This window comes from Lactuca serriola, chromosome 3 (genome assembly GCF_051521515.1).
Source record: "Lactuca serriola cultivar US96UC23 chromosome 3, Lser_US96UC23_V15, whole genome shotgun sequence".
NCBI classification, from domain to species: domain Eukaryota; kingdom Viridiplantae; phylum Streptophyta; class Magnoliopsida; order Asterales; family Asteraceae; genus Lactuca; species Lactuca serriola.
In genome coordinates, this window is record NC_136410.1 from 205,624,117 (window position 1) to 205,696,205 (window position 72,089).

At 35.8% G+C, this 72,089-nt stretch overlaps 3 protein-coding genes across 3 annotated transcripts; all 3 read left to right on the forward strand.

The window, feature by feature from the left end:
• Window positions 1–48,188: 48,188 nt before the first annotated feature.
• LOC145095992 (uncharacterized) lies at window positions 48,189–48,590 on the forward strand. Its single transcript, XM_079033785.1, has one exon. It carries the CDS (start codon window positions 48,189–48,191, stop codon window positions 48,588–48,590), a length of 402 nt encoding a protein of 133 aa, XP_078889911.1.
• A 165-nt stretch (window positions 48,591–48,755) lies between these two features.
• On the forward strand, window positions 48,756–50,806 carry LOC145095993 (uncharacterized). The gene is made up of 3 exons (XM_079033786.1): window positions 48,756–49,039; window positions 49,316–49,914; window positions 50,043–50,806. Exons 1-3 carry the CDS (start codon window positions 48,756–48,758, stop codon window positions 50,804–50,806), a joined length of 1,647 nt encoding a protein of 548 aa, XP_078889912.1.
• A 14-nt stretch (window positions 50,807–50,820) lies between these two features.
• LOC145095994 (uncharacterized) lies at window positions 50,821–51,441 on the forward strand. Its single transcript, XM_079033787.1, has one exon. It carries the CDS (start codon window positions 50,821–50,823, stop codon window positions 51,439–51,441), a length of 621 nt encoding a protein of 206 aa, XP_078889913.1.
• The last annotated feature ends 20,648 nt before the right edge of the window (window positions 51,442–72,089 follow it).

A 72,089-nucleotide genomic window follows, 5' to 3' on the forward strand; every position in this document is an offset into this window, starting at 1 on the left:
AAGTTCAATGAATCTCATAGATCTAGGAGTTTTCAATACATTTAAAACCTAAATTGCTTTTTCGTTTTTCATGGTGAGAATTAGTGAATCGTCATTCACTTACCTTCAAGTTATTTACTTTTAGAGTACGGCATCCCTTTCTAAGTTGTAAATAATGTTGTTGGATCCTAGCCCTAATTTCTCATTTGGGTGTTTAATTAGGGATTCATTTCTAATCAAACTTTGTTCCTTTCTTTTTCAGATGTTTGCTAACAACAACAACAACAACGCTTCTGGGTCATTCTCGTTGATGAACTTGTGTCAGAAAGTGACATTTGATGGTTCAAACTTCAACGAGTGGATGAGGTACATTCGCATGATCACACGCTACGAGGACAAAGAATATGTCCTCGATGAAAAGCTTGAGAAGATCATCCCAGATGTTGCTACTCCTGAGGAATTGGCCGCCTTTGAGGCCCACGAGCGTGATGCCACGAAAGTTCACTGCATCATGCTGGCCACCATGAACCTCGAACTCCAAAAGTCCTTTGAGGACATGTATCCATATGAAATGCATCAGGATTTGCTGGACAGGTATCACCAGAGCACGAGGCAAGAGCGCTATGAGATCATTACTAACATGATCACCGCTAAGATGGGGAGTGGAGAATCCCTAACCTCTCATTTGCAGAAAATGCAGAGGTATGTTGATCGTCTTCTCAAACTTAACGTTAAGTTTGATGAGGATTTGGCTATCGACATAATCCTCCACTCCTTGCCCTCCTGCTACAATCAGTTCAGGATGACCTACCATATGAACAAAGAGGAGGTCTCCTTGAGCAAGCTCCAAGGACTTTTGTGGACTGCTAAGAGCAACCTCAAAGACAAATCCGTTGCACCGTCCCCTGCTGTGGCCGCTCCTGTGATGGCAATAGGTCAAGGAAAGGGCAAAAAGAGGAAGGCTCCATGTAAGAGCCACCATAAGGGGAAACCCCATGATGGTTCGTCCTCAAGTGGGACCAAAGCTGGCTCCGTTAAACCCTCTTCCGATCCTAAAGAAGCAGAGTGCTTCTATTGCCACCAAAAGGGCCACTGGAAGCGAAGCTGCCCCCAATATCTGCAGGACATAAGAGATGGGAAGATCAAGCCCACATTTGCAGGTATGTATTCTATTAAATCTAATAACTCATCATTTGCTACTTCATGGGTTCTTGATACAGGATGTGGTTACCACACTTGTTCTGATTTGCAGGGCCTAAAAAGAAGTAGGGAGATGGAGCATGGGAAGATGAACCTGATTATGGGAAACAGAAGATCGTCGCCTGTGACCAAAGTCGGTGTTTATTCTTTAGTGTTGAGTAATGGGTTAGGAATAGATTTAGAGAATTGTTGTTATTCGCCAGATATGGCAAGAAACATTATTTCTTTTCACGGGTTGTTTAGACAAGGTTTCAGATATTCTTTTGATAATAATAATGGTTCTATTAATGTTTATTTGAATGGTGTCTTTTATTTCAATGCATTACCTTGTAATGGGATTTATGAATCTGTGATGATTGTTGATAATTTTGGAAATAATGTTTTGAATATTGATTCATCTACTAGTCTAGACAAAGCATGCTTGTGGCATTATCGCCTTGGCCATGTTAACAAGAAACGCATAGCCCAACTCCAAAAGGATGGAGTGTTGGAGTCATTCGACCTTAGGGACGATGACACATGTGAGTCTTGTTTACTTGGGAAGATGACCAAGTCACCCTTTACTGGCACTTGTGAAAGGGGTGAGGGTTTATTGGATCTCATACACACCGATGTGTGTGGGCCCTTTAGATCCACCACAAGGGATGCTTGCCGCTTCTACGTGACTTTTACAGATGATTATAGCAGATATGGATATATCTACTTGATCAAGCAAAAGTCGGAAACCTTTGAAAAGTTCAAAGAGTTTAAGAATGAAGTGGAGAATCAGCTGGGCAGGAAAATCAAGATGCTTCGGTCAGACCGAGGAGGAGAGTACCTAAGTCTTGAGTTTCACAACTATCTAAAAGAATGCGGAATCGTTTCGCAATTGACGCCTCCGAGAACGCCACAATTGAATGGTGTGGCTGAGAGACATAATCGGACCTTGTTGGACATGGTTCGTTCTATGATGAGTCGGAATTCGTTACCAATAGCTTTCTGGGGGTATGCCTTAGAGACTGTCGCCCACATACTTAACTTAGTTCCCACCAAGAAGGTTTCCAAGACTCCTCACGAGATGTGGACAGGGAAGGCTCCCTCGTTGGCACATATCAAGGTTTGGGGTTGCGAGGCTTTCGTAAGACGAGAGACTCACGAGAAACTAGAACCTCGTAGTGAAAAGTGTTATTTCATTGGCTATCCGCATAAGTCTTTTGGCTACCTTTTCTATAGACCGAGTGACAATGTTGTCTTCGTTGCTAGAAGAGGAGTTTTCCGAGAAAGGGAATTAATAGGCCAAGAAGATAGTGGGAGGCAAATTGAACTTGAAGAGATTCAAGATCAAAGCGATGAAGGAACCTCGGACACTGGCACTCAACTTGAGGAGGAAACTCCTGTTGAACCTATTGACGAGTCCCTACCTCTTCGACGTTCCACTAGGGCTAGTTTTCCACCCCAGTTTTATGGTTTTCATATTACTACTGAAGGGGATACATTTATTAGTGATAGTACACTAGTAAATTTGGATGAACCTAGCAGCTATAAGGAAGCCATGGCAGGCCCAGAGTCTGCAAAATGGAAAGAGGCTATGGACAACAAGATTCAGTCCATGTACGACAACCAAGTTTGGAATTTGGTTGATAATGTACCGGGTCGTAAGACAGTCGGGTGCAAGTGGATCTTCAAGAAGAAGACGGACATGGATGGGAAAGTGCATACTTATAAAGCGCGATTGGTTGCGAAGGGCTTTACTCAAACTCCCGGAGTTGACTATGATGAGACCTTCTCGCCAGTTGCGAAGATAAAGTCTATTAGGGTGATGCTTGCCATAGCTGCGTTTCATGATTATGAAATATGGAAGATGGACGTGAAAACCGCTTTCCTTAATGGAAAGTTGGCTGAGGATGTCTACATGAATCAGCCAGAGGGTTTTGTCGATGGGAAGCATCCAAATAGAGTATGCAAGCTTGAGAAATCCATTTATGGATTAAAACAAGCATCTCGCAGGTGGAATCTTTGTTTTGACGAGAAGGTTAAAGAGTTTGGCTTTCTGCGAAGCGAAGATGAATCTTGTGTGTATGTCAAAGCCAGTGGGAGTATAGTAAGCTTCCTCGTATTGTATGTCGACGACATACTACTCATAGGAAACGATATCCCAACCTTGCAGGAGGTCAAGTCCTGGCTTGGGAAATGTTTCGCTATGAAGGACCTCGGAGAGGCTGCTTATATTCTGGGAATAAGAATAGTTAGAAACAGGGAAAAGAGACTGATAGGACTCAGTCAGGATACATACTTGGAAAAGGTACTAAAGCGTTTTAGTATGGAAAATTCCAAGAAAGGGGAGTTGCCAATCCAAAGAAATACCAAGCTGAGTAAGACTCAGAGCCCGAGTACAGAGACAGAGATAGCTGATATGAGTCGAGTACCTTACGCTTCCGCAGTAGGCTCTATCATGTATGTTATGACTTGTACTCGCCCTGATGTGGCCTTCGCCTTGAGCATGGTCAGCAGATATCAAGGGAACCCTGGTAGAGCTCATTGGATTGCAGTTAAGAATATTCTTAAGTACCTTCGGAGGACCAAGGAATGGTTTCTAGTCCTCGGTGGGAGTGATGACTTAAGGGTACGAGGGTACAGTGACGCTAGTTTTCACACGGATCGGGATAACTTCCGATCGCAGTCGGGCTGGGTCTTTACCCTAAATGGAGGAGTAGTGACTTGGAAAAGTTCCAAGCAAGAGACCGTAGCTGATTCAACATGCGAATCAGAGTATATTGCGGTGAGCGAAGCGTCAAAGGAGGCTATATGGTTGAAGAACTTCATTGGAGACCTTGGAGTTGTGCCATCCATAAGAGAGCCGATGGAAATTTTCTGTGATAATGAAGGTGCGGTTGCCTTGACCAAGGAACCGAGAGATCATGGCAGATCTCAGCATATTGACAGAAAATACCATTTTATCAGACATCGGGTAGAAGAGGGACTCCTCGTTGTGAAGAGGGTATCATCAGAAGAGAACCCAGCAGATCCCTTTACGAAGGGACTGAGTAGGGTCAAACACTTGCAGCACGCTAAGAGCATTGGGCTGAAGGATGATATAAGTTTGGATTAGATAGGAAATGTGTAATAGATAGTTTGTACTTGACATTTGATGAATAAATGAAATTGTATTATTTATGAGTAAAGTTACTATCTTATGTTGGTTATTTATCTATTGTTTCCATTTTGCATGTTTTGACTTCCTGAATGATATGATTATTCAAAAGGTCCACAGTCGGTCATATTTTGGAAGTAGATATGAATTAAGACTGTCATGAATTGTTTGTAGATTTTCTGAAAGGTTTTGGACATAGCAAAGGTTTGCTGCAAAGTTCATGAGTGCTTGTGAATATGAGTTGAGCATCTGATTCAACCCGAGTTTGCTGTATCACTTAGTGGTGTCTTATCTTAAGTGATCGCAAAGTGATAACATCATATAGTCTTAAAACTTAGAGATATGGTTGTTGTTTGCTGGTTGGTTATACATTGATAATGTGTAAACGCATCAGTAACTTGATGTTATAAAACACATTATTGTGTGTGATCCATTAGCAAATGATAGATGCATATGAGTCGAAGTTCATCTGTTCCTTTTATTCTATGAGGATAAAAGTGATATATTGGCCACTTGATGATTTGGTTTGACTTATGTGTCGGGCCCGGTCAGAATGAAGTTGATGTGTTCAACTAAATTCTATGTCAAACAAATCAGAAATCAAGGAACTACTGCTGGACAATAAGCATTGTCAGCATAATATCCAGAACAGAGGATTATACGATCCCTTATCTAAAGGACAAGTTGATCAGAGTTGACAGCGAAGTATAAGAGCAATGATTGCTAATCGGATTCTGAAGTCATATGTGAGATATAGTTACTAGACTTATCCAAGTGGGAGACTGTTGGAATAGTGTCTAAGCCCGTAACTATATTTGGTATGTACTTGACCCGGTTGTGCATGGTCCTTTTGGGTTGCCTTCTCCATAGCAACTTGACAAGGTAATTTAAGGAGAAAGAGAGAGTATTATGATTTATTAATATATTATAATAATAATATATTAAAGGAGAAATCATATTTATTTAATTAGTATTGGTCATAAATTAATTAAGAATTAATTTAGTGGTCAAAAGAGATTAATTGAATAAAGGGGTATAAACTGTCAAATGTGTGATAGTTGAGTTTTAGGTTAAGGAAACCTAATGGGCTTAAGGGGGAACGAAATTATGATGGGTAACCATCATATTTTCGTCCAAGGGCCTTATTCCGGAAGGTTCCATGGGCTGCTTTGTGGTTAAGCTGTCCATTAGGGTTTAGAGTGAAACCCTAGTAATCTGTAACTATAAATATGACCCCTAGGGCATGAATTCGGCTACCACTTGATTCCAAGAGTGCCCTAGGCCGAATTCTAGCCTCCCTCTCCCTCTCTCATATTGCCTTCTTGCTTGTGGGGTTTGTGAACCATTAGAGGAGTTGCATTTGTGACTCTAGGCTCAAAAGAAGAAGATATACAAGATCGAAGCCAACAATTGAAGAGGTAAACATCTAGATCTGATTCTATATGTTAGTTATGTTGTTTATATGCTATATTAGGGTTTATAAGTCTTGGAATCAAAGCATGTTTAATAGTGAAACCTAGATCCAAGCATTAGGGTTTGTATGAGCACATAGGAATGTTTCTTATGCATAAAACCCATCAGTTTTGCATAACATCCTTTTGACGAATGAAGCTGAATATGGTCCAATTATTGACCATCTCAAAAGGATGATAGTTTGTTACATCATGGAGGTCGCCTTGATGGATCAGGAGATAGCCACAGTCTTCAAGAAGAAACCGAAGATATCTCCTGTTGGATCGGCCAGTGATCTCAATCAAATGAAGATGGGCAAGATTGACCCGAAGCGTAATTCGGTCATGTTCACTAGAGCAGAAGGACAGAAATGTCTCTTTGCTTTAGCGGATAAACATCTTTATACCAATGCTTGTCTTGAGCATATGCTGTCGATCATCCGTCGGTGTAAAGAGAATGCAGCGGACGATGTCAAATACTTCAACGATATGATCCAATGGTACATCAGATTCAGACAGACGATACTTGCTCTTATCTCTCGTCTGTTTCAGACTGTAAAGAAGAAGGTACCTGCCGCTGCTGCTGGCCCAAGTAACAAGTGAAGATCTCGCTCCAATTGACGCAAAGGGGAGATTGTTGGGTTGAAGATTCGTTTAAGTATTGCGTCATTGGGCTCGGCTATTTGTCCAATTGTTTTGTACTCCGGTTTGGGCCTGTCCAACCGTGAGCCTGTTAGGTTTACTATATAAGTATATGCTTGCATGCATATTAGGTTAACGATTTAGAGAATACGATTGATACAAGAAGACATCATTACATTGTTCTTTCTTTATCGTTCCTGTAAACCTTCTAACCCTCTACAGTTGATGTTCCTGATCGAGCTCTTCTGAGGGTTGTTTTATAATCATTCGACACGTTTGATTCATTCTTGAGTTGTTCATTATTTTTGCGTTCTTGCTGTTTAATCTTTATTTACCTGTTTAAGATCTAATCGATCTTCAAGATTAAGTTTTAATCTCATCATATGGTATTCATGTAGGCGTGTTCAGATAAATGTATCTATGTAAACATACTCATGTATCATGTAATCCTAAGTAAGTGTACTCATGTATCATGTAAAGTATTGGTATAGACTCATGAATGAACTGACTCTTGTGTGATTCCTTGTAATAGGAATAATGTTTGATATCTTCTAACTATCCCTATGATAGTTAACTGAAAGGTAATTGGTTGTTCAAGTAGGTTTATACACCCTTGCTACCCAAGAGTATTGGAAACTAACTGAAGGGTGGAAACTATAATCTCTATCATATATATATGAACATATGCGTATAAGTATAGTTTGGTTCAAGAAGGTAAAAATGGTTTTGTACGACATCTAAGAGTTTTGAACAATAATTAACAATGACTTGATGTCACTTTAATAAACATTTCAAAAGTAATACATTTGATATCAAAGTATTTTTAAGATTTAAAACCATTTCATGCATCACATTTTGTAGTATGTGAAATCTGCTGATTTAATACACAGTTATAAAATACATATAAATGATTTAATAACATGTTGTTGTCTACTTGTATTCCCCCCCCCCCCCCCATTAAAGCATTTAAAATCATTTAAAACATTGATTTAGGGGTATGAACTCACCTGTAGATGGTGATTTGGATGAACTAAATGGTGTAGGATTGTTAGGTGTCAAGTGAGGACTTGTACGCACACTACGATCCTAATGAACATATACTCACACATATATGCACTCAGTTAGTCTTAAATTACTAATTGATAATGTCAAGACATCCTAGAACAAAATAAACACTTTATATAAGTGTTATAAGCCCTAAGGATTGCATCTAAGCTATTGTGGGACAAGGCACTTGGGTTTAGGGTTCCAAAGGACCCCATATATGAGTTTACTCCCCATATATTCTCACACATGGAGTTTACGGTTGTAAACTCTTGAGTTTACGGCCGTAAACTCCAAGACTCAATGTCTTTGGTTGTTTTAAGGTGTTAAATAATCCCTAGAATTATTCCAACTTGGTGGTAAAGTTCTTGGAAGGTTTTAAGGCAAAGAAACACTCCTTTGAGGAGTTTACGACCCTAAGGCCATTTACCTTAGAGTTTGCGGCTGTAAACTCTTAAGGAAAGGTGTTTTTGATGCTTTCAAGTCTCTTGTACATGTGGTATAGGTCTTAGACTTTTATCCCAAGCATATGAAGGCCTTTGACACACTTTGGTGCCCTTTAATCATGTTTACGGCCCAAGAACCACGTCATGGCCGTAAACTCACTTTGGAAGGTGTTTTTGATGGTTTGATGTCCTTGATTTATGTAGGAGTAACCCTTGGTAATTGTCCAAGACTTTATGAGTGCCAAAAGCACTCTTTGGTCCATGATTTTGGAGTTCACGGTCCAAGATCTTCTTGGGCCGTGAACACCTAAACTTGGGTGATTCTTTGTTGTTTTCTTGTCCCTAATACACTTCTATACAAGTCCAAGGTAGTAGCAAATCACGGGGGAAAGTCTACCGCGCAAGAACACCTTGGGGAGTCAACTCCTAAAACTAGTGATTTAGCTATGTAATCTATGTTATGAACACATTTTAAGCTATATAACACTACTAGAGAGAGGTACTCACGATTTGGGATAAAAACCTGAAGATCCGTGAGAGAGAAAATGGCTTTTCTCTAGTTGGAAATGCGAATAATGAATGAATTTGGTTCAGAATTCTATTTATTGTCCTGAGATATTTTTGGCAAAAAATATTTTTATTCCTGAAATGATTTCTAATATAACAGAGTGTTGGAATAACAGTGTTGCACAAAACCCTAGTGCATCCACTCTCCTGATATTTCCTAAAGTGTAAACCCTGAAGAACTCAAACTTATACTAAAAAGTCTGAAAATCAATTGTGACTGATATAACTTCTATTGAAGTGATATTGTTTGTTCATAATGGAAATTTCGGGTTGTCACACCCAAGTCCTTGGTTTGACGCATCACAATAGACCACGAAGTCCTATGTTCCTTCTGGTAAGGTTAAGATGGGCGCAGTACATAAGGCTCGCTTTAGTGTTTGAAATGAGACGTCTTGTTTTACTCCCCAGTCGAAGGTTACACTCTTTTGAGTTAGGGTGGTAAGCGGCTTAGCAATCTTCGAGAAGTTTTGTATGAACCTTTGGTAATACCCGGCGAGTCCCAAGAATTGTCGGATTTCAGTTTGGGTCCTTGGAGCTATCCAATTCTCTATTGCTTTGATCTTGGAAGGATCCACGTGTATTCCCTCCTTGCTTACTACGTGGCCTAGGAAATCTACTTCCTGAATCCAAAACTCACACTTTGAAAATTTTGGGTATAGTTTTTCTGCCCTTAATGTTTCCAAGACTTGGCAGAGGTGTTGGTTGTGTTCTTCCTTGCTTCTTGAATAGATGGGTATATCATCTATGAACACGATCACGAATTTATCCAGGATGGGACGACATACCCGGTTCATCAAGTCCATGAACACTGCTGGTGCATTTGTCAATCCAAAGGGCATCACTACAAACTCGTAGGGACCATAGCGTGTTCGGAACGCCGTCTTAGGGATGTCTCCTGCCAGCACTCGCAGTTGGTGATAACCAGATCTTAGATCGATTTTTGAGAAGTAGCTTGCTCCCTGTAGTTAGTCGAACAAATCGTCTATGCGTGGTAGGGGATATCGGTTCTTGATCGTGAGTTTGTTCAGTTCCCGGTAATCGATGCACATGCAAAAAGATCCGTCCTTCTTCTTCACGAATAGGACCGGTGCTCCCCATGGTGAGAAGCTCGGTCTGATGAAGCCCTTGCTCAGCAGCTCGTTTAACTGACTGGACAGTTCTTGCATCTCAGCTGGGGCTAGACGGTAAGGCGACTTTGCTACTGTAGTAGCTCTTGGAATTAAGTTGACTCTGAACTCGACTTGGCGTTCTGGTGGAATCCCTGGAAGATCTTCTGGGAAGATGTCTGGGAAGTTACAGACTTATGGAATGTCTTTAATGTTCTTCGGTTCTTGTTTCTGGTCTACTACGTGGGCTTGAAAGGCATGATATTCCTTGCGAAGATATTTCTGTGCTTTAACACAGGAGATGATTTGTAAATTTGTACTAGGTTTGTCACCATAAATAACAAGAGTTTCGCCATTTAGCAGATTGAGGCGAACGACCCTTTCGTGACAAAGTATATCGGCATGGTGAACACTTAAACAGTCCATACCGATGATGACATCAAAACTTATTATCGAAATGGGCATAAGATCGATTTGAAATAAGTGCTCGTTTAATTTTAATGTGCACCCTACGTACATATCGCTTGCGCTTTCCGTTTTACCGTTTGCCATTTCTACAGTGAATATTTTATTGAGTGGTTGGGGTTTTTGATTAAGTAGGTGTTTGAATTTATGACTCACTAAACCCTAAACCCTAAACGCTAAACCATAAACCCTATACCCTAAACCATAAACATTAAACACCAAAAGCTGCACCCAAAATGCTAAACCCTAAACCCTAAACCATAAAACCTAAACCCTAAACCCTAAACCCTTAAACCCAAAACCCTAAACCCAAAACCCTAAACCCTAAACCTAAAACCCTTAAACCCAAAACTCTAAACCCAAAACTCCGACTCAAATCCATAAACCTTAAACCCTAAACCTTAGACCATAAACATTAAACCTTAAATACTACACCCTAAACCATAAACACTAAACCGTAAACCCTAAGCCCTACAACCTAAACATAAACTCTTAAACCCTTAAACCCTAAACCATATACCCTATATATATTGAAGATAAAGATGAAGTCTAGTTCTTTATAGCATAATGGGTCAAGAAGAGTCAAATCCATAAACCCTAAACCGTAAACCTAAAACCCGAAATGCCAAACCCTAAACCGTAAAAATTAAACCCTAGACCCTACACCATAAACACTAAAACTTAAATGCTAACCCTATACCGCAAACCCTAAACCATAAACCCTAAACCCTCAACCCTAAACTGTAACATCCGGATTCCCAGGTATTTTATTTTAACCTTTTATTTTGAGTTAAAGAGAGAGACTCGACGAGTTGACGCCTAGACTTGTCGAGTAGGATCGCGATTTGCTGACTGGATTAATGAATGGACTCGACGAGTCGGCTAGGTGACTCGACGAGTCTGTGCTTGCGGTAGAAACCCTAAATCTTTGGGCCTATGCCCTATTTAAAGACCTTTATGGCCTTTATTTGCGGCCACAACACCCCTGAGAAACCCTAGAGAGCAAAGATAAATCTTGTAGAGCAAAAGGAGGTTAATTCATCATTCTTTGGGGTGTTTTAGCAAAGGGAAGGAAGGATTTCGAGCTAGGCTGACTTGTGGGACTCAAATCTTCCATCATTTCATTCAGAAATGTTGTGGGAGGTAAGGATTCATGTCTATCTTCATTTGAGTAATAGATTTCATGAATCTAGGGTTTCTTCTCTTCACTTTTGGTAAGAGATCTAGTGTGAGTGATGTCCCTTTGTGACAATATTATCAGATCAGGATCTTGAGAGGTCGAGAGAGTCCTTATTCTTCAGCTTTATGCAATCCTTTATGAGTTTTGGGTCCTAGGTTATCATATTAAGGATTACTTTGGCATATAGAGATGATAGTGTCATGCATGGGCCGAAAGTTTGAACCTTTATGTGACTTTTGAGTGCTAGAAGGTTAGATCTACTAGTTGGTGAAGTATATCTGACCTCATAAGGTCGTTTGAGTGTTGCCATGGAAGGAGCTCGCCGAGTCCATAAGGGGACTCGACGAGTCGAGTCGGGTTGCCCCACGATTCATGACCAGTGGTGACCCGTCGAGTGGAAGGTTCGCTCAGCGACTCGAGTGAGGTTTAGATGGACCCAGAGGACACGCTTGGACTCGCCGAGTCACCTATGTGCACTCGACGAGTCTGGTCAAAGTTGACCGTTGACTTTTAGGGTCTAGTCAATGTTTGGACTTTTGAGCCATTAGAGGGGTAAAATGGTCTTTTACCCTCCTGAGAGAAAATAGAGAGGGAATAGCCTAGCCTTTGAGAGTCTTATTGATTAGACTAATTATTTTATGTCATTAGGCGAAGGCTAGATCAGTATTTCCAAGTTCGAGATTTTCCGAGTTACCCGAGGTGAGTCTTCTCACTATACCTTACCTAGAGTGGTAATTAGAATGTAACAGAGTATGTTATATGCTAATATATGATGAGATATCTATGTGATTATGTGCTATGTGTGATTCAGAGATTACAGAGTTAGGGCCAGAGGGTCCAGAGAGTTATGGAACTGGAGGGTCCCACTGAGACACTTTGACCAGAGGGTCATACAGAGTTATAGCCTCGAGTGGCTAATATGTGTTTTATGTGGTATTTTGGGGACTCACGAAGCATTTATGCTTACGGTGTTATGTGTTATGTGTTTCAGGTACTAGCGACGATCGCGGGAAGGCATCAGCATGATCTGTACACACAGACCGAGGATTTTATTTGTGACCTTGGGATATGCTTTATTTGATGACAATTGTTGAACATGAGATTTGAGAATGTTTAAATGATAATTATGTGGTTTGAAAAATGAAAATTTGTTTTGAAAATTTACGTCGTAACATAAACCCTTAAACCCAAAACCTAAACCTTAAACTCCAACTAAAATCCATAATTCCTAAACCCTAAACCCTTAAACCTAAAACCCTAAACCCAAAAATCCAACTCGAATCCATAAACCCTAAACTCTAAACCCTACACCCAAAACATTAAACCCCAAACCCTACACCCTAAACACAAAACCTTAAACATCATGTAGTGTTTGTATAGAGCGTTTGATGAAAGGTTTGTTGTCATTGAATAAACATCATGCATGCTTTCAAGTTTTAGTCATAAATGTCATCATTTTTAATGTTTATAAATGTTGGATTAATGTCTAAGTCCATAACTATAATTGGTAAGACTTGACCCGACCCGGCATGTTCCATTTGGGTTGCATACCATCATGCACTTGGATAGACTATAATGAGAGAAATAAGACACTTATGGTTATTAATATATTATAAGTTCTAGTATATTAATAATAAGAATAATAAGATTATTTAATTAGTATTGATCAAGAATTAATCTAGGATTAATTAAGTGATCAAAAGAAGACTAATTAAATATATGGGTTGATTGTGTAAATCATCCATACTTGTATAGTGGGCTAATGCCCCATGGATAATCAAGTTGGGCTAAAACCCATAGGATGGTCCATGGATGCTCCATGGTGTATTTGTACCCATGGATCATGGAAATGAAAGGCCGTTTCAATTAGGGTTTACATGGTGTAACCCTTACTATATAAGCATCTTATTCTTGACCAAAATCGGCCACTAGGGTGTGAAGTAAAAGGGCTAGCCGATTTCATGAAGTGTAGAATTCTCTCAAGTTATTCTAAGTGTTTTGGTGATTTTGATTCCATTTGAGGCTTCCACACTATTGGGGCTAGGCACTCAAGCTTCATGAAGACTTTCTACATCAAAGAGGTATGTATTCTATCTTGTTACACTCATTGTTTTTGTATGCTAGATTAGGATAATACCTTGGAAGTTCTTATTTGCATATATAATAGAGAAAACATAGATCCACGGTATTTAGGGTTGCATGTACACTTAGGAGTGTTAGAATGCTCAAAACCCAATAGTGGTATCAGAGCCTAGGCTTGTTTTCTATTATACTTGATGCAAATTGCTAAAAAATGCTGAAAAACTCGATTTTCTGGCTTTCTGGGCACTGTACTCGCCTAGTCCACTGATGAACTCGCCGAGTACATGAGTAAAATCATCCTACTCGCCGAGTAGGTTCATGCACTCGCCGAGTAGGAGCCCCAGACAGCATATTTTCGAGGTTTTTGGCTAGAAATGGACTAGGAACATTACCCTAAGTTGTTTTTGAACTTATAAACTTGTTTTTGATGTGGTAATGTTCATGCTAATCCAATTTCAAAGATAATTGTCAATAGATTCATGTTTTGTATTAGTTTAAGGTTTACTCTAATTACATGGAAAAGTTTGATTTGAATTATCTTGTTCTTATGAGTTGCTTAGATTAATAGAAAAGTTGAGTGAAATAGTTGTTTTCAATCCAAATTAATCTAAGAGTTGATTCTAAAATGTGTTTTTGTAACTTGTCCTCAAGTTATATGAAAAGTCACATTTAAGTTTCATAAAACTCATAAAAGTTGGCAATGGTTACAAAAGATGAAGAGTCTTGTCCTTAAGTTATGGAGGTTCAAGAGTCACTTCATTAATAAATAAATAAATAAAGTGTAACCTTAATTAATTTCATAAGTTATAAAATAAAGGAAAGTTAATTCTTTTATTAGTTTAAAGTCTTCCATAACTTGTCCTCAAGTTATGGAACTTGAAGAGTTTTTGGATTAAAACTACTTTAAACACATAAGTTATGGAATTAATTAGTTTTGAATAGTTTCAAAACTCGCCCTCAAGTTTTGGAATTTGAAAAATTTTCACTTATGAATACTTTAATTCCAAGTTAGCCCTTAGAATTTTAAAAGTTAAAATTCAACCCTTATACTTTATAATATTATAAGTTAATAATATTTATATATATGTATAAGAGTAAAGTCAGTCTTACCGCTAGTACGCCTCATTCACGAAGCCGGTCTATAAGGTGGGTATAAGGTTGTTGCCTATAAAATGACGACTTAATGGGTGTCCACTCTCACCCACCGCTTGCTTGACTGGTGGAGGGTCGTTAGCCGAACGGGTTTGACAAGACTATAATTCTCCCTTCATTAAAAGTATTAATGATAAATACTAAGTAACTAAACTCTTAATAATACCCAATCTTAGTTACTTAGGAAAAATGTGAATTTGGTGCTAGCCCATGGAATTCACACTTTGTACCTTACCAAGTCGTTGGTGGAGCGTGTGTGGTTAACCGGCACACTAACTTGGACTAGTAAGGATCACGAAGGGTGACTTAATGTTTGTCATAGATCAATGGAACGTGTGTGGTTAACCGGCACATTGATTGGGTGGTAATATTAAGGGTACCAAGTGAATTGGTATGGTTATTCACACCTTGTTTTGTGATCCTCGGCATCCCAGTCACAAAATTTGAGAGGGCACACTCGAGATTGAAACATGCCTTTGAACAGTTCAATGAATCTCAAAGATCTAGGAGTTTCAAAACCAATTAAAACCTAATAATACATTTCGTTTATCTTGGTGGAAATTGGTGAATCGTCATTCACCTAACTTCAAATATTTTATAGCTTGGATTACGGCATACCTCTTCTAAGTTATAAAATAGTTTGTTGGGTCCTAGCCTTTATTAAGGACTTTAAAATTCAACTATCTTGAATATCTCCCAAAACATGTCTGGTTTAGACATCTATGATCTTCCTAAATCTCTTGAAACAAGCTTTCCTAATGAAGATGATGTCCCATGGATATCATACTTCTTTCACCTCCTTCAATCATTCTCCTTAACCCACAAGTTCAAGGTCACTCAAGCCCTATTGGCAAGGCAAGGTCTAGGTGTGATCACATCTTGGAGATGTAGTCACATATTGACAAGCCGGGAGAGTTGGGTGTCAAAGTCCTGAGAAAGTTGGTGGTTCAATCACTTTCTAAGTCACATAGTGAGTTCTTTTGGAACACCTATGAAACAGACTATGACAAGACCCTTAATGATCTTATCTATTTGTTAAGATCAACTTCCTTAGAACTTGATGGACATTGAAAATAGTGACACAAGAAATCCAGAAAAGAATTCTCTTCCCAATGGAAAGGGATCGGCCATAGTCAACTCGGTTGACCAAATGGTAAAGAGAAAAGCTAAGTCTATGATAGTCCCGTGTACCATTATCAAAGGGTCCATATGTTTATATTTCCAAAGAAAGGGGCATTGGTTGCGAAGCTGCCAAAATGTACCTAAGGATGTTAAAGTCAATAAGTTTGACTCTACTTCAGGTAAAGTCCACTATCTAACTCTGTTAAGTTTCTATTCTGAGATTCTTGATACATGATGTGACTGGGTCACATGGTGGTGTTTTAAGAATCAAAGAAAAGTGAAGAAACTTAAAGAAAGAATATGCTGAATCTGATCGCATAGATGGATTTCTATCGCATAGTTTGAAGATCGGATTCTTGAGCTACTTCTTAGGAGTTATGAGATATTGCTTAGAAATAGATAACAACAAGTTTTCATATGGATTGTAAGGATAAGTTTTTCCGTAAAGTTTTAAAATAAAAGAAAATTTTTGATTTTATTTATTTTAAAATATCCTTACAATGGCATTTGAGGAAAAATTGTTGCTTATATGATTCCATTAATAGCAAGAGTGGAAATATGAAATTGATTCTTTCATTTGTGGTAATGTCAAAATTTACCAAATAAGGAAAGATTCTCATCACCCAAGTTTCAATTGGACCGGAACTTGGAATCATGCAAGTTGTATAGCATGATGAATGAGAACTTTCAAGTATTGGAAAATTAAGACTAATTACTTGTTCACATGGATGTGTGAGTCAAGTGAAGGACTAAGGGATCGAGTACACATTCTTGTGCACTGGTCAAGTCCACTACAAAAGATTGATAAAACTATTCGTCATAGTTTACTAAAGCTCAATAAATATGATTATACTTACAAGCTTAAGTGTAATTCTGAGACATTGGAAAAAGGTTCCAATGTATGACAGAGCGAATAGGAAGAATCAAATTAGGCAGAAGGATAAAAGTTTCTCAAATCTGGAAAGATGGGAGAGTACTTTAGTATCAGTTTTGTGATCATCTTAATGATTAAGAAACCATATCAAAATTAGTTCTCTAAGGAAAATCTTAGTGCATTCTTATGACTAATCGAGGAACTTGAATTGTTGAAATGGTTAAATCAAGAAGATGAGTCATACTTCGTTCCAATACAAGTCTTAGAGTCATAATCCAAGATTGGAACTTGAGTGACATGTCTCAAAGAAGGTTTAAAACACTTATCAAATGTAAGAGTAAAAGTTTTATACTCTTGTACATTTGAAATTGGTAAGTTGTGATGTTTTGGATAAAACAAAGACCAACTTAGGCCAATTGTGTGAGGTGTTTGTCTTGATTAGAATCTGCACTATCTCTTGGATATTTGACAAGGGAGTCTTATATGTCAAGAGGACAGTGGGAGTCTTAAAGGTCTTGAAAGTCTCAAGAACTAATCAAGAATAAAACCTGAAGTTCTTCACTAGCACACGACTTGAGGTTTACAACCTATCGTGTTGACATATTATGTGCCCATTCCAGTTAAAGTTGGCTTTGCATATGACTTCTTAGATTTATCAATTGGTTGCACAACAACTTGGAAGAAATGGTAGGCCCTTGAGCTGCCAGGTGGCAAGAAATTAAGATTGAGTTCAATCCATATGGTTTTGGATTTGTCATTATCTTTGTCTTGTGATTATGATTTTGACAAATTCATACGGGTAGGAACTCATACACCATATAAATCTAAGTGTCATAAGGTTTCTCTCCGATTCATGAAAATGATGGTGAGGAAACACTTTCACTAAGTAGATTTTAGCTAGATAGCAATTGTGATATTTGCATTCTCAAAGTCGTTAGTGGAGCGTGTGTGGTTTACCGGCACACTAACCTGGACTTGTGAGAAATGGCAAAAAGGTCTAACCATTATGATTACGGCATACCTCTTCATAATTGTTTAGACACACAAGTGTGCTATATAAGGGAAGGTGTATGATTTTGATAAAGTTTTATCAAAACAATCTAGTATCAGAAATATGAACTTTGGTAAGGAAGTCAGTTGATTTCTGAGTACATGTCAAAGCTAGTGGGAGCATAAGTGTTATGCTAATAATCATCATGTTAGTGGGAGCATGATAATTATGATAAGTATTGCAAGTTAGCAATGTTAATTATTGAAAACAAAAGGATTCAATTGGGAAAAGTTGTTTTGCTATAATTAAGGGAGAGGAAATTATACTTCATCTCAAATCTATAAGCTTAGATTTTGAGGTTTTAATCATTTAGTCAAGGATATATATATATATATATATATATATATATATATATATATATATATATATATATATATGAATTTCATGTTGGAATGGCTCAACATAAGGAAATTCTGTATATGGGTCCATTATTTGCGTTCTAAAATTCGATTATGATTACGGCATCCCTTTTCATAATCTGAATTATGAGAACTTGGCAAATAGAAATGGAAATATTATCGCAAAAGACTGGTTTAGTCTTTATGTGAGACATCATGAATCGTGTCCCATATGCTTCGGATATAGGATCGATTACATGTGCTATATTCATCCTTTCCAAAATTTTCCAAATGCCTGGGGCATTAAGAAGGCAAAAGGTTTAGAACTGGATATGACTAAAAGGATTAAACAATTGTCGAGAACAATCTAAGGTTTACCAAAGATTGATTGCTCAAGGACAGTTGGAAGTATAGTGATAATTCGGGAAGGACCATATTAACATAATCTGTAAGGAGGCAACTCTTGTTCACAAGTGATAGTCAAAATGGAATCTGGAAATGTTTCAAAGTTAGAAATTTTTCAATTCGTGTAAGATTAAGGAAACTTAATGCAAGAAGGATGTTTCCAAGGAGCTGATCTCCTTTGGAATACTCTGTAATGGTTGTTGTCAAGTCTTTATGACTTTGTACATAATCATTACAAGAGAATCAATGCATATAAGTTTAGAATCTAACAGATTTCAGTAGATGGCATGAATTTGGAATTCTTGCATTTGCAGTAAGGATTTGGGAGTGTGAAAAGAGAATCATTGAAGTTATGTTCAATTGATCTAGTTCACAAAGTAAAGATCATAGACAAACATAGTATGCATACTTGGTGTGTGGCATGACTAGTGTTTAGAAAACATAGTGTACATGCTTGGAAAATGGGACAACTATTGTTTTAAATTCAAGAATAAAGTTGATAGCTGAAACGATATACAATGAATAATGTGTAATCATATGGTGATAAATAAAAGGTGTTTTATTTATGTTCATAGGTTTTGATACCATATTGGATTCAATTATTATTGTGTTTCAATTTGCATGTTTTGACTTCCCGAATAAACTAGGTTGTTCTTCCGGAATGACTAAGTTATTCAAACCATCCACAGTCGGTCATATGTTGGAAGTAGATATGAATTAAGACTGTCATGGGTTGGCTTGTAGAGGTCTAAGGTGTTGGACAAAGGGCTACAACACTCATGAGTGCTCATAAGTTATGAGTATTGGATTCAACCCGCGCTCATTGGAATCACTTCATGGATTTTATCACGAGTGATCATGAGACGATAATATCTTATATTCTTCAAACCTAGAGATATGATTTGTTACTATGAGTTGATAGTACATTGATTGCACGAAAACGCATTTGATAACTCGGTGCTATAAAACGTGCCTTTGTGTATGATTCAACAAGTAGTAGAACAAGCCATATGAGTCGAAGTTTATCCATTCCTTTTACCTTCGGGATAAAAGCGATATCTGTGGGCCCCTCGATGATTTGATGATGACAAATGGAAGTGCTCGGCCGGGCCAAGACTGATTTGATTTGTTCAATTAGTTAGTCGTCATAAATCGGAAATCGGGAAACAACAAATGGACAGAGAGAATGATTATAACCCATGTCTCAGTCCATATGATATCTAGAATGGAGGAATATATGATCCCTTATCTAATGGACAAGTCATTGACAAAGGTCAGAGTTCATCTACAAGGTCAGAGTTCGATAGAAGCTTTTGAGAGCTACGATTGCCAGTTGGTTCCTGAAGTCATACGCAATAATAGTTTTAGACTTATCCAAGTGGGAGACTGTTGGATTAATGTCTAAGTCCATAACTATAATTGGTAAGACTTGACCCGACCCGGCATGGTCCATTTGGGTTGCATACCATCATGCACTTGGATAGAATATAATGAGAGAAATAAGACACTTATGGTTATTAATATATTATAAGTTCTAGTATATTAATAATAAGAATAATAAGATTATTTAATTAGTATTGATCAAGAATTAATCTAGGATTAATTAAGTGATCAAAAGAAGACTAATTAAATATATGGGTTGATTGTGTAAATCATCCATACTTGTATAGTGGGCTAATGCTCCATGGATAATCAAGTTGGGCTAAAACCCATAGGATGGTCCATGGATGCTCCATGGTGTATTTGTACCCATGGATCATGGAAATGAAAGGCCATGTCAATTAGGGTTTACATGGTGTAACCCTTACTATAAAAGCATCTTATTCTTGACCAAAATCGGCCACTAGGGTGTGAAGTAAAAGGGCTAGCCGATTTCATGAAGTGTAGAATTCTCTCAAGTTATTCTAAGTGTTTTGATGATTGTGATTCCATTTGAGGCTTCCACACTATTGGGGCTAGGCACTCAAGCTTCATGAAGACTTTCTACATCAAAGAGGTATGTATTCTATCTTGTTACACTCATTGTTTTTGTATGCTAGATTAGGATAATACCTTGGAAGTTCTTATTTGCATGTATAATAGAGAAAAGATAGATCCAAGGTATTTAGGGTTGCATGTACACTTAGGAGTGTTAGAATGCTCAAAACCCAACAATAAAAGCATTAGAATTCCTAGTTGTGTCACACATAATGGTCCAACTATCTCACACTTGTGTATACGCGGATGATGCCATATTTTCGGGCATTGATCTGGGAAGCATAAAAAATCTCTCAAGGATTCTTAAATGTTTTGAGATATCCTCGGGGCTAAAGGTTAACTTTCACAAATCGCGATTGTTCGGTATTTGTGTCTCCGATTTTGATCTGCAAAGCATGGCATAGGTTCTTGGTTGCCTTAAAAGCTCTTTTCTTTTAATTACCTCGGGTTTACCAGTGGGTGCTAATATGTCGTTGAAAAACAATTGGAAACTGATAAGTAGCAAAATTCAGAGAAAATTATCAAATTAGAAAGCAAGTACTTTATCATTTGGGGGCAAACTGACATTAATCAAGGCAGTGTTGGGAAGCATTCCTACTTACTATCTATCTATATCCAGATCTCCTCAAAGGGTATTGGATGATATGGAAAAGCTCAGAAGAAGTTTCTTATGGGAAAGCACAAATGAAAAAAAGAAATTGCGTTGGGTAGATTGGTCTAAGGTGGTTGCAGATAAAAAAAGATGGTGGATTAGGTGTCGGTACGTTAAAGGCCTAAAATGTTGCTTTACTCACAAAGTGGTGGTGGAGACTCAAAAATGAAACAGGAAGTATTTCGACCAATGTCATAAACAGCATACACAATCTCAACAATAAGCCAGCCTGTTATCTTGTAAAGAAAAATATAACTGGAGTTTGGAGTAATATTGTAAAGGCTATCAGGAGTCTTAAATTACACAACATCGATCCACACGACTTATTTTCCCTTGTACCGGGTGAGAATGTGAAAATTATATTTTGGAAGGACACATGGTGTGGAGATGTACCCTTACAGGAAAAATTCCCATCACTTTATAACCTTGAAATGGTAAAGAGATGCACACTATTAGATATACTCTGCAGCTCAGGTCCTGGAAATGGCATAACTTAAACCAGAACAATGATGCCCTTTCAGAACTTCATGAATTTTATAAGCTTGTAGGCTGTATGAATCGTGGTATTTCCTCTAATGTTGGATTCTGATTTAATCTTAGTACAGATAGAACTTACGTAGTGAGTTCTTTGAGACTGATGACGGATTCAAAATCGAATCAATACTCGGGACCTTTGATTTGTTGGTCAAAAGTTATTCCCTTAAAGGTCAAATGTTTTGTATGGAGGGCGACTTTGGATAGAATACCTGTTACTGAAGCACTGATCCTAAGGGGTATAATTGTCCAAAACAGAAATTGTTAGTTATGAGGAGGCACAGAAGTTGAAACTAGGGCTAAACATGGTACGATACCAATTAATTTTTACTCAAACCATGTACCGTACCAACTATAGTTGGTATAAATATTTTGCTACCAGTACCATACCAACTATACTTGGTACCAACTTGTTTGGCTACCAACAAGTTAGGTTGTTACAAATTGGTAATGATATATTACCAACTTTGATCTAATTTTCAATTGTAATACTTAAAGACCAGTCACGATATTGGACACTTTTCTCGTCTAGTAATATAAATTAGTAAATTAACTATTCTAGTTATTAAGAAATTTTTATAAGTAACTTTTTAGTTTTTAATCTAATGTTGTGATAACTATTGACTAAGTCTAATGTCTAATATCATATTTTTAAAATCGTAAACAGTAAACACTTGACATTTAAAAATACGATTTCGATTATACATACATACATACATACATACATACATACATACATACATACATATATATATATATATACTAGTTTATAACCCGTGATAACCACGGTTATAGAATTAATTAAACTTTCCTATTAAAAAATCAAAATTATTAATCAATTATTTTAAATAAATTATTACTTAAGAGATATTTTTTATTTATATAAAATTATAATTGTTGATTTAAATAAATGTGTGGAGTTATATCATTTTATAATTTATATTAATTTTATTTTAATTTTTAATCTAATGTTATTAATTTAATATAACTAAAGGAAGAAATTTTAAAATTTGAAATTTATAATTAAAAATGAATTATTAATTTAATAAAATTAAAGTGAGAAATTTAAAATTTGAAATTTGAAATGAATAATTAATAGGTTGACAAGTGGCATGATAAATAATATATAACATTAATGAGGGGTTCTCATTACATGACACTTGTCAATATGAGATTAAACCTATTCTTTTATTAGAATAGGAAGATATATATATATATATATATATATATATATATATATATATATATATATATGAATTGGTTGGTACGGTACTACCAACCAAACATGTTGGATACCAAATATATTGGTAACCAACTTTCTTGGTTCAGTTGGTAACATGTTGGTTGGTTCTCCGTGGTACATATATGACAACCCTAGTTGAAACTACAAATCACTTACTCATTGATTGTGAATTCTCAAAGGTTATGTACTATTGGATATTTCGGTGGTGCGGGATTAAACAACCACAATTTAGGAATGTAAGAGACTTTATAGACTTTGGAGCATCATGTGGAAATTGTCCTAGAAAAGGAAATATATTGACAATGATCCTTTATTCTACCATTTGGAACATCTGGATTACTAGGAATGATAAAGTATTAAAAAAGCTTGGAGTCAATCCAACAAAAACTACAGATTGCATCATATCTCAAGCATTTGAATGGAATAAGTACATGGGCAATGGTCTACAGAGTTGGGCGGACTGGAATGTGTCCCCTCTTTTATAGTTAATCTCTCTTCCTAAAAAAATGATAATCTTGTATTATATTATTTCTTGGATGTTTTTGTATGCTTCCTATTTGTTCTTGGATGTTTTTATATAATTATTCGTTGGTTCCAAAAAAAACATATTCCACCGATGAGTACCACAGTTAAATGAAAGTTTTTTTTGCCACTTGTCACACTCTCATTCAATTTGTCAAATGTCATTTTGTGATTATTTTGAATTAATTTTTTTTTCCCACATTTTATTTTAAGAGTTTTTTTTATTTTATTAAATTCTATATAATATTTTAATGATATAATTGCAATAAATATAGTAATAAATGAATATTAATTTCACTAATAAACTTACTTTTTAATTTCAAAATTCCCAAATTTTAGACTCACGAGTTTTTTTCTTTTTTTAAATTATTTGTTTAAATTTAAAAGATAAAAAACATTTTCATTATAATAAATCATTATTTTTCTTATTTTCTTAGAAATTCAAATTTCCCAAATATTTTGACCATTATATTTAATTTTTTTTTTTAAATTAACCAACATAATACATGAGTCTCACACCTACTATATATATATATATATATATATATATATATATATATATATATATATATATATATATATATATATATCATGGTTGTAAAACTCGGCCTAGGCGGCCGATTAAACGGCGCCTAGGCACTAGGCGGCCTCCAAGCGCCTACGAATAAGGGTTAGAGGGTAAAATAATCGGCCTTGGTCAATATTGGTCAAAACCGGTCCAAATCGGACTAAATCAGACCCTAAATCGGATCCAAAATCGGACCTAAATACGGGCTTAAAAGACCCATTGGCTCAAAGGAGACAACTGGCCCAATGCATAGTTGCATTTGGATTTCAATGAAGCCTTCGACCCATTTTATAGAAATGTTTCCCCTTGATAGTTTATCCCACCAACGATTTGGGATGTTCAATTAAAAAAATACACGAACACACAAAGATAAACGCATTCTTCATTCTTCTTCTATTTTCTGTTTCGCATGTTCAGAGGGTGTTTGGGATTCACGGTATACAACTCGATCATGCTTAGTCAATGCTCATTTGATTGTTTCTTTTCTTTAATCCGCTATCAAACACAGGGCTGAAGAACAAGCATCGGAATTCGTTGATTGTTCGTCGATTGTTCGGAATTTAGAGCTGCTCGAAATTGACTATTGGGTCAAAAATATGGTTTATACTTTACTTTTCTAGAAAAATGTATTTTGTGTCTTGGACCGTAAACTGTTGGATGCTTACAGCCGTAAACGTGTTTACGGTTGTGTTTACGGCCGTAAACAGGTTTACGACCATAAACCCATTTACGGCCCATGTTCCCCTTGTATATATATAGGTGTTAGGGTGAGGAGTAGAGATTGATGAACGAGAGAAGAGAGAAACTAAAGAGAATTTTGTGTGTGTGAATCTTTTGTATCTGGAACTTTAATTCTAATCAATTCATACAAAGATTCATATTATTCTTCTTCTCCTTCTCTTCTATTTGATCTGATATCATCCATTTGATTGGGATTCCGCACCATCAAACGGATATGATTGATACACAGACATAATTAGGGACTTACAATTGGTATCAGAGCTGGGTTGTATCAGTCAATTTTGTCAAATTTGGAGCATTATTCGATTTTATTTTCGAAATATTCTTGAGTTTCTGGATAGATCTCTGAAAAATAAGGGGGGTTTGTTCTTTGTGTTTTTCATAAAAAAAGTTTTTGATCGAGTCTTTGAGCTTCAAAGTCGAAAAATCGTTGTTTTTTGTCGTAATCAGCGAGGAGTTTGCGGCCGGCGGCTAGGGTTTTGGACTTCACGGCCGGAGTTTGCGGCCTCGGCTCGGATCGCGGCTAGGGAAGCCGGCTAAGCAGCAGCTCGCATCAACGCCTTCATAAAAAATCTGAAAGGAATTGAGGTGCCCGGGATCGAACCCGGGACCTCTAGATCATCAACAAGGCGTCTTACCAGTTGAACCAGCTTGCGTCTTGTTCCTTTCCATCAAAATTTAAACTATAACCCGTCTTTTTCGCAGCAAGTTTTCCTATTTTGACACTTTTAACCCAAAATTCAATTCCTTTTTAATTTTAAATTCCTTTTTCATCTTTTAAAAAAAATTAATAATAATAATAATAATAATAATAATAATAATAATAATAATAATAATAATATAATAATAAAAAATAATAAAAAAAAATATTTTTGACTTTTATTTTTGATTTTTAATTTGACTTTGACTTCCAAGTTTGACCTTTGACTTTAAACTTTGACTTTTTTGTTTAACTTTTACACTTTCAAATTTAGCTTTTCGGTTTGACTTTTAAGTTTGACTTTTGTGTTTAACTTTTTAAATTTGACTTTTAAGTTTGACTTTTGAGGTTTATAATCAAAGGGTTTGACTTTTAAGTTTGATTTTGGTTTTTAGTTGTGCTTTTTAATTGATTTTAAGGTCTATGAGGGAGTTGAAAACATGAAAGAGAGTCGTCAGGATATGTTAAGACTAAATTTCAACATTTTCGATTATATCCATGGAGAAACCCTCGAAACTCAGTTGCAACGATTTACTACACTCACTACTGAGATGAATATAGTCGGGATCTTCTTGACTAAGTCCGAGATAAACAAAAAGCTGCTAAATTCACTTCCGAAATCGTGGGATATGAACGTGGCTATCATCAAGAAGACAAAAGATCTCAATCATCTTAGTCTTGCTGATGTAATTCAAGAACTTAATGCTTTGAAGTGTAGAAAAACAATGAGTTCTGAAAACATTCCGGTCACTAAAGTTACATGTACTACAGCTTGTGAAACTACAATTAAATTTCTTCAGGAACAAATTGATTTATTAAAAAGAGAAGTTGAGGACCTGACATATGAAGGATATCAACTCAGGAAAGGACAGAAACCCCTGAAGGCTGAATTAGAAGCAAAAACCAAGGACTTTAGGAAACTTCAAGAAGAGTATAGCAACAAGTGTGAAAATTATGACTATATTAAGAGACAACTTGTTGTCGTAACTAAAGAACTTGACTCTTCGAAAATTAAGTGTGGAAAAACAGACGTTAGTTTCAGAAATTATACTGCGTCAAGTCAGACAGTCAAGTCATTATTTGAAACTCAATTAAAATTCAAAGACAATCAAAACAAGGGTCTAGGGTATGATAGTGTTCCTCCACCTTTCAATCATAACTACACATCCATCCCTATGACTCAGGAAGAAATTGACAGGGAGGCACATCTTCGATATGGCAAACTAGTTGGGTTCGTGTCAGGAGGTATTCAGGTAGAAAATACTAATGTTTCTACGTCATGTGCAGGTAAAGTAGTAGAAGATGAGAACAAGGAGAGCACTACTGAACAAACCAATGACTCCTTGAACTCTGAATCTGTTGCTTCGAACTCAACTGCTTCTGATCAACTTGTCGTTGAGAAATACAGGCCACCAATTCCAACGCAATAGAGTTCTTGTTGCAAGTGTGCATGTGGGAACAACAAGAGACAAGGCAAAGATACGCCACCAGGGGCAGGAAGAAACAACTTCATAGCGAAGAAAAAGACATGTTTTCACTTTGGAACACCTGGACACATTGCTCGAAAATATCCAAATCGTGCATACGTTCCCTACTCCGCACAAGGATGGCAAAACGTGCCAAGTGGGAGATACTTCAAAAGAAATTCTTCCAGTTCACGTTCAGATAATGGTGACTGGAACACGCAAAAGGCCAAGAATCAAACCCACAAGGCAAAGAATCTGAATCCCAATGGCAAGAAGGAAATGCCTGCCAAGAAGCCCAATCCAAGAGATGCTTCAGTGAAGCCAAGATTGGTTAGGTCAAAGTCATCTCGGCAGTTGGCTTCAAGTTCCAAATCAAGTGTCGAGGCACCCATCGGATCGAACAAGAAATGGGTTAAACCCGAATATAGATGGGTACCAAAGGTGAAAACTCCCAAATCTTCTATTGACTCTAATATTTCATCGTCTTCTGTTTGTGATAAACAGGATATGTCATAGGAGAGAGTACCCTGCAAGGATGGAAAAGGTCGACCCAGTTTCAAAATGGACTGGGTTCCAAAGACCAATTAATCCCGCTCTGTGTCGGAGCAGCTATGGAGGAATATCATCAGACTGCGGTTTGTTGGTAGTGGCTGTTCCAGGCACATGATAGGAGACATCTCTCAACTATACAGCACTCAGAACATTATTTGAGAGTATGTATCCTTTGCGGGAAAGTAAGAAAGGAAGAGATCACAAATGGGGTTAGTGCTTAATGATATGAAGAATTTTTGGATCTGTTCTGAGATTATGCTTGCTGTTCTCAGACCTTCTGAATGCAGATTCAATCGGTGAATTACGGTTTGCATTTTCTTCTCTATACTCCTGAGTTTTTCTTAAGTTGATTCGCTTTAAAGACTAATTTTTGTTTTAGGATAGTTTAAATTTGCGCATTTACTTTCATTTCTCTCCTATGCACAAATTTAGGGGGAGAAATAAAAACAAAACAAAAATTAAAAAAATTTAATTTAAAAAAATCCAAAACCATTACAAATAAGAAAATAAAAATATGGTGCTAATGGAATGTGCTTGCAGGAGATGTTTTGGGAAATGAAATTAGCAAGTGATAACGGGAAATCTGAATCGGTGTAACGTACCTAAGTTGAATCGTCTATGCTCTGTGTTCGATGCGATGGTAGGCACGAAAGGTTTTAAATGGACTTGACTAGGGAGAGTTGAACCTAATGAATTTAAGGACTTGACAAACTTTGACCTAGTTAGATCCGTTTAACCTGATTTCACGACGCTCGGATAGGTTGAGCATGGAGATATACATGAGAATCTACCGGTCACATTAAATAACCCGTATCTAGAAATGTGGATTCACTTTTGTCCTTAATTCCGGTTGGATGGGGCGACTGGTAAATTCCGATAAATTAGGTCTGTAGAATATCATTTTCTTTCTTTCTCTCTGTTAGTCATATGTTGTCTCCTTTGCGTGATTTCCAATTCGACCTGGTACACAACATATGCAACTCTATTTCTCTGCATGTTATATATATGAAATTCCTCTTATCTGTTAGCAATATCTTGTCTACTTTGCGTGACTTCTAATCCGACCTGGTACACAACATATGCAACCTTCTACTTCTCAATCCCTCTAAAACGTTAAGTAATAGCAATCTGAATCTGTCCTCTCTCTGAATGATTGTCTGCTCACCCGATGTAAGGAGTACTCTGGAAGTTCTTGATGGCAGGGGCATATCAAGAAGCGGGAAACACGTTCTAGTACACTTAAAATTGAACACATACAAATTGTCTGTAGATCTTGCTGCTCGATTTAGGTGAGCAACAGTTGTAGTCAGTTAAATGGTCATAAGAAAATTTTATTTAAGAATTAGGGTCAATCATGATAGTAATGTTACAATTAGATATATGCATGTATCATGTCATTGGTAAAATGTCCAAAACTGTCACAATTTTTTTTCGTGTTTAAGTGGACCACAATACTGGTGATCGATCAGACGAAGATGTGAAGATAAGGGTACCGACAAGTGGAATAAGGTTGTCCAACAACTTTTATCCTAAATAACTCTTAAAGTTAGATATCATTTTATTTTTGTTAAGTTTGTTCATAGTGTTCTTCTAATTTAAATATTATGGGAGAATTAAAAATTTTAAAAACCAAACAAAAATCAGAAAATTAAAAATAAAATTTATTTCTTGTTCAGAAAAATAGAAAAAAATCCAAAAATATTTTTGTTTCTGTTTTAATTTGTTCTAAGTTTTCGTTTAGTTTTGTTGTGTCTTGAAAAGTGATTTAAGGTGAAGATTAAATTCATGGAGTTTGTGTCGAAGATTTCTGAGCCAAAGGCTTCGTCCGTGAGCATCGAAGAATTCTCATTCGAAGGAGTAAGAAATGAAGATTATTCTTTCAACATTTAATCCTTCAACCCCAGAAGCAAGGTGAAGCAGAAATTGAAGATTATGTGACGGATTGCATTGAAGCCTCCTCAATCAGTTTGCCGCTATCGTTGTACCTGCTAAAGTGATCCAGAAGATTTGTTATCTCTGATGTTCTCTCTGAAGAGTCTCAAGCTGAAAGCGTTATTTTTCAAGAATCAGTACGTCAAGCCTCCTCACCCAACGTGCGTTTAATGTCAAATTCTGAAGAAATTCCCAACTGCTCAAGATGAAGTCATTTATTGAAGATTCATCAAGTTCATCTTGAAGCCGTGAAGTCATCAAAGATTAAAGTTGAAGCCAAAGCTCTCATTGAAGTTTAACAAAAAAAGCCAGCTACTTTTTAGGGGGGGGGGGACTTGTTGGGTCAATTAAGAAAAGAAAGTTATAAATCAAGGGGAAGATTGTTGGGTCAAAAATATGGTTTATACTTTACTTTTTTAGAAAAATGTATTTTTGTGTCTTGGACCGTAAACTGCTGGATGTTTACGGCCATAAACGTGTTTACGGCTGTCTTTACGGCCGTAAACAATTTTACGGCCGTAAACCCTTTTACGACCCATGTTCTCCGGCCCATGTTCCCCTTGTATATATATAGGTGTTAGGGTGAGGAGTAGAGATTGATGAACGAGAGAATAGAGAAACTAGAGAGCATTTTGTGTGTGTGAATCTTTTGTATCTGGAACTTTAATTCTAATCAATTCATACAAAGATTCATATTATTCTTCTTCTCCTTCTCTTCTATTTGATCTGATATCATCCGTTTGATTGGGATTTCGCACCATCAAACAGATCTGATTGATACACAGGCATAATTAGGGACTTACATTGATGGAGCCTCACCCATCACCTGCTCGACTCTTTCTCCCTCTCATTAGTGATTGAAATCAACAGCAGTTACAATTTTGGTTGTTCTCGCTTCTCAATCATCGTGAGGAGCAATCAATTGCCATTGTGAGCTATCTCGTTCTCACAGTTTCGGCAAAGATGTTTGGTGATGTCACAGAGTTACAGCTCGGCGTCAAGGTAAAATTACGGTAGTATGTGAGTTAACAATTGTGCGCAATCAACTGCCATCATCACTTGTAATCCCTTGATCTGGCTTAATGTATGTGAGTTAACAATTGTGCATTATTTAATTGATCAAGTGTTATGATCAACTTCTGTTTCCCGATCGTTGCGAAATCAGTTGACAAACAATTGTGTATGAATCCATATGCCCACTAATAGACAAATAGATAATGTGAATTGATTGGTGAAATCATGCCTTACATGAATCGATTGGATTACTTATGAACTCGGAATGAAAGTGTTAATGCTCATAAGGTGGAAAAACCTGTTGATAAGTTGAAATCATGCCTCCCAAGAATGGATTACTCCTATTTTTATTTGTTAGCTTGATATATTTGTATGAGTAGACTATGGAAGAGCTCAAAGCAGAATTTTTGTAAGATGTGTATCGGATAATTTGTTGTTAGAATTGATGTTATAATGTTATATTTATAAATTTTTTTAATATTTTTTTAATTGATATGATTTTATATTTATTTATATTATATCTAATGTTATATTCTTAGGATTAATTTTATATTTATTACCTTTTTAATAATCAATGGTCCCCGATTAATCCCCGTCCAGCCGATTAATCCCTAGACCCCAGTCCGCCGCCTAGCTAACGTCTAGCGTTTTCAGCAACCTTGATATATACATATATATATATATATATATATATATATATATATATATATATATATATATATATATATATATATATATATATATATATATATATATATATATATATATTCTATTTTTACGAACAATAAAATATTTCACTAATAAAATTTGGTCTCACGGTTTCACAAAAGTAGAGATCGTGAGATTTAACTTCACCCACATATTTCTCCACTGCCACTCTAGCAGTCCAGTATACCGCTGCGGTGGGAATGTTATATTCATAAATGATTATGCAGTGTTGCCCATTTCTCTTTTCCCCACCACAATAATCGTCATTGCCACAACCTCCGTCACCAACTGACACCACCACTACCACTACCACCTCTACCTCCACCACCTATGCCAGCACCACCAACCACCATAATCATATATGAAATATGATTAATCATTTTGTGAACAAAAATATATCATATATGTATAAATATGTATAATCGTTTATGACCTCTCTGTCATATTATCATTTATGATTAGACATATTTCGTCACGTTGTACGTTGTATCGTTAAAATGACAAATGAGAAATATGTGTTTGAGGTTAAAAATCTCTATTTTTTTCAAAATTTCAATGAAACCATCCTCTCTCTCTCTCTCCATATATATATATATATATATATATATATATATATATATATATATATATATATATATATATATATACACCTAACAACCTTATATAAGCTTAGCTACCTAACCTCATCAAACTATGTTATTTTGCATTAAATTTTCATTTCTTAAACTTCATACCTAAACTTGATTTACTTCAAAAAAAAATTGGAAATTCATCATTATATTTCTCCTACATCCTTTCATTTGTAGCGGTAGGATATGAAGTCCATCATGTGATATTCGATAGAAAGACGTGATGTAAAAGAAAGATATTGGTGAAAGTCCAATGATTTTAGAAGTACTCAAGTTATGGGGTTAAAGTTTAAGAACCTTAGGCAATTACAATGTATGTGAGACCGTGAGACGCATTTTTTTTATTTTATTTTATTTTTTATTTTTTTAGTTAATTCAAGTTCCGAAAATAATATTTAAAAAAGAATTTTTGGATTTTTTTCATTTATTTTGCATTTTAAAATTATTTTTTAGAATATGTACAGTGTAATATTCTATTAGAATATTTCACGTATTTTTCAAAAAAAAATGGAATTTATTTATTTTTTTATTTTTTTTAGTTAATTCAAGTTCCGAAAATAATATTTAAAAAAAGAATTTTTAGATTTTTCAATTTATTCTGCATTTTAAAATTATTTTTTAGAATATGTCAGTGTAATATTCTATTAGAATATTTCACGTATTTTTCAAAAAAAAAACGGATTTTTTTTTATTTTTCTAGTTAATTCAAATTCCGAAAATAATATTTAAAAAAAGAATTTTTGGATTTTTCCATTTATTTTGCATTTTAAAATTATTTTTAGATTTGGTCTCACGGTCTCACATAATTAGAATGGTCTCAAACGAAACTGAACCTATATATATATATATATATATATATATATATATATATATATATATCCTAATTCTAATAAATAAGTAGAACTCTGCCACGTGTCACTCTCTAAGGACCCCCAAAATCGAGTTTTCCCGTTCATTTATTCATCTATATTTACGTAAATGCCATTGAATCCAAATTGAATCAAAGTTCAAACTGATGCAATAAATCCGGAAATTTTAGCTGTCAACTGCATTCAAAATATTCAAGCATTAATTTTAAATGAATAAAGATTATGGAAATAATTTGAAAAAATATGTTAATCAATAATCAGATTCGAAATTCACGATTAAATTTGAAAGTTTGTTTATTTTGATTGCAAATTAAATATATTGCAATCATTAAATCCCTAAAAATCTGCAGTATTTTTTCAGCAAACGTAAATATCATTTATACGGTTATTTTGTTTTTACCATTCTACTCCATAACAATTCTGCTCCATAGAAACCACAGCAAACGTATTCTTCTTCATTCTTTGTGATTCTGCAACGCTTCAAGAATTAAATATCAGGTTAGTGTATTCAAAAATCAGAATTACAAATATTTCTATTCCCTTCATGTTCTTATTTATCGGTAGCTATCACGTTCTCATTGTATGATTTCTATTCTTCTTCTTCTTTTTTGTAATTCTTCTTAATCGTCTACTTCTTCTACCTTTTCAGTTTAAAAGAAGAAAAACTAATGAACATTACAAGTTCATTTTCTTTAAAAAAATTAAAAATAGTCTTTTTCAGATGTGCACAGTAACTTTTGTTTTGATGGTATGAAATTTTAAAATCTGTTTGTATTTATCTAAATACAATCTCAAAAAGATATTGAATTTAAAAATTTATGAGTATATTAAGTCAGTTGTTTATTGAATTTAAAAATACAATCTGTTTGTATTTATCTAAATACAATCTCAAAAAGATATTGAATTTAAAAATTTATGAGTATATTAAATCAGTTGTTATTGTCATATGTTGATTTTTAATTTTTCTGTTTTACTCATTGTTATGTTATCTCTTAGTGTTAGTATGTTGCAGGGGTATTTTCGGTATAATTTTTCATTTTCATGTTTATTTTATATTTGTGTTCCATCTTATTATATAAACTTTTATTCAATCTAAAACATTATTTCATATGAATTATTTGTTTTTGTTTTTATTCCATTTTATTATAAAATGAATTATTGAATCTAAAAATTTATGAGTATATTAAGTCAGTTGTTATTGTCATGTGTTGATTTTTAATTTTTCTGTTTTACTCATTGTTATTTTATCTGTTAATGTTAGTATGTTGCAGGGGCATTGTCGGTATAGTTGTCGTTTTCATGTTAATTTTATCTGTTAGTGTTAGTATGTTGTAGGGGCATTTTTCGGTATAATTGTCGTTTTCATGTTAATTTTATATTTGTGTTCCATCTTATTATATAAACTTTTATTCAATATAAAACATTATTTCATATGAATTATTTTTTTTTTTGTTTTTATTCCATTTTATTATAAAATGAATTATTGAATTTAAAAATTTATGAGTACATTAAGTCAGTTGTTATTGTCATGTGTTGATTTTTAATTTTTCTGTTTTACTTATTGGTTAGGATGTTCTGTACATTCTAAAAGGTTGCTAATTTTCCTTACAATTCTATAATGATTAAATTTCTTGCAGAAAATGGAAATAGGAAATAAGGTTTACCTAAATAACATTGACCAGATAGATGAAAAATCGCATATCAAGGTTCGGGTGCTTAAAATTTGGAACTTTGTCAGAAATAATAAAGTTTGTTCGATTGAAATGATCATCATGGACGAGGAGGTTTGTTGTATTTGATATATTTTTTATTCATCATTCAATATTAGACATGTTTCATGAACATAATAATTTTTAATTTTTTTTAAACAAGGTGCACAATACCAAGCTCGTGTCTTCAATCAGAATTTCTCCAGATTTCGTCATCTTTTAAAGGAAGATGAAAGTTATATAGTTATAAAACCCAATATGGCTGCTGTTACTAATGGTTTTAGTTATACAGGTCATAAACAGACCTTAACTTTGGATTGGAAAAGCATCCTAAAAAAATGTGATGATTTCTCGGGTCCGGTCAATGGATTTATGTTTGTTGACTTTAATTCTATCATAGAACAAACATGCCCAAGAGACACATTCTTTGGTTAGTCATAAAATATTAATAAAATCATTTTTTATCATTTGTTTTTTTGGTTATACATTTTATTATTTAAATATTACGATTTTAATTCAATAGTTTATGTTGTGTTATCTGTTGTGTAGATGTTATTGGACATATCGTGTCATTTAGGCCTCTTGAAACTTCAAATCCAGTACCATCCAAGCATTATATAAAACTCACTCTTAGCAACCTAGAGTGAGATTATATTTTATTATTTATTTATTATTTATTATCTTTAATTAATCACAAATTAATATTAATATACTATTTTATGGTTTATTTAGTTCTGTACATCTGAATGTTACTATTTTTGGAAGTCAAGCATATCAAATTTCAGAATACCTAAAAAATAACCCGACGGTTAATTTTGTTGTTATCGTGATGCAGTTTTTGAAGCTAAACATTTGGAATGGTTTGTATTCAGTCTTTGTATATAGATGTTTATAATTACTGTTTTTATATAATTTTTATTAATTGGATATACATTTTTTACAGGTCTTGGTGAAGCTAAAAGTCATTTTGAAGTAACGAAATTGTTCATAAATTCTGACATTTATGAAATAAATGAGTTTAAAAATAAGTTAGTTTCCAATTGTTTTTTATTTTTTTATAATGTATTTTAACTTAAAAAAACACAAAACCTAATATTCATGAATCTAAAATTAAACATCACAGGTTGAAATGTCATGACAATTTCGGTATAACTGAAAAAAGCATAACTACACTTCAAAGCTACTCTTCTTCATATACAGATGACTTTAAGGGCAATTTTCCATTAAAAACAGTCTGTGAGATCACCGAACCAATTAAGGTATATTGCATTATTTGATATGTTTTACATTTTATTTTTGCATAATTTATTTTAATAAGTTTTACATTTGATATGATACAGGAAATGAAGTTTTTATTAGTTGCTTCCATTGTTAATATAAGGCAGAATCTACCATAGTATTATGAAGCATGCAAAAAATGTGGAAAAAAAATAATCCCTGTTCCCAAAGCCAATCATTCGTATACCAACCCTAAGGGAATTTCAGAAACTATGGTTGTCGAGTGTACAAATGCACAATGCAAAAAATCTGAATTTCAGTCAGTTATAAAGTATACACATATTTATTTCTATTAATTTTGTCAATCTTAAAACAACACTAACAATGACATAAGTTTTTTTTTGTTTTAGGTATATAATTCCAATCAACGTACAAGATTGTACTGGAACCATTGGATTGACTCTTTTTGATAGGGAAGCAAGGAGGTTGTTAAATATAAGTGCCTACGAGTTGAAAAAGATACATGATGCGGTATATTATTCATACCTTTAAAATCAGAAAACATTTACTTTATTTTTTTAATTTATTAAAATATATCTTACAGGCCGGAGACAGTGATGCCCTATTTCCAATGCAACTTAACGTGTTGAAAAACCGCAAATTTGGTTTTGTTGTAGATATTACAGAATACAATGTCAACAACTATAATAACATCTACACAGTTCTCAGAGTTACAGAAGATATGTCCATTGTTTTTGAATTGGAAAGTAAAATAGAACTTATGATATGTAATCTTTTATTGTTGAAAATTTACAATTCTTTACTGTTAAAGTACATAACGATTAACATATTTCCATTTTATTTTTTAGAGTATTCAATCTGTCTCCTTAAATCAAGTTGCTTTGGAATCCGATGATGTTGTACAGCCTGTTCAAAAGGTTTTTCATTTTATTTTATAAACTTTTAATTATATTAGTTATTTTTTTAGGAATTAAACAGTTATTATTATTATATTTTTTTTAAATTAGGATGTGATCTCATAAACAGACGAAAGTTTTACACCCTCAACAGTTGATAAGTTAACCGCAACAAGTCCAAGCAAAATATCAGGTGATTTGAAGCGCAACCTCCAAGAAATTTATGATGTTGATTCTGGAGATGATTTAAGTTCAACTAAGGCTAAAAGAAAGTCAACCGCAGAGGAAACTCCACTCTTGATTCCAAAAATGGAAAAGTGAGTTGCTATCGGTTATAAGACACATTTAATATATTTTGATCATTTGTTTTGGTTATAAAGATATTTTGATTGCTTGGTATGATTTTTATTTTGGGGTATTTAGGATGTGAAATATTATTTGTTTTGAATATTTTTGGATACTTTTATTGTTTTAAAGTGGACAAGTTAGTTGATTTTGGTTTTAACTCAAATAAAATATATTTTGAAGTTTATTTGCTTGTAAATATTTTTTGAATTTTTTCTTAATATTTTAAATTTTTGGCCGATATTGCCTATGGGGTTATTATTGTTCAAATGTTACAGCTCATTCAGGTTGTTAATTAGTATAAGGTATTTATGATTTTTTGGCTACCCCTTTTAGTTAAAAACTATAATGTCTTTGTTGTCTCTTCCTTTAAGCATAATGCTATTGTTTATTTTCCCCTTTGAAGTGTATTGCTATTCGTATCTACTGGTGTAGTAGTATGTTTTATTTTAATATTCAATTTTTGTTTTGTAAATACTTTTTATTTACACTCTTAATTAGCAAATATTGGTTCTTTTATTTAAAAAGTAAAATAAATGAAGTCTAATATGTTATTTCTTGATAAAATTACTATTTTACCCATTTTACCCCTATTATACTTATAAAAGTTTACCTTATTATACAAATGAAAATTGTTTTACATTTGGATTATATTGTTATAACTTGGTATATTTATGAAAGTACAATTTTGTGATAATAATAAATGAAATTAGGATGCTATAATAAGTACAGGTAAAAAGAATGCAAAAGTCTTTTTGAGTCAACAAATATGACAGCAAAAGTCATTTTCATAAAACATGTTAATAGTGTTGACGAATCCTAGAAAAATCAACTTCAATTCATCAAGCACGCAATAAGCTAATTTAAATTATTTTATTTGTTTTTATAACACTAAATTCTAAACACATTAAAGATAAAGATAAGTACATAAATTGGTTGAATAATTTGAAAACATGCCTCCAGAAAGAAAGGTCATGACATTTCAATATCAAATAAGTACATTGTTATCATCCTATGCATCTTAGTGGAACAAATGGAACGATCTAAATCCTATTAAAAACGAACTATTAAATTAATATACATATTGCCATATAAGACTTTAGGCTATTTTCCATGCCTGTATTTTATCCTTTTTGGAGAAACTAATAAAGCTATCTCGAGCTTGATACTTTGATACTTTTACAGGTGAAATTATATTGTGATTGAGGGTGCTTAATTTGTGCTTTATCTAATTTGTATTAAAAAAATGAAAACTTTGTTGGTATTCCTCTTAAACTAAAAAAACTACTCAATAGTCAATACTACAACATTTTACTTTCATTGGTTTCCCTTTAACCAGTAAATATCATTATTATCTTATTTTTTAGAAGGGAACATTCCCTTTAACGGCTGTTTACTTGATAATTTTTTTCATCATATTGATGAATCCTACTTTTTTTCATTTTAAACCATTTAAATCTTATGGTTATACCATTGTACTTTAAAATGTTTTTTGGTTTAATATTAATGGAACATTCCTTTAATGACAATGTACTTTCATTGGTTTCTATGTAACCTCTAAATATCATAAACTAGAGGGGGAGCCCCCGCGATGCGGGGGTCGGATGAAACGTTTTTGGTTTGTTGTTTTCTCTATGTTGAGGAGATAAAACAGATGCAAATGTGAATACATACATAATTGGTCTTTCTTATCTATATTTATGTTGAAGAGAGTTAGTAATGTGACAAAATTTTGACTTTATGTTGAAAAGCAAAAGGTATGGTTTAGTACCTGACAACGGAATAGACAATTTCCAGGAGAAGAAAACTTCATAAACGTGCTTCACAGGTGGTTTATTGTGTGTGTGCATTACGGTTTATATATGGAATGACAAAATAGACATAAACGATAGATTATATTTCTTAGAGGTGAATACAAGGCTGAACCATGGATCTGTTCATAAGCATAGCATCAAAAGAGAAAACGATTTAAAGAGACCATGGATAATAAGATGACAAAAGAGTTGGTGATTTTTTTGTTTTTGATCAGTCCATGTATGGCTGATCATCTTCTGGAAGTGTTTTGAGTAGTTTCCTGAGCTCCTGGATGGTCGTTTCAGTTTCCTTCTTTAGACTGTAAATCGCCATGATTCTTTTTGATGCCACGTACGTACTGTTGTTGATGAGTTCCTTCATATCTAGGTAGTTGGTGTACTTTGGTCGGCGGCTCATGTTCTCTAGCAGTTCGTTCTTCATCTCCTGGTTGAAGTAGAAATCGCTTTCGAGGTTTGTTAAAGCGGCCAACTCTTCCTCCGCCTGGCCAATCAGCATATGAATGATGCTTTCCATTTCAGCCGGTTTCATTTGTGGGAGTGGTTTTGGCTTTTGGTTTTCCGATGGGTAGTGTGACTGGATGTGGTATGTAGATGTTATGGGGTTTGTTGATTTATAGGGAAGGTCGAAGCTGTTGAGTGGTGTAGAGGGGTATTAAATGCGATGCGAAAGGGCGAAGGGTTCTTGGTGTACGTAATCGGCTGTAATCGATTGGTATGTCCAATCGTTGTAGGTGATGTAAGCCTATTTAGGATTGACGTGAGTGTTTAGATGTAGGAATGGTGATGTTTATCCGTTACATAATCTAAATTTTTTGTGAAGGTAAAAAATTGAAAAGAAGATAACGCACAATTTGGTTATAGGAAAAATGGTCTAACTAATTTTTATATGATATTTATACAAAGCTGTTGTAATCGATGGCTTCTTTATAAACAGGAACCCATAAAATGACACCCTGTTCTTTTGTAACCTCTTCATGTTTTGCTATGTTTAAAAGTGGAAGATGTAAGTTAAGTTTTAAAATGTAGTGACCATTTATGTAATCTAGATACAAGATTTGAATAATTACATTTAATAGAAACCAACTTCTATGTGTTGTGTTCTTATTGTCTATTATTTATAATATTTATGTTGATTATTTTAAACATGGAACATTTATGTCTATTATTTAGAATAACTATTATTTTTCTCATGATAAATATGTTATTTTTAATAAATAATCAATAACCAATTGTAAACAAAATTTATATCTTTGATTCTCTTCAATTAATTCATACATTTTTGTAATGGTTGCAGCATATTTACTTATCTTCTATAAATAACCTATATTCAATTTACTATTTCCTAATATTCTATACTCCCTTTTTAGATGAAATTCGAATATTAAACTAATTTTTAGTTGTAATCTTTTAAATTCCAAAAAATCAGGAACAAAATTTTATCTAATAAAGATCCAACAACAATAAAATCATAAAATCGTAATCTTTTTCCAATATATATATATATATATAACTTTACCTCAAAACGTGAAATCCAAAATTTTGAAACTCTTCATTCGTCTTCTTAATGTTCAATTGCTTCTGCGATTTTTTTTCATTAAGCTTACATCAAACTGCTTCATTAAAGTTCTAATCCTCATTCCAGTTCTACCTGCAAGATTTCCATATCCATATGTCAGGTTAGTATTATGAGTTTAGATCACTTTGTTTTCTCTATGAATTTATGGTTGAAATTTACAACAATAATCAATATGCTGGAATAGATGTTTTTCTCATTGTAAAAAAATAAGCGGGAATAGATGTTTAAGATCAATAAGCAATTTATAATCATCACGATTTTCGTGTATCACACAATTTTACCTTCATTGATTCCATGGAGATCTAGGGTTTTAACCCCTGATATCATCCGAACCCATGATTGGTTGAAATTGGGGAAACAGCAGATGTAAATCAAATAAACCCTAGGTTGGAAATGAGGATGATGAGTCATGATGCTCATCAGGGAAATAATTGATTGTGGCACAGCAAGAAGGAGAGTCTACCTTCGGATCGTATTTTTCAATCCTAACGGAGACCAAATCGGACGATTACACGGTATCGTAGATCTCCATGATTTTCTAGGTTCCCTTTCATGCGTTGTTGATTGCGATCGATTTAGGGGGAATCGAGGACAGTCATTGATCGCTAATCTTCGACGACCGTCTATGGAAGATTGGAGTCGTTGTAAACAAACATCCAGACTTCTTTTGATGGAGTTATTTCTGCAACTACAACACAAGCTTCCGCTTCAAATCTTATTTTCGGACCCATATCTACAATCCAACTCATGTTAACTTTAATATTTTTATTTAAAGTCTCTTTTACACAATATAAACAAATATATAATTTCTATTTTATACTATTTAATATTTTAAAAATCTTCAATTGACTAATTTGTTTAAAATATATTATAAAAGACTAAATTAATATTTGCAATTTTTGTTACACATTTTAATAAACAAATTAATAAAGGTAACTTTTTAAATACATTTACTTTATTATCATTATTTATTTAATTCTAACTAACTTCAATTGTATTATATAAACATATTATGTACATAATTTCACATTTCATATCCTAACCTATGTCTTCTTATGCAGAAAACAAGAGTAACATGTACCACATGCAGGCCAGAGAGAAAAGAAGACAAAGAAAAATATATTTGGAAAATAAAAGATCGAAGAAAATAAAAACAACATCGAACGTTCCAAGTACATCATTACAGTATTTGTTCAAAAATACTGTTATATTGTTCTATACATATATTTACAAGTTTTATAATTTATTTCTATTTGCAGATCAATCAATCAACATTGTTCGTCAAACTCAAAATGTTAATACATTTACAACACCTCCAAAGCATAACACAACCATACAATACTGCCCTTCCTTTACAGATGTTAGAACTCCATTTTCTAACATTACAAATGTTATAAATCCGTTATCTAACAATAGAAATGGTAATTATTTATGGTTTTTAAAATATACTATTATCCATTATGTATATAATCGGGATATATATATATATATATATATGTATATATATATATTTAATTATTTATTTATTGAATATATAATTTTTTTTTTTGGTCAGATATCATCAGTTTCGATAAATATACCACTTCCAAGTTAGCAAACAAAAGACAGTACCATGTACTTTCAAATGAAATGACATCAAAAAATGCATCCACAGTAACAACTTCTTCATCATCAATCAAGTTAAATCCAGGATGTCATAAATTAAAAACGAAGACAAGACATTTATCCCCTATCCCATTGATTGATCTGACAGAAGATGTAGAAAATATACATCAAGTGAACAATGAAAATCTTATAGTTGGTATCTCAAATGGTAATCAAAAAATAATATCCATTTTACATTTCAAATACTATGTTGTATATAATTATAAAATTCATTGATATTTTATTCAACGCTTTTATTTTACAGAATATTTGGATCATGGTGATCAAGTTGTTGTATGTCAAACATGTCGTGCAAAGTTATGGAGAAATGAATCCATTAGAGGTAAAGAAAAGGGAAACACGGATTATTCATTATGTTGTGGTTACGGAAAAGTTCAACTTCCAGATTTAAAGAATGCACCCCCGACTTATGAAAGAATGTTCCGAAATATGGACTCAAAAAGCAAACATTTCATGAAAAACATTCGACGTTACAATTCAATGTTTTCATTCACGTCGATGGGTGGTAAAATTGATTCTTCAATCAATAGAGGAAACGCTCCATACATTTTCAGATTGGGTGGTCAAAATTATCATAGTATTGGAAGTCTTTTGCCAGCAAAAGGATCGGAACCAAAATTCTCTCAGTTATACATTTATGACACTGACAACGAAATTACAAATAGACAAAGATGTTTTCGGTATTTTCTCAAACTTCTTATTCATAATTTAGTATTATTAATAATATATATATATATATATATATATTACTAATATTATTTATAAATATATTTGTTTTAGTGGTGAAAAGGATCAATCAACATCAACTGATAGTGATATTATTGAAGATATTAAGGTGATGTTGGATTCAAATAATGTGTTGGTTAGATCTTATAGGATGGTAAGAGACACTTTTCAGAAAAATCCAGAAATTGATATGAAATTACGACTTATCGGGAGAAGGGAGCAAGATGGAAGAACATATAACCTACCGACTACTTCTGAGGTTGTTGCTTTAATAATTGGTGACATTTCGGATTCAATCGAGAAGAGGGATATCGTCGTTGATGTGCAAAAAAGTACCCACTAATTTTAATATTTATAACCTAACAAACATAGACTATCTATGCACTTATAGGCAGTGTACCTAGTCAGATTACAGTATAGCTTAGGTAAGTCGGGTGTCAATCACAGGGAACGGTGGATTAATTTAGTATATTTGGTTATAGGTTATATGTCACACGAAAAGAATAAAGAAATAAATATCAAACTAACAATTAATTAACTACTCTCGATAAACTAACAGGGAAGCACATCTCTTCAGGTACTTTGGTTTAGATAAATTACATCTTAAAAACATAGACAATTGCATACACAAATTCATTTATTCATGTTCACCGATTCCTAAAATGATTAGATTCGCGTTCACTATAACTAATCCTTTAGCAAACAAGTTAATTCAAACAGTGATCAGTTGATTAAACTAACATGTTTCCTAGTGTTCAGTTCGTATCAAGCAAGACTTGTAAATATAGTTAATCGAATTACAAATTCAATTTAACCTCTTGTTGATGGTCATCAAACAAGGCTCACACATTAACTTACTTATTCTCAAGTTAATCCTAGTTTCACATTCGTTATTCCTACTCTTATAATCTCGATGGTCATCAAAAATCATAAGAGATAAGCAATCAAGCAGATGTTCATACAACTCAATTTACTTAACAATTAACAACAAATAATTATCATTAATACGTAAGGATCTTTTAACAAGCTTGACAAGATAAATTAAACACAAACAAACAATTTAATATAGGAATTAGTCTAATAATCAAAGTTTCATTCAATCATAAACGCAAAGTAAAAGGTTCTTACACCTAAATCAGAAACTAAATACATAATAGTAACACAATGGAATGCTAAACATGGTCACGTTAACAACCCATATGATTACCGACATGTATCCACTCTCCAATCCTTCCGATCTCCGCTCCCGTTAGCTTAACGACCTTCCGGCCGCCTCCTAGACCCTCAAAACGGCAACTATGAAGTTTTCTTGTTGCACAAGTCGAAGTGGAATATCATAGATTATGAAACTGGTGGAATGATATGGGGTATTTATAGTTGATGGAGATGGAATTATATGGAATATTAGAGTTGGATTGGAATAAGGAAACTAATGTGGCTTAGGGATTAAGCAAATAAAGATAAGGAAAGTGGTGCTTGGGGAATAAGTAACTTGGAGGGAATTTCCGTCCAGCTTTTATGCTTCATCTTCAAGGCCGATGATTTTGGATAAGATAAGTGTCGAATTAGCCAAAAGTCCCTCTCACATAAGTCGTAGGAAATTTCTTCTAGTTTCCTGAACATTTTGAATCTCGTCAATTGGACTTGTGAGTCATCAGATATACCCGAAACACTGAAGAGGGGTCAATCTGCCAGCAATATCCTTTTTGCATCTTTTCAGCTCCATTCTCTTCCTTTTGCATTCCAACTCCCATTTTTACTGTAATTAAATATTTCAAAGCATATTAAGTATATTTTAGTTCTAAATAATAATAATAAAGGCTAAAATATTAAGATATGTTTCACATAAATATATATAAAAACACACATATCAAAATACCCCATACTTAGCCTTTGCTTGCCCCCAAGCAAATTTACTTTTAATTTTATTTTACCAATATCGCACTAAACAATCCATTTAAAACTCAGTCATTATGTCAAGACCGCAACGCATGCATTTGTGTCTAAAATTTTCCTAAAGTACCCCCCCATACTTTAAATACTCACAATCTTCATAAACACTCGCCCACTTTTCCGAACAATGCTCATTTTATGCAACCCTCTGAATCCATCCGCAGAAAACCTCCTAACCTCAAGGTATTTTTAGTTGAGCAACCTAAGCATACATAATCTAGAATTACAACTTTTCGATACCACTATGGAGCTCTTTTGGAATTCTTCAATTTCTTGATAATTTGATCTTTGATTTCTTTGAATTCACCACCTTTGTTGATTTGATTTCTGGTATCTTCAACTTTTTGAATTTCTTGGAATTTTGATCTTTTGATCTTCACTTTATTTGCTCCAAAATTCTTCAAACTTTACTCGTAATTCTCTTTTTTTTTTTATATTACATGTACCTCACTTTTTTTTCACTCAAAACCTACATGCTTAAGCAGAGGCGCTCAACCTCAACCTTTATTGGTTAATGATAATAATTTTCCTGGATACATTTCAGGTTTAGGCTGCTAAACATATTGCATCCCTCAAACCAAGCGGGGTTATGTTTTTGTTCCATGATTTCACTAAAATAAGGGAGGCCACAAATGCACTATAACGTGTATTGGCTCAACTAAACATTTGAGTTCTCATCGGATTATCTCATACAATATTAGCAAAAATTAAAATTATCACTAGATTTTTCTAAATTAAACTATTATTTCAAGTTTTTAAAATTTTAAATTTCCTAAATCTAGCAATTTCCTAACTATTATTTTATTTTTTCTTATAATTTTAATTTACTTTTACCGACCCCCTACCCCACACTTATTTCATACAATGCCCTCATTGTATGTTAAAACGAATTAAGAACATAAAAAGGGAGAAAAGGGAACAGACTCCCCTGGGTAGTTGTGACGAGATCGAATGGGGCTGCTACAAGTTGCTCCAAATATCGCTGAAAGACTGAAAGCTGGAACTGCTGCCTCTGAATTTGCCGAAAAATAAAATCAAGACCGCCATCTTCAAAAATGTGGTGCAAAAGATTGCAAACAAATGCAATGTATAATAACCATGACGTGGGAAAGTGTCGACCACGTCGTCTCGTCAAGAATGACATCCTCTTCTCGCGATGAAAAATCCCCCATAACATAGGAAAGTGTCAACCATGTCGTGGCAGCTGGGATGATATTTCTACCTTGCGTCGAAATAAAACTTCATGGTGTGGGAACAGCTCATCCATACCATAGGAATCAAAATACGGTAGCAACGCCACTCTTATAAATAATATACTCTCACAATATCAACTCACACCCCACACTTATTAGAAATCGTGGGTCTTGACTATAAACTTCAAACGCTCACTCGGCTCTGTCTGGCAACAGTCGGACCTAGCAGCTGAACTTACTGCCAGCTTTCTAAGGGCGAAAATTCTGCAAAGATCTAAATCAATCAAAGAGCATCAACATGGAAAACAAAATTTTAAACAAACTAAAAATAAAAATAAAAATAAAAAATCACTAAAATAACTAAAAAAAATCGCAAACCAAAATAACTAAAAAGGATATCACGATCACTCGTCTTCGTCGAAATCAAGCTACAATTGTTGATTCCATTGCATGCAAGAAGTGGTTTGTGAAAACAAAATCTTTCGGGACCTGTCAGACTATTTCCTTTGTTTTCTTTGCACCATTAACTAAAAGTAGAACAAGAAGTGACCAAACTAGTCAAGAACAGCAAGAGCTCGGTCTTCCACTTAACCACCTCGATACGCCTTGCTATACTACGCCTCGTTGATTGAGTTGGACAAATCACCCAAAGTAGTAGACTAAACAAGTCAAGAATTCCCTAATCGCTTGCAATCTCGAAACCCATGCAAAAAGTAAAACCAAACAATGTGTATGATCACGAATTCCTGCATATAGCAACAAAAACCTTCCCGACAAGTGAAATGATATCAACGAAAATAAAACTAAAAAAAATAAAATAAAAAACTAACTAAAAACAAATAACGAATAATCAAATAAACTAAATTAATTGAAAGCCGTTCCCCGGCAACGGCGCCATAAACTTGATGTGCACAAAAGTACCCACTAATTTCAATATTTATAACCTAACAAACTTAGACTATCTATTCACTTATAGGCAGTGTACCTAGTCAGATTACAGTATAGCTTAGGTAAGTCGGGTGTCGATCACAGGGAACGGTGGATTAATTTAGTATATTTGGTTATAGGTTATATGTCACACGAAAAGAATAAAGAAATAAATATCAAACTAACAATTAATTAACTACTCTCGATAAACTAACAGGGAAGCACATCTCTTCAGGTACTTTGGTTTAGATAGATTACATCTTAAAAACATAGACAATTGCATACACAAATTCATTTATTCATGTTCACCGATTCCTAAAATGATTAGATTCGCGTTCATTATAACCAATCCTTTAGCAAACAAGTTAATTCAAACAGTGATCAGTTGATTAAACTAACATGTTTCCTAGTGTTCAGTTCGTATCAAGCAAGACTTGTAAATATAGTTAATCGAATTACTAATTCAATTTAACCTCTTGTTGATGATCATCAAACAAGGCTCACACATTAACTTACTTATTCTCAAGTTAATCCTAGTTTCACGTTCGTTATTCCTAGTCTTATAATCTCGATGGTCATCAAAAATCATAAGAGATAAGCAATCAAGCAGATGTTCATACAACTCAATTTACTTAACAATTAACAGCAAATAATTATCATTAATACATAAGGATCTTTTAACAAGCTTGGCAAGATGAATTAAACACAAACAAACAATTTAATATAGGAATTAGTCTAATAATCAAAATTTCATTCAATCATAAACACAAAGTAAAAGGTTTTTACACCTAAATCAGAAACTAAATACATAATAGTAACACAATGGAATGCTAAACATGGTCACGTTAACAACCCATATGATTACCGACATGTATCCGCTCTCCAATCCTTCCGATCTCCGATCCCGTTAGCTTAACGGCCTTCCGGCCGCCTCCTAGACCCTTAAAACGGCAACTATGAAGTTTTCTTGTTGCACAAGTCGAAGTGGAATATCATAGATTATGAAACTGGTGGAATGATATGGGGTATTTATAGTTGATGGAGATGGAATTATATGGAATATTAGAGTTGGATTGGAATAAGGAAACTAATGTGGCTTAGGGATTAAGCAAATAAAGATAAGGAAAGTGGGGCTTGGGGAATAAGTAACTTGGAGGGAATTTCCGTCCAGCTTTTATGCTTCATCTTCAAGGCCGATTTTGGATAAGATAAGTGTCGAATTAGCCAAAAGTCCCTATCACATAAGTCGTAGGAAATTTCGTCTAGTTTCCCGAACATTTTGAATCTCGTCAATTGGACTTGTGAGTCATCAGATATACCCGAAACACTAAAGAGGGGTCAATCTGCTAGCAATATCCTTTTTGCATCTTTTCAGCTCCATTTTCTTCCTTTTGCATTCCAACTCCCATTTTTACTGTAATTAAATATTTCAAAGCATATTAAGTATATTTTAGTTCTAAATAATAATAATAAAGGCTAAAATATTAAGATATGTTTCACATAAATATATATAAAAACACACATATCAGTCGTTCAAACAAAAAATGGTTGTCTACAACGTATCAGTGAATTGCATCCTTCGTATCTTCCTCTCTAATATACATTGCTATTTCCATATGGGGATGATGGTTATAGTGTTGACATTCATCATAGAGGTGTGTCATTTACGAACAATAGCAAGCGTGCGAAATGTACAATGAGAGAATATTTCGCTTATAGGATTCAAGACAGAGATCATTCGTTTTCTCTCATACTTAATTCAAGAAGGTTGTTTCAATAATTTTTGGTAGATGCCTACACTATGATGGAAACGGAGAGAATGTACTACATACGTAGGCAACAACATGTTCTTAGATGTGATTCTTATGAAAATTTATGTAACCAAAAAGCTAAAGGAATGACTGATATCTCGAATGTCGGCCAACGTGTCATATTACATTCATCCTTTACCGGAGGTGCACGTTATATGCTGCAAAACTATTTGGATGCCATGTCACTATGCAAATGGTTTGGATATCCTGATTTCTTCATAACCTTTACGTGTAATCCCAAATGGCCTGAGATTAAAAGGTTTCTTAAGGATACTTCACTTCAACCAGAAGACAGGCCTGATATACTATGTAGGTTGTTCAAGATCAATCTTGATGCATTCATTAAAGACTTAAGGGATAATCAAATTTTCGGCAAAGTTCAAGCATGTAATTAAAACAATATTTTTAAATTTTTTATAAAACATTGATCTTATAATTATATTTTAAATATGTTTTAATATCTAATCACATTTTACTTTTTTTTGGCAAATTCTTTTACAAATGTTTATACAATTGAATTCCAAAAAAGAGGTTTGTCACATAGTCATATATGTATATTCATGCATTCTGACAACAAGCTACCAACTGTTGAACTTATCGATCCGATAATTTCAGCAGAGATACCAGACAGAATCGAAGATCCTGAATTGTATTCACTTGTAAATGAGTTTATGGTTCATGGTCCATGTGGAGCTGAAAATATGAATTGTCCATGCATGGTGGATAAAAAGTGCTCTAAAAACTTTCCAAAACAATTCAGTAATCATTCGTCTGTAGATCAGAATGGTTTTCCGTTATATAGGCGAAGACACGATGGTCATTTTGTAGAAAAATCAGGTGTAAGGTTGGATAATAGAAATGTTGTTCCATACAACAAATATCTATTGAAAAGATATCAGGCACATATTAATATTGAATGGTGCAATCAGGGATCTTCTATAAAGTATTTGTTTAAATACATAAATAAGGGTCCTGATAGAGCTACGGTTGCTGTTATACCAACCAATAATGAATGTGAAAATAATGATGCGGTCGATGAAATAGCTTAATATTATGATTGTAGATATTTATCAGCATGTGAAGCATCATGGCGAATTTTTACATATGATGTTCATTGCAGATATCCTTCTGTTGTCAGACTGCCTTTTCATCTTCCTAATCAACAACAGATTGTATATGGTGAAGACGATGATATTGATGATGTTCTTGACAAACCTTCTGTTGCGGCTTCAAAGTTCACAGCTTGGATGGAATGTAATGCAATCGACAGTGAAGCACGAAAACTCACATATGTTGAATTCCCTACAAAGTTTGTTTGGATATTAAATGGTCGGTTTTGGAAGCGAAGGAAAGTAGGAAAAGCCATCGGTAGAATTCATTCTGTTTCACCTAAACTAGGTGAGGCATATTTCTTAAGGATTCTTTTAAATAAAGTAAAAGGACCAACATCATTTGATGATATTCGCACGGTAAATGGTCAAACACATTCTTCTTTTAGAGATGCTTGTTATAAACTCGGGTTATTAGATGATGACAAGGAATACATTGATGCAATTAAAGAAGCAAGTCATTTTGGATCTGGTTTTTATCTACGCTTTTTATTTGCTACATTGTTGATGTGTAATAGTATGTCAAAACCAGAGGTCGTTTGGGAAAATACATGGGAATATTTGGCAGATGGAATTCTATATAGACAACGACAAAGATTTAAGTCTGCAGGTATAACATTTTTTCTTATTTTTTTAAAATTAATTTATTTTTATTATTCAACAACCATTAAATCATTATTAATAAAATTATTAAATATCGACGACAAATTTTATTAATTATTTAATATTTTCATGCAGAATTGTCACTCGGAGTAGATGAACTTAAGAACTTAACTTTGATCGAAATACAACAAATTTTACTTCGAAACAACTCTACACTCAAAAACTTCAAAAACATGCCATCCCCAGATGTTGAATCCGTTTCTTCTTCAAACAATCGGCTTATCACCGAGGAGCTAGATTACGACGTTCTCGTGATAAAGAATGACTATGATCGTATGTTTCTTGCATTAACAAATGAGCAACGTAATATTTTCCTAAACATCATGAGTGCTATTCAAGAAAATAAAGGAGGTGTCTTCTTTGTTTACGGTTATGGTGGAACGGGTAAAACTTTTTTATGGAAAACAATATCTGTAGCAATTAGATTTGAAGGAAATATTGTATTAAATGTTGCTTCAAGCGGTATTGCTTCCTTATTATTGCCTGGTGGTAGAACAGCACACTCTCGATTTATAATTCCATTTGAGCTTACAGAGGATTGTTTTTGTAACATAAATCCAGACGGTGAGTTGGCAAGCTTAATAAGAAAAACCTCTTTAATAATTTGGGATGAAGCACCTATGGTCCATAAGCATGCATTTGAAGCTTTAGATCGAACTTTTAAGGATTTACTAAGGTGCGTAAATTCAACAATCTCAAATATTCCATTTGGAGGGAAAGTTATTGTCTTTGGAGGAGATTTTAGACAGATTCTACCTGTTGTTCCGGGTGGCAGTAGACAGAATTGTAAATGCTTCTTTGAGTTCTTCATATTTATGGGAACATTGCAAAGTCCATAGATTAACAAAAAAACATGAGGCTAACTGTTGGAAGGGATCAATCAGATATAGGAAAAATAAGAGATTTTGCAAATTGGTTGTTGGATATAGGAGAAGGAAAACTTGGTGGTCCGAACGACGGTGAAACGATTATCGATATTACGGATGATATTCTCATTAACGATTCACATGATCCTATAGGTTCCTTAATTGAGTTTGTATATCCTTCAATTTTAGAGAACTATAGCGATATAAATTATTTCCAAGAAAGAGCGATACTTGCTCCGAAAAATGAAGTTGTCCAGGAAATAAACGACCGTTTGCTTAAGAAGTTTCCAGGAGATGAAGTTGAATATTTAAGTTCAGACAGCATATGTGAATCCGAATTTCTCCATGATCAATTTGATGCAAATCTATACTCTCCTGATGTATTAAATGGTCTCAAAGTATCCGGTTTACCAAATCCTAAGTTAGTTTTAAAAATTGGTGTTCCAGTAATGTTACTAAGAAATATTGATCAGAAAAACGGCTTATGTAATGGCACAAGACTACAGGTGTTATCATTGGGCAAACGTGTTATTGAGGCATATATAATAACTGGAACTAATATTGGAAATCGGACTTTTATTCCAAGAATGTCTTTAACTCCATCATAAAAAAAGATTCCCTTCAAATTCACAAGAAGACAGTTTCCTTTGGCCGTATGTTTTGCAATGACTATTAATAAAAGTCAAGGACAATCGTTATCAAAGGTTGGTTTGTTTCTGAAAGATCCAGTTTTTTCACATGGACAATTGTATGTTGCCTTATCTAGAGTTCAGAGCAGAGAGGGATTAAAATTATTAATTTTAGATAAAGATGGCAAACTCACAAATAAAACTTCCAATGTTGTTTATAAGGAATTTTTTCGAAATTTGTAGCCAACTTTTTTGTAACGTCGTTTTATTCAATTTTAGCAAATCACACTTAATCCATCATATTACTGTATTTTTTTTATAATTACATATTGTTGTATTTTATGTTAATTTCATTACACATATTGGTAATGCATCATCTGCATATGTCCAACAAGAATCATGCATAAAAAAAAAAGAGTTTTCAAAAATCTTCATTCTGAATTAAATACTTCTGATTTACTTTGTAATTAAATACTTACAAATTAAAAAATTTATTGAAATATTCAATATTACAATTTATAAGTTATAAGAATTATTGAAATATTATTTTATTAAATAATTAATTTTTAAATTCAATTTAGAAATAACACCCGTGGGTTCTACGGGTTTTAACCTAGTATATATATATATATATATATATATATATATATATATATATATATATATATATATATATATATATGTGGTGGTAAATTTTGAACTACGGTAAATATCACAAAGTTTTGTTGAAATTCCATCAAACGTCAAAAAGATTTTAATGGCTGAATTGTCACTTGCATATAACTGACTCACTTTATGTCAACAGCTGTACGTGCCAAGGAAAAGAGATGGATACACCACCTTTCCTACACGTGTCCTATATTATTGCAAGATTGTTTTATTTTGTAGGGATTTCATTTTTTAACCAAAACTTGTTTTTCCATTGTAAAAAAATGTGATAACTCTAAAATTAGTAAAATGTAGTAATTCTTTACAAAATGAATATAATAATGAAATATATATATATATATATATATATATATATATATATATATATATATATATATATATATATATTTTGTAAAACCCAAAAAATAAAAAACAAAATCTTCAAAAATTATAAAAGTTTAAGGATACTTCTACTTATTATAAAACTTTATAGTGACTTTTTAAAAAAAATTATTTAAAAATAAGTTTTTAAAATGTTCATATTTTATTTTAAGAAAGAATAATTTTTCTAAAATATAATCATTTTTTTTCTTCAAATTCAAAAAAGCAAAGGAAGAAATTATTGGTCATATTTTAGGGAGTTTATAAAAGAAATTTTTTGAAAATAGTATAATAAGGTTGTTTAGTTATCACACTTTATTTTAAAAAGATTACAATTTTTTTAAAAAGATAATATTGAAAATAATATAATTTAAATTGAGATTATTTAAAATGCATGTATGACTCTTGTAAATCAAGTTTGTTTTTATACTTTCGTGCGAGTCTTATAACCATACTATTGACACAGACTGCCTGTAACAACATTCTTCAGGTGTTGTAGTGTTATGACATTTGTCACCCCAGACCTGCCGGTCTAACTGTAGCTAACAGTTTAGGTGCGGGGTTGTAAATCCCATATAGATCTATATATATAAGTATCACGCTCTCCCTCCAAGAGATTATGACTTATAATACAGGACTTGAAATGCATACATAAAAGTACGTTAAAGTTTGAATATCTCACATCACTTAGTATAAATAGATTTACGATAAGAAATTATTTATTTCACTTTAGAAGAAAGTATTTCGTTTTTCAAGATGTATACGTAAGAATATATGAATAACTCGCAAAGTATACCCATTATAGTTTTTCAGAAAGTATGTTCCATATGGTGAAAATAACTTGGTGATATACTAAACTTTATACGTAAAGTTAGATGTTGGTATCGAATAATAATAAGATAGATGTTGCATTTATATAAAACGATACGTTTTATTGTATTGTACTTGTATTCCCCCCCTAAAACATGAAAAGACTTGAAAAGTAGGGGTATGAACTCGCTTGTTCGGTTTGAAGACAGCGAGACTAGAGTCAGGCAGAACTTCAACTGCGGAAAGCTGTGTCTTCGAGCTTTGCGGGGATCTCAGTAGCGTAGATCCTTTGTCGGAGGCTCGAGTGTGGAACCGAGGGTATCGGGATGGTCTCTGGTACGTAAGAATGTGTGAGGGTGAGTGAAACTTTGAGTGAGGTGTGCTAAAATACGGAGCTTGTGCCTTCTATTTATAGGGCTGAAAATGTGTGTACGTTGGGCGTACGCGTTACGCTAGGCGTACTTCGGTTACACTGGGCGTAACTTTGCGTCATGGCTTATGACTCGGGTCTAGCTAGGCGTAGAGCTTGCAGCCGATGGGACTCGACCCTGCACCTGAGTACGCTGGGCGTACTCCTAAATTACGTTGGGCGTAATTCTGGCTTCCGTCTTCTAAATTCCATAACTTTCGCGTACGGGCTCCGTTTTTCGCGTTCTTTATATCCACGCGTAGGTGAGATTATGCTCTACAACTTTCATTTAGATTCCGTCGGCTAGTTTTGACCTTATTTTTAATGCTATGTTTTTAATATGTTGGGACTGCTAAAGTCCGTTAAAAATTTATAACTTATTTATCTGACGTCTGTTTTTATTTGTCTTTTTATCATCTTACTCCTAATTTGGAGACCTTCTACTCTCGTTTAGGTTGCGTTAGCTAAATATCGATCGATCTTCAATTCGAGTTTTTAGCTCTCTACTACTGTTACGAAACTTAGAAAATTCGTAACTTCTTCATACGAGGTCCAATTTGGGCGATCTTTTTATGTACGTTTACAGTTTAACGAACTCTGCAACTTTTGTTTAGATACTTAAGGCTAAAATACATTTTATTGGAATTTCACTTTTTACGTTAAATAGTGTTTTACCGGGTGTGTCGTAAATATTTGAGTGGTTATAGTTTCTTCAATATAACCCGGTTTCGAATGTTCTTTATGCTTTTGGAACCCTCGGCATGATATCTAACATTTGATGCATCCCAATTTAGATATTTTGAACACTTTATTTTTGAGGTTAATTTCGTTGATTCCAAATAGTTTTCGTTGTATTTGACATTTGAGTGTTACATTGCTTTTGGAAAAATATAGGGTTGTCACACACTAGCAGGCTCGCAACCTGTAGGTGTTTTGAACTGTGTGCTCACTAGCTGTACTCTAAAAACCCCTTGACATGTGTTGTGAGAGGAGACTCATAAATGACACTGTCGATAGATGAGATTAACCCTGGCGACTATGCAACATAGTGCCTAAACCCCTTGGCATGTGTTGTGAGAGGAGTCTCGGAATCGATATTGTTGATAAAAGAGAATAACCCTGGCGACTATGAGACTTAGTGCCTATTGAGTAAACCATGGCAACGATGGACTTCGTGCTGATTCCTTAGGAATAAATGAACGAGAAATAGATGATTCTTAGGGTAAATCCTTAAGAGTAAAGAAGATAACGGAAATGGATAATTGGGTTGATTAATTGTTTGATTATTAAACATAATAATTATATTACTGTGGGTTGAAAACCCTATGTACTCACCAGGTTTCCCAACCTGACCCAATCAAGTTTATTTGTATCACAGGTGTCGATATGAAGTTACTTTATGTTGGATTAGTGTCTAAGTCTGTAATATATTTAGTATGTACTTGACCCAGTTGTGTATGGTCCTTTTAGGTTGCCTTCACCAAAGCAACTTGATAAGATGATTTATGAAGAAAGAGGATTAATTATGATTTATTAATATATTATATGAATAATATATTAAAGGACAAATCATATTGTTTAATTAATATTAGTCAAGAATTAATTAAGAATTAGTTTTGTGACTGAAAGACATTAATTGAACTTAGGGGACTGGAATTGTAATGATAAGATAGTTGCAATTGGGCTATGGATCACCTTGGAATATAGGTTGGACGAATTCTATGGGAAGCTCATAAGGAATTCATCCAAGGCATGTTCTAAAAGGAGTCTATGGGCTGCTTAGGGCTTAAGCAGTCAGATTAGGGTTTCCTAGTTGCAAACCCTAATGGCCTAACTATAAATAAGGACCCCTAAGCCCCAAAACATGGCCAACTAATTCCTTAGGGTTTCTAGACGTTTTGGGTGCCTCTCCTCTTCTCCCTCTTCTCCTTCTTCATCCTTATTGCTTATGGTGTTTGTGACTCCATTAGAGGTGCAACACTTGAGGCACTAAGCTTTCTGAAGCCAATTACAAGAAGGAATAGATTGTCATTGCTACATAACAATCACAGGTAATATCTAAACCCTAATTTCGTTCATAGTATGCTAGATCTAGGGTTTGAGAGCTTTGGGTGATTATTGCATGTACAGTTAGATAAACCTACATCCAAAGTTTAGGGTTTTGCATGTGCACCATATGACTGATGTAATGCTGATAACCCGTCAGTGGTATTAGAGCCAAGGATGGTTTATTCTAATGTATTTGACGCAAAGTTTTTTCGTTCATAGCTGAAAATTTTTGTTTTTTTCGAATTATACTAGATTCACGTCGTGAACATACTGTTCACCTCGTGACCCAGTCTGACAGCATGATTTCAAAAATTTTGCCTTAATTTGCTTTGGATAATTACTATAAATTGCTTTATTCAAATAAAAATCAGATTTTTTGTTATGGTAATTGATATCCTAATTAAATTAATGGATAATTGTCAAAATTAAGATAATTATTTGTTTTATTAGATAAAGATTGATTATTTGTAATTTTGATTTGAATTATCTTATGAAAAATTAAATTAGGTCAAATTTAGATAATTCAAATTATTTGATTAATTTAATTATTTGTAATTTGATCTAGATAGTTTTGAAAAGTTTCAAAACTTGCCCTCAAGTTTTGGAATATAAATTTTGATTAAAAGTTTAATTTTGAAATATTTAAATTCTAAACCCTAATGTTTTAAAAAAGTTCAAAACTTGCCCTCAAGTTTTGGAATTTAAAATTTGATTAAAAGTTTGATTTTGAAATATTAAATTCTAAAACCCTAGTACTTTGAAAAGTTCAAATTACACCCTTATGGTTTATTAAATTAATTAAGTGTATAATTAAAGGAAAGTTAATAAATCCATAAAGTTTTGGTTTACATTTAATTAAATTAAAAGTATAATCTAATAAATTAAACCACCTAGTATTTTAAAAGTATAAAACACACCCTTATACTATATATAAAATTAAAAGTCTAATATTATATATGTATAACTTAAACTGCTAGTCTTACCGTTAATAGGCCTCATTCACGAAGCCAATCTATAAAAGGGGTATAAGGTTATGACCTATAAAATGGTCGTTTAATGGGTGTCCACTCTCACCCACCGCTTCCTTGATTGGTGGAGGTTCGTTAGCCGAACGGGTAGGATAGGGCAAACCCTTTCCATTAAAAGTATAATGAATTATAAAGTAACTAAATGTTTTTACAAAATTCTCAATCTTAGTTACTTTAGGCAAAAGTGAATTGATGCAATTCCATGAAATTACACTTTGTACCCTTGCTAAGACGTTAGTGGAGCGTGTATGGTTAACCGGCACACTAAATGGGTTCTAAGCAAAGGTAGCAAAGGGTGACTCGATGTTTGTCATAGTTTGGTGGAGCGTGTGTGGTTAAATAACACATCGAATAGGTGACTGTAACATTGGGGGCACCATATAAGTTTGCATGGTTATTCATACCCTGTTTTGTGATCCTCGGCATCCCATTCACAAATCGAGGGGCATATCGAGATTTAAACATGCCATTGAAAAGTTCAATGAATCTCAAAGGATCTAGGAGTTTTCAATACATTTAAAACTTAATCTATTTTTCGTTTTTCATGGTGGAAAATTAGTGAATCGCCATTCACTAACCTTCAAATGTTCTGCAATTTGGGTTACGACGTCCCTCTCCCAAGTTGTAGAGTATTGTGTTGGGCCCTAGCCTTAATATCTCATTTGGGTGTTTTATTAAGGACTCAATCAATCAACTAAATTGAATTGTCTCCCGCTTTGTAGATGTCAAAGTATGACAACTATGGTCTTCCCAAATCCCACGGAACAAGCCTTCTATATGAAGATGATATTCCACGATTCGATCGAGGAACAAGAGATCATGCTTCACTTCCTCCACCTCCTCCTATTTGTTCTCCCTAACCCACACGTTCAAAGGCTTGAAAAGTTCAAGCTCACTCAAGCCCTTTTGGCAAGTAAACATGAAGAAGGAAAGTCAGTGTGTGCACACGTCTTAGAGATGAAGTCACACATTGATAGGTTAAGAATGTTGGGAGTCGTTGTCTGTGAGGAGCTGGTTGTTGACTGGGTTCTTCAGTCGCTTCCTGACTCATATAGTGAGTTCGTAAGAGAGTACTATATGATAGACCACGACGTGACCCTCATCGATCTCACCTATTTGCTTATTGCTGCTGAATCGGCAATGATTTGGCGCACTGTAAAAGCAAAGTTGATTGGTGGATCTACCTTCCAAAGCTCTATGGACATAGGCAATGGCAACGAAAGGCATGCCATGGTCGAAAAGTTTGATCATAAGAGAAAGGCAAAGTTTGAAGTAGTTTCGTGTGTTGTTCCAAAAGTGTCAATTTGCTTTTATTGCCAAGAGAAGGGGCATTGGAGACGAAGCTGCCTAGTCTACCTGTGTAGCACCCGGTTACTGGTATGTATTTTCATTCGAGTAATTATAACATTTTGGCCTGGGAATCGGCGAGTTGAAGGTCCAACTCGTCGAGTAGAATCAACTTTGCACACAGAAGTTTAGTGACCTACTCGACGATTCGGCAAACCGACTCGACGAGTAGGCGCTGTTTGGACAAAACCCTAAATCCGAGGGATTGCACCCTATTTAAATGTCTTAATGCAGCCTCCATCGCCCCTTATGCTCCCAGAACACCTCATACTGAAACCCTAATCGTTTTGTGAGATTTAAGGCCCTTTTTGGTGATTTTGGTAGTTTGTGAGCACAAGAAGGAAGGAAAAGCTTGAGGAGCCAAGAGGAATCCCAAAGATTTCGAGTTTGTGTAGCATCTATAGTTCCTTAGAGGTATAAAGCTTATACCTTGTTCATTCATGTTCTAGATCCCCTTTTGGGGTGAATTAGGGCTTTTAGGGGCCATCTTTGGTGACCAATAATGAGTGCAAGAATGGTTGAGGGTTAAGACTCTAGATCCATGGTCCTTATGGGATTACATGGCTTAAATTGGACAACTTTGTAGCCTTAGAGAGCCACATGCACCTTTAGACCTCATTTTTGGGTCCATTAAGCTTATACTTCCATGCATGCACGTAAAGTTCATAACTTTACGTGCTAGATCGATCGTAGAAGCCCAGATCTGTCTTCTGGATTAGTATTGTGCATCAGAAATCGAAATATAAGACTTGGATAGAGCCGACTCGTCGAGTTGTTCTTTGAACTTGGCGAGTCCAGGGCTGGAGTCCCCCGTCTGTTGAGGTTTAAAGGAACCTACTTGAGTGTTAGAATGGTCTTAGAGGGGTCCAGGGGAGTGACTCAACATATTAGACCTAGCCATGGACATGGGAATCATAGGACTCAGCGAGTGTATGCACAGACTCGGCGAGTCCAAGGGAATCTCCCAACCCCTTGAAGGTGGACTCGATGAGTTGTTCATACAAGTCGGTGAGTCGCAGCCAGGACATGTTCATAGGATGAATGTGAACTTGACGAGTTGTTCATACAACTCGGCGAGTCGGATGAAGGTTCACTTGATGATATTATAGAAGGATTACTCATCGAGTGTTTGCTAAACTCGACGAGTATAGTCGGGAGGAAGTCAGATGAAAGAACAAGGACTCAGTGAGTTGGCGGCCCAACTCGGCGAGTCAGGTCAATTGGAAGTTGACTTTGACCAGGATATTGACCTTGGCCAGCGGTGGGTCTACGGCCACAATGCCAGCCCACTAGTAGGAGTTATATGTTAGATGATTGTCTTGGTGATATTCATCTAAGATTGCTACTACCTGAAATGTTATATGCTAGCATGATATGTTATGTGTGATAGGAATAGAGTTCAGTTGTTAGGACCGAAGGGTAGGTCAGGCACCCCAAATATGTCTGACAGTATGTTATGATATGTTTATCTATTGGCATGATATGTTATATGTGATAGAGGTAGTAGGAGGGGAATAGTCCCCGAGGTTCGGTTGTTAGGACCGAATGGTAGGTCAGCACCCCAGAACGGCTTGACACGGGTAGGTCGGCACCCCAGAATGCTCGTACCGGGTAGGTCGGGCACCCCAGAATTGCCCGACAGTATCTAAGCTATATGATTGTATGGTATGTGGTATGATGGGGGAACTCACTAACGTTCGTGCTTACAGTTTTCAGTTTTGTTTCAGGTACCTCTTCAGTGAAGAGGAAGGAGCCGGCACGGTAGCTTCACATCATACATACATTGGATTCCGCCTTATGAGATTTCTTGGGATTGTACTCTGACATTGTTACTACTTTTATGACATGATTTTCAGACATGAGATTATGGTTTTATGGAATTATATGACATGGTGATGTTTTATGATAAACATTTTCTAAATCGTTATATTAAAATTGAAATTTTTGGACTCGGAATTTGGGGTGTTACAAGTTGGTATCAGAGCCTTGGTTTGAGGGACTCGGACACACTCACACACCCTCGGGAGTGTCTGGACTCAAACCGAGGGATTAAAATATTTTTACAAAGAAATGATTTTCTAAAATCTAAGTTAAAGAGTTTTGAGAAAGAACAAGGTGTGTGATGTGCGCGACGACCAAGCTCAAGTAAGTTTTCCCCAATGTAGCCATACAACTTTATGTTATGATTATCAGCTAGTATATCAACATGCTAGATTAGGACTAAGGATCTAGGAAGGATGCCTTATGTGCCTGTTATATGTGCTTTGAGCTGCATCATAGTGTTGATTAGACAGAGATAGGATAGCCTGTTTAGGTTATGCTTGATTATATGAGCTTACATCGCATGCTAGTACAAATTCTTGTTATGTGAATAGAATTGCTTGAGTTTGTTCCCTTTTTGTCTGAATGTTGCTTGCTTTGTGCTTTGCGGGACTCTGAATAATGGGAGTTAGCTATTAGGTGAATACGTTAAAGTCACCTGCAATCAGGGTTGAATAATCTTAGAGTATTGGATTTGACCCTATTACGTAGCTCTTGTCTGAGTCTTAACCGTGGTAAGGATGAGTCCCTTACTCAAAGGATTATCTGAGCCTCGTTACATGTGATGGTATTCAGGTGGTAGCTAATTGGTATTACGAAGAGGCCTTCAGCAGCTGAGGACTGATTAGAGTCGGAGATTTACCTAGGGTAAGCCTATGGTGAGAGTAGCAGAGAACAGTAGTAGTAGAAGGGACTTAGTGGAGTCAAGGCAGTTCTTGAGGAAAGTACGAATATATGTGGAAGGTAGTATGGGCCCGTACTACTAAAAGCAGAGGATCCGTACTTGAGTCGAGGAAGGCTGAGACAAGACCAGGGAACTTGTGGTAGATGTGATCCCTCTAGATATATCAGTGTTTCTGACGATTGTCATTATGTGTTCACAGAATGGTGGTGCTACGCCCTAGACCAGCAGCTGGCAGTTCAGGAGAGGGATCAGGTTCGGGTTCGGGTTCCGAACCAGTAGATGAGAGGCTACACGAGTTTATTGTGTCAGAGATTACTAGAGGCGTCCTTGATGTGACCCCGATTATCTTTGGGTCGATCAAGGAAGGGATAGTAGAGTTGATGGAGGATCACCTCAGGGCGTGCAGGAGTGACATGGCGACCGGCCAGTCAGGATCATGCATACTTTCCTTTAAGGACTTCAGGGGCTGTGGTGCGCCAGATTTCCATGGGACGAAGGACCCCATTGTTGCCAAACGGTGGATTGCAGACATCGAGTCTGCACAGTTGACCAGCTTCTTCCCTGAGGGGTCGAAGGTACAATATGCAGCAGGATGCTTGAGGGCCAGGGCCAGGGATTGGTGGGAGTCGGTTGGTGACTCTCTAGGAGCCTCGGCTATTGAGGCTATGACATGGCCGTATTTTGTGACTTGGTTCAGGACTGAGTTCACACCTGCGGTGGAGCTTCAGCAGTTGGCCCTAGAGTTCTTGGATATAAGGCAGACGACTGAGACAGTGGCGAAGATCACCGCCAAGTTTTGAGAGAGGGCTATATTGGTGCCCCAGTATGCGGGAGACGAGGATATGAGGAGGACCCGCTATCATGACATGCTGCGAGCCGATATTCGGGAGCATGTCAGCTTTTCAGTGTGTCCCACCTTGGAGTCCATGATTGCCAGGTCAAGGGAGAGAGAGATTGATTTGGAGCACATCCGTAAGAGGAAGGATGATGAGGGACAGATGACTAGTGCTTTGGGGAAGAAGCCCAAGGGATCAGAAACTAGGCCGAAAGGCCAGTCAGGGCAGGGCCACTGCAGGAAATGCGACAGGCTACATGAGGGAGCTTGTAGGTTGGGATTGTCGGGTTGCAACAACTGCAGCAAGACGGGGAACTTCAGCAGGGATTGTACTGCCCCTACACCTACTATTCAGAGATCCGAATTGTTGTGTTTGCACTACAACCAGAGGGGCCATAAAAAGGCCAATTGCCCCCAGTTGACAGCGGCAGCGCCAATGAAGGCGCCAACTCCAGCGACCATGTGGATTACTGATGGGCGGCAGGGCAAGACGGAGGCTCCAGTGGCGAGGAGTTGGGACTTCCAATTGACTACCAAGGAGGCACGCACCGCACCCGATGTGGTGACGGGTATGATTCCTTCTCCCTGGTTTTTACTTATATGATGCGTATGATATTGATGTGTATGTGCTTTGTTTAGGACCGTTCCATGTGAACAGTATTCTAGTGCAGGTATTGTTTGATTCGGGTGCTACCCGATTGTTTATCTCTCTTGCGCTTAGGAAGAAGTTTCCTGAGTCTTATAGCGTATTGGATTGCCCTGTGGAGGTCGAGATTGCGGATGACCGGTCAGTACGAGCATCAGACGTCTACCAAGATTGTGTCTTGAGACTGTTCGAGGAGCGTTACCTGGTAGATCTGGTTCCCATACCTTTGCGAGGGAACAAGGTTATTATTGGTATGGATTGGCTAAACTCCAATGGGGCAGTGATCGAATGCGCGCAGCAGTTGGTGCGGATCAGGACCCCAAGTGGGGGAGATCTGGTGGTTCAAGGCGGGAGGCAACAACGAGGACTAACTCTATGTTCAGTAGCACGAGCTAGGCGCTACCTTCATCAGGGTTGCGCAGGATTTTTCGCTTATGTTACGGATACCCGGAAAGCGGGTAAGGCGATGGTTGGCAATGTGCCCGTGGTACAAGAGTTTGCAGATGTATTCCTTGAGTAGTTTCCTGGGATACCTCTGGAGAGACAGGTAGAGTTCAGGATTGACCTAGTCCCTGGTGCGGCTCCGATATCCAAGGCACAGTATCGTTGGCTCCTCCTGAGATGCAGGAGCTGTCTACGCAGCTGAAGGAGCTGTTAGATAAAAGATTCATTAAACCAAGCAGTTCACCCTTGGGAGCCCCGATTCTGTTTGTGAAGAAGAAGGATGGGTCGCATCGGATGTGTATAGACTATCGGGAGTTGAACAAGGTAACGGTGAAGAGCCGTTACCCACTTCCGAGGATAGATGACTTGTTCGACCAGCTTCAGGGAGCATCTTGGTTTTCCAAGATAGACTTGTGGTCAGGCTATCATCTAATGAGGGTCAGATATGAGGATATTCATAAGACTACTTTTCGGACTCGCTATGGCCACTACGAGTTCATGGTGATGCCCTTCGGGCTCACCAATGCTCCTACCACATTCATGGACCTCATGAACCGCGTGTGCAGATCGGTGCTAGATCGAACTGTGATAGTTTTTATTGATGATATCCTATTCTACTCCAAGACACAGGAGCAACATGAGGAGCATCTACGAGAGGTTTTGGACACTCTGAGGAGGGAGAGCTTGTATGCCAAGTTCTCCAAGTGTGAGTTCTGGTTGCACGAGGTGCAGTTTCTTGGGCACCTTGTCAAACAGAACGGAATTCTGGTCGACCCGGCCAAAGTGGAGGCCGTGATGAAATGGGAGGTTCCGTAGTCTCCATATGAGATTCAGAGTTTCCTGGGATTAGCCAGCTACTATCGTAGATTCATCCATGATTTCTCCAAGATAGTCGTACCCTTGACTCGACTAACGAAGAAGGTCGTTGTCTTTCGCTGGGGGCCTGAGCAGCAGGCAACGTTCGAGACACTGAGACAGAGATTATGTGAGATGCCAATCTTATCCCTGTCAGAGGGCGTAGAGGATTTTGTTGTATATTGCGATGCGTCTATTTTGGGTTTGGGCGCCATATTGATGCAGAGAGGGCATGTCATCGCCTACGCCTCAAGGCAGTTGAAGCCCCATAAGGCGAACTACCTGACACACGATTTGGAGTTGGGGGCGGTTGTCTTCGCCCTCAAGATTTGGCGACACCATCTCTATGGGGTTCAATGTGCCATATACACGGACCATAAGAGTCTGAGATACCTCATGGATCAGCCGAATCTGAACATGAGGCAGCATCAGTGGTTAGATGTGGTGAAGGATTATGATTGTGAGATTCTTTACCACCCGGGGAAGGCCAATGTAGTGGCCGATGCGCTTGGTCGTAAGGTAGCGCCGATCAGAGGCTTTTGCTTGTGGATGAAAGTAGTGACTCCATTGTTGGAGCAGATCCGAGAGGCCCAACAGGAGGCTATGAAGGAGGAACATCGAAAGCGTGAACGTATACTAGGTCAGGTTTCCTCCTTCGACTATGACAGCCAAGGATTATTGACACTACACTGCAGGGTGTGGGTTCCATGCTTCGGGGGTGTACGCCAGGTTCTGATGGAGGAGGCGCACAAGTCCCGATTCTCCATTCATCCTGGGCCGACGAAGATGTATAGAGATCTTCGTCTTGACTATTGGTGGCCCTGCATGAAGCGGGATGTAGCATGGTATGTGGAGCGGTGCTTGACCTGCAGGAAGGTCAAGGCTGAGCATCAGAGACCGCACGGAAAGATGCAGCCGTTAGATATTCCTATGTGGAAATAGGAAGATATTACCATGGAATTCATCACCAAACTTCCTAGGACCGCGTGGGGAGTAGATTCCATATGGGTCATCGTGGATCGATTAACCAAGAGTGACCATTTCATACCAATCCAGGAGAGTATATCGGCTAAGAAGTTGGCCGACATCTACATTCGAGAGATGGTGGCTCGGCATGGAGTGCTAGTCTCTATGATTTCCGACAGAGATGTGCGGTTTACTTCTAGATTTTGGAAGAAATTCCACGACGAGTTGGGTACTCGTCTACACTTTAACACCGCTTTTCACCCGCAAACGGATGGACAGAGCGAGCGGACCATCCAGACACTAGAGGATATGTTGCGGCCGGGCGTGTTGGACTTCGGTGGTAGTTTGGATACATATCTCTCATTAGCTGAGTTCTCCTACAACAACAGCTACCATGCGAGTATCGATCCCCCCCCCCCTTTGAGATGTTATACGGGAGGAAGTGCAGAACCCCGATATGTTGGGGTGAGGTGGGCCAGAGGGTCATGGGGAGCACTGAAGTGGTGATCAAGACGACAGAACGGATTCAGCAGGTCAAGAGCACGCTTCAGACTGTTCAGAGTCGGCAAAAAAGTTATGGCGACAAGCGCCACTCGAACCTGGAGTTCCAGGTCAGGGATGTCGTCCTCCTAAAGGTGTCGCCACGGAAGGGCGTCATCCAATTCAGGAAGCAGGGCAAGCTGCACCCCAGTTATATTGCACCCTTCAGGGTTAAAGCCCGGGTAGGAAAGGTGACGTATAGGCTAGATTTGCTAGAGGAGCTCAGTCAGATCCATAGCACTTTCCACGTCTCACAGCTGTGGAAGTGCTTGGTGGACGACTCAGCAGTGGTACCTCTGGAGGATATTCAGGTGAATGACAATCTGAACTACATTGAGCGGCCTGTGGTGATCCTCGACCGGAAGTCGAAGGATCTAAGGAACAAGATGGTCGAGCTGGTGAAGGTGCAATGGCAGCACCGAAAGGGATCGGAATGGACGTGGGAGCCGGAGGACGAGATGATGGAGCATTACCCAAAGCTTTTTCAGGATCGAGTAGCAGACTTCGAGGACGAAGTCTCAAATAAGTGGAAGAGATTTGTAGCACCCGGTTACTGGTACATATTTTCATTCGAGTAATTATAACATTTTGGCCTGGGACTCGGCGAGTTGAAGGTCCAACTCGTCGAGTAGAATCAACTTTGGACACGGGATTTTAGTGACCTACTCGACGAGTCAGCAAACCGACTCGACGAGTAGGCGCTGTTTGGACAAAACCCTAAATCCAAGGGATTGCACCTTATTTAAATGTCTTAATGCAGCCTCCATCGCCCCTTATGCTCCCAGAACACCTCATACTGAAACCCTAATCATTTTGTGAGATCTAAGGCCCTTTTTAGTGATTTTGGTAGATTGTGACCACAAGAAGGAAGGAAAAGCTTGAGGAGCCAAGAGGAATCCCAAACATTTCGAGTTTGTGCAGCATCTACAGTTCCTTAGATGTATAAAGCTTATACCTTGTTCATTCATGTTCTAGATCCCCTTTTGGGGTGAATTAGGGCTTTTAGGGGCCATCTTTGGTGACCAATCATGAGTGCAAGAATGGTTGAGGGTTACGACTCTAGATCCATGGTCCTTATGGGATTACATGGCTTAAATTGGACAACTTTGTAGCCTTAGAGAGCCATATGCACCTTTAGACCTCATTTTTGGGTCCATTAAGCTTATACTTCCATGCATGCACGTAAAGTTCATAACTTTACATGCTAGATCGATCGTAGAAGCCCAGATCTGTCTTCTGGATTAGTATTGTGCATCAGAAATCGAAATATAAGACTTGGATAGAGCCGACTCGTCGAGTTGTTCTTTGAACTCGGCGAGTCCAGGGCTGGAGTCCCCCGTCTGTTGAGGTTTAAAGGAACCTACTTGAGTGTTAGAATGGTCTTAGAGGGGTCCAGGGGAGTGACTCAACATATCAGACCTAGCCATGGACATGGGAATCATAGGACTCAGCGAGTGTATGCACAGACTCGGCGAGTCCAAGGGAATCTCCCAACCCCTTGAAGGTGGACTTGACGAGTTATTTGTACAACTCGGCGAGTCGCAGCCTGGACATTTTCATAGGATGAAGGTGAAGTTGACGAGTTGTTCATACAACTTGGCGAGTCGGATGAAGGTTCACTTGATGATAGTATAGAAGGAGTACTCGTCGAGTCTTTGCTAACCTCGGCGAGTAGAGTCGGAAGTCAAATGAAAGAACAGGGACTCGGCGAGTTGGCGGCCCAACTCGGCGAGTCAGGTCAATTGGAAGTTGAATTTGACCAAGATATTGAATTTAACCATGCGTAAAATAATCATTTTACCCTAAGAGTAGTTATCAACTTCTGACTACGTGTCTTTATGGGAATTATAGCTGGAGAATCGCCGGAGCAGCAGAGAGAGACTTCTCACTCGGATTGACACCATTCATTCGCACGAGGTGAGTTACCTTCCAGTAGCGGTGGGTCTACGGCCACAATGCCGACTCACTAGTAGGAGTTGTATGTTAGATGATTGTCTTGGTGATATTCATCTCAGATTGCTACTACCTGAAATGTTATATTATGGCATGATATATTATGTGTGATAGCAGTAGAGTTTGGTTGTTAGGACCGAAGGGTAAGTCAGGCACCCTAGATATGTCTGACAATATGTTATGATATGTTTATCTGCTAGCATGATATGTTATATATGATAGAGGTAGTAGGAGGGGAATAGTTCCCGAGGTTCGGTTGTTAGGACCGAAGGGTAGGTCAGCACCCTAGAACGGCTTGACACGGGTAGGTCAGCACCCTAGAACGACTTGACACGAGTAGGTCGGTACCCCAGAATGGTCGTACTAGGTAGGTCGGGCAGCCCAGAATTGCCCGACAGTATGTAAGCTATATGATTGTATGGTATGTGGTATGATGGGGGAACTCACTAAGCTTCATGCTTACAATTTTCATTTTTGTTTCAGGTACCTCTTCAGCGAAGGGGAAGGAGTCGACACGGTAGCTGCACATCATACAGACATTGGATTCCGCCTAATGAGATTTATTGGGACTGTACTCTGACATTGTTACTACTTTTATGACATGATTTTCAGACATGAGATTATGGTTTTATGGAATGATATGACATTGTGATGTTTTATGATAAATGTTTTCTAAATCGTTATATTAAAATTGAAATTTTTGGACTCAGAATTTGGGATGTTACAACCTGAGAGATCTAAGAGATGGGAGAGTCAAGACGTTTGGCTCTACTTCAGGTAAAATCCACTATCTAACTCCATTAAGTTCCTATTCATTGATTCTTAATACATAATGTGATAAGATTATATTTGAATGTTTTACAGGATCAGAGAAAAGAGAGGAAGCTTGATGGAAGAGCAAGATGAGTCTGATCACAAAGAAATGGATCACGATCGCATGGATTCGAAGATCAGAGTTTGAGCTTAGAAAGTTATGATAGATTTTTTAGGAATATTTGATTACATAGTTTTTCAGTTGATTTTGCATTGTAAGGACATGTTTTCCGCTGCTTTTATGAATAAAATAATTTTTTTGATTTGTCTTATTTATATATATCCTTGCTATGAAATCGTTGTGAAAAATTGATGTTTGCGTATTTCTATAAATGGATATGATTCTTAGTTATGTTATTTATGGTAGTGTAAAAGTTTTCTAAGTAAGGAAAGATTCCCATCACCCAAGTTTCAATTGGACAGAAACTTGGAATCATACAACTTGTATTGTGTGATGTATGGAAATCTTGGTACTTAGGAAATTAAGACTAATTCCTTGATCACACAAGTATGTGAGTCAAGTGAAGGACTAAAACACAATGTTGTGCACTAGTCAAGTCCACCACAAATAACAATAAGACTATTCGTCATAATTTACTAAAAGTCTATTAAATGTGGGTATACTTACAAGATTAAGTGTAATTCTGAATCATTGAAAAGTTTCAATGAATGACAGAACGAATAAGAAGAATTATTTAGGTAGAAAGATAAAAGTTTCTCCAATCTAAGAAGAAGGGAGAGTACTTTTGTATCAGTTTTATGATCGTCTTAATGATTAAGAACCATATCACAATTGATCCTCTAAGGAAATCTTAGTGCACTAGTTTGGCTAAGAAGAGGAATCGGGAATTGTTGTAGTGGTTAAGTCAATAAGATGTATCGTACTTCATTCTAAAATCAATTCTTAGAGTTATACTCCAAGATTGTGACTTGAGTGAGATAATCTTAAGTAGGAATGTTCTTACACTTGAACATTTTGGTAATTTGTGATGTCTTGAATAAGACAAAGACCAACTAGTACCAAATTATGCGTAGTTTCGTCTTGATATAGACACACACTAACTCTTGGATATTTGTTTTTGTCAAGAAATGTTTCTTGCTAAGAGAATCTAATATGTCAAGAGGTCAGTGGGAGTCTAAAGATCTTGAAAGGCTTCAAGAACAAATCAAGAAGTAAACCGATTAAACACTAGCACACGACTTGAGGTTTGTAACCTATTTTGTTGACGTATTCTTGTTTCTGTGCCAATCCAGTTGAGTTGATTGTGCATATGAGTTCTACGAGTTCTCAATAGGATGCATAAGGGAAAACACCTTGTTTAATGAGAGTACATTGACTGGCATAGGTGAGTTGTTCAATAACTTGGAAGCAATGGTGGGACCTGTAATGACAAAGAATCAAGTAATGAACAAGTTTTGTCCATAAGAGTTTGGATTTGCCACAAACATTATCTTATGATTATGGTTATGACAAATTTGCATGGATAGGAACACATGCACCATAAAATCTAAGTGTCATAAGGTTTCTCTCCTTTATGAAAATAATAGTGAGGAAACGCTTTCACTAAGAGATATTTTAAGGAGATAGCGATTATGTAAACTGCATTCTCAAATTCGATTATGATTACGGCATCCCTCTTCATAGTTCGAATTATGAGATTTGGCAATTGGTCTGAACATTTGGGACTTAGTTCTGAATTAATTTAGACACACATGTGAGTTGTCTGAGGAAAGGTGTATGAGTTTGAGAAGCTTGGATAAAGGCTTATCGAAGCACATCGTATTGGAAATATGAACTTTGGAAGTCAATAAGTATTGTCTTCTAAAAGTCCAACTGTTTTCTGAATACGTGTCAAAGCTAGTGGGAGTATAAATGTTATGATGGAATGGATATAATCATCATGTTAGTGGGAGCATGATTATTATTGCATGTTGGCAATATTAATTATAGAAAAACAAAAATTTCACTTTGCAAAGTTGCAGGGGTTGAAAAGTTGTTTTTGCTATAATTAAGGGAGAGGATGTTATACTTCGTTTCCAATCTAAAAGCTTAGATCGAGAAATTTTAATTGAATTTAGTCAAAGTAATATTTATTAATTGCATTCTCAAAGTTCGATTATGATTACGACATCCCTCTTCATAGTTTGAATTTTGAGTTCACAACAAATAGAAATATTATGGCAAGAAACTGGTAAAGTATCTTGCTTTCACTACGAATCGTATCCCACATGCTTCGGGTATAGGATCGATTGCATATGCTGTTATATTCGATCGTTCTAAAATTTTCCAAATGCCTAGGGAATTTAGAGGGAAAAAGGGAATAGAACCAGATTTGACTAAAATAATTAAACTGTCAAGGACAATCTAAGGTTCGCCAAGGATTGGTCGCTTGTGGACAGTTGGAAGTATAGTCATGGATGGACCATATCGACATTATGAATAGATTAGATTCTATTTAATGAGTTGTCATATGGAAAATATGGAAATGTTTCCTTATTGGGAGTTGGATGTTGAGAATCTATGTCCAGATTAGAAACTTCTATGCAAGAAGGATGTACAAAGTAATGTACTTTAAATGTGAGACTTCATGACTATGGAATTGTCTTGTAAAAATCTCCAATAGAGCACTTTGTAATTTCATTGGCAAGGTATTGGTGAATTTGGCACTGTGATATTACGGAAGGGACTGTTGCATAAAATATTAGAATCTAACATATTCTAGTAGTGGCAAGAATTTTGTATTCTTACACATATAGGATTAGGAATTGTGAAATGAGCATCATTGGAAATGTGTTCATTTGATCTATTTCACAAAGTAAGGACCATAGGTAAATATAGTGTGCATTCTAAGAGTATGGGACAACTGTTGTTATAATTCAAGTAAGAAGTTGATTACCCGAAATAACAAATAATGAGTAATCAATATGGTGATTAAATAAAATGTTTTATTTATTCTCAAAGGTTTGGGACCATATAGGATTAGTATTATTCTTGTGTTTCACTTTGCATGTTTTGACTTCCCGAATAATAAGATTATTCAAACCATCCACAATCGCTCATTCTTTGGAAGTAGGTATGAAAGATGACTGTCATGAATTTGACTGTAGATTGTCCAAAGTGTTTTAGACATAGCAAAAGTTTGCTGCAGGGTTCATGAGTGCTGCTATGAGATCAGAGTATTGGATTAAACCCACACTCACTTGGATCGCTTCATGGATTTTATCTCGAGTGATTGGTGAGATGATAATATCTTATATTCTTGAAACCGAGATGTGTAAGTTTTATCTTGTGAGACGGTTACACATTGATAATATGTAAACGCACCAGTAACTTGGTGTTATAAAACATATTGTTGTGTGTGATTCGGTGAGTGAGTACAAGCGAGCATTGAGTCAAATTTTATCCGTTCCTTTTACCCAAAGTGGGATAAAAATGATATATGTGGGCCCCTCGATGATTTAGTGATGACACTCTAAGCGTTTGGCCAAGCCGGGACTAAGTTTATGTGTTCAGTTGTAGTCTGTTGCCAATCGTCATAAATCAGAAATCGGGAAACAACACATAGACTGAGAGAATGATTTCAATCCATGTCTCACATCTATATGATATCTAGAATGGAGGAATATATGATCCCTTATCTAAAGGACATGCTTCTGATAAGATCAGAGTTGACAGCGGCTTTTGAAAGCTACAATTGCTAATCGAATTGTACTTACATTACAGTTACTAGACTTATCCAAGTGGGAGACTGTTGGATTAGTGTCTAAGTCCGTAACTATATTTGATATGTACTTGACCCGGTTGTGCATGGTCCTTTTGGGTTGCCTTCACCAAAGCAACTTGATAAGATGATTTATGAAGAAAGAGGATTAATTATGATTTATTAATATATTATATGAATAATATATTAAAGGAGAAATCATATTGTTTAATTAATATTAGTCAAGAATTAATTAAGAATTAGTTTTGTGACTGAAAGACATTAATTAAACTTAGGGGACTGGAATTGTAATTATAAGATAGTTGCAATTGGGCTATGGATCACCTTGGAATTTAGATTGGACTAATTTTATGGGAAGCCCATAAGGAATTCGTCCAAGGGATGTTCTAAAAGGAGTCCATGGGCTGCTTAGGGCTTAAGCAGTCAGATTAGGGTTTCTTAGTTGCAAGCCCTAAT

Excerpts from the sequence above, each read along its gene's own strand:
- LOC145095992 (XM_079033785.1), top strand. The coding sequence starts at position 48,189 with ATGGAAACGGAGAGAATGTACTACATACGTAGGCAACAACATGTTCTT.
- LOC145095993 (XM_079033786.1), top strand. The coding sequence starts at position 48,756 with ATGCATTCTGACAACAAGCTACCAACTGTTGAACTTATCGATCCGATA. Across the intron at positions 49,040-49,315 it reads GTAGAAAAATCAGGTGTAAG|ATATCCTTCTGTTGTCAGAC; the intron begins GTTGGATAATAG and ends TGTTCATTGCAG. Across the intron at positions 49,915-50,042 it reads ACAAAGATTTAAGTCTGCAG|AATTGTCACTCGGAGTAGAT; the intron begins GTATAACATTTT and ends ATTTTCATGCAG.
- LOC145095994 (XM_079033787.1), top strand. The coding sequence starts at position 50,821 with ATGAGGCTAACTGTTGGAAGGGATCAATCAGATATAGGAAAAATAAGA.